The 72,089-nt window shown below is 35.0% G+C and overlaps 1 protein-coding gene across 1 annotated transcript; it reads left to right on the top strand.

Moving 5' to 3' along the window:
• The first annotated feature begins 11,298 nt into the window (after nucleotides 1–11,298).
• On the top strand, nucleotides 11,299–55,665 carry cdh10a (cadherin 10, type 2a (T2-cadherin)). The gene is given in 12 exon segments (NM_001039633.1): nucleotides 11,299–11,554; nucleotides 24,117–24,480; nucleotides 32,184–32,478; nucleotides 42,417–42,536; nucleotides 43,522–43,689; nucleotides 45,433–45,620; nucleotides 45,699–45,952; nucleotides 50,531–50,667; nucleotides 50,799–50,920; nucleotides 50,991–51,099; nucleotides 51,299–51,550; nucleotides 55,175–55,665. Coding segments are annotated over 11 exon segments (2,358 nt in total). The 5' UTR covers nucleotides 11,299–11,554; nucleotides 24,117–24,258.
• The last annotated feature ends 16,424 nt before the right edge of the window (nucleotides 55,666–72,089 follow it).

Below are 72,089 nucleotides of genomic sequence, written 5' to 3' on the forward strand. Positions count from 1 at the left end.
GATTAAAAGAATTAAAAATGATTAAAACAGACAAAAACAGATTAAGGGTGTTTTCACATCTGCCTTATTTAGTTCAGTTGAATCGCACTAGAGTTTTTTTCCCACTTGGTGCGGGTTGTTTGCACTCAAGTGCGCACCAAAAGCAGACCAAAAAAGGTGATCTCGGTACACTTTCAAACAATCCCTAAAGCGGTTAGTTTATGGTAAGAACATGATCCGAACTAACAGACCCAACCTCAAAAACCACTTCGCCTTTTTGGACTAATCCAGCTGCCGTAGTCTGATGAGCTGTGCATTATGGAATGTGGAGGAAAAATATTTGTTGACAGCGCTTTACAAACAATTTTAAACAGAGAGAGTGAGGGAAATGTTACCAGATGGATTGTTGCTAATATTTCCAGAAGATGACCATGTCATAGTTTAGCAATATTAATTCACACCTCCTCCTGAAGTGACTTGCAATGCACCTTCGCCATTTGCAATGCAATAAAATGTAAGTAATGTATACAAACTATATAGCACACTATAGGGATACAATTAGCCAGCGCATTCGTTCCTCCATGTAAAAAGCTACATTTGTGTCTGCCCGTTTGTTTACTTGCGGGAGTTTCATTAGCATTCTCCCACATGTTAATTCTGACCAATTGAAAAGCAGTTAAGGAAATACGTCCAACAACATCTGACCAATGGGTGATGTGGATTTTGTCCCATGACTGCATTTTGTTTTTTCAACAGGTTTGGACCAAAGCAATCAGTGTGCTGTGAAAAGGACCCAAAACGGCAGAAAAATGCTATATATCATTTGTTGCCCTTGGTCCGGACCAAATGAACAGAACCACTGATGTGAAAGCACCCTAAAATGTGTTAAAACAGGTTATACAAGAATGAAAAAAGGAAAGACATAATAGTGTGATCTGTCAAAAACTGTGAAAAAGAATTTGCATTTAAGAAAATGTCTGCAGAAGTTCATTATATTGCTTTTTGTATGTTACACTGCAGATTTATAAAAAATGTCCAGGTAGTGGCACTAAAATAACACATATAAATGCTTCTGTGCCAATGTGTTTTTACACTGGTTCAGGCACCTTACATGGCTGTTTAGATCCGTGCTAAGATATTTTAACACGTTTAAAAAACACCACCTACACTAAACATTACCATAAAACCATCCAATCGTGTTAAAAAAAAGTGAGAAAATATATTTGTTGAAGAAAACATGCCATCTTTCCATGTTTTCACACAGCTGTAAGCCATTTAGTTCAAATTGTTTCACAGGACTTTTACCTGAGCACCTAAACTGTATTAGTTTCTTAATCATGCACATGGGAAATAGTGTTCTGAAGTGATAACATCACATTGTGCAAGATGTGGATATGAGTGTCTCAGTTGATAATTGCCGAAATATATATGTGTTAACTGTGGAGTTTTTTTTTTTTTTTTGTTTTTATCTTGATAGAAGCACTTTTTTTTTTTTTTGCAATGAGCCTGGGAACTGTAAGATTCTTCAAGTGAATGGATGGATCTGAAAGGTTTATGAATCTATCAAATGAGCAACTTCAGTGGTTCACCAGTTCACTTCAGTTCTTATGTGGCACCTTTAGTCTTTATAATGGTATGTTTACACTATTCAGGTAAGCAATTGAAGATTAAAGGTGTGATTTCTTGTATTTAAAAAATGTGATCTATAAGATTAAATGTTTTTTGTGATTTAGCTTATATTGGTAAAACAAGATGGTGTTTAAAAACACAAATTGTTGAACACAGAAGTAATATACAATTAAATGATCAACAAAATCTTATTTCTGTTCATTTTCATGCATTTAAACATAATCACATTACGATATATTGGCATTGAACAAGTAAAGGTTCCGAGAAAGGGTGGGAATATTGATAGACTTTATTGCAGAGGGAAGCGTTTTACATTTACACATTGAATACTTTTGTCTCAGAGAGGAGTACATTTGGATTTATGTATTCTCAGTGTATATATAACTAAAATAGTTGGGCATAGATAATTTTTTTTTTCAATCTAGATTAATCTCGGAATTAATCTAGATTAATTTAGATAAAAATGTCTCATTTAAATTCTATCGAAGGCATTTAGAATATGTGTGCTACCCAAATAATACGTCTTTGAAAACGGGTTTCTTAAGCCAGGTGGCGCATTATATCAGGGGTTCATCTCCTGTTTCCAAAATGCAACTTGCTTTACTATGTTAATTGGTGATGAAAATTAATGATGTTCAATAAGATGTACTTGTGTTTACCAACTGTTTATTCAGTTAAACATGAATTTTTAACTGTACGCCTGCATAAGCTCCAAAAAGCGATTTTTAATTACCTTAATCTGACTAAAGTCATAACGTAACTAAACAGAAATTGAATTAAGATATGTGGAGTATGCATATATTAGTGGCATTATTAAAGTAAACACCGCAAACCCATTCTCACCCCGAAGGCGTCAAAATTTGAAGCATGGTCAAGCACCTTGTGCGCCAGTATGAGGACGCCAAAGGTGCCCCTTGGCGTCACTAGACCTAAAAGGAATTCCATTGCTTTCAATAGGTTGCCTCAGGCATCATATTGAGATGCTCATAGCCTTGTATAATTTCATGTAGGTCTTTGCAATATTTTTCTACAAGATCCAACCATGCAGCTCTCGCTCTCATTAAAAGACCGCACACACACACACACATCGCGAAACGCAGAAGTTTTTTTTTTCTTTTCTTTTTTTTTCCATTTGGCGTGCATTATTAAATTCCAAAACACTCTCACCAGTCCTTACTCCTTATTAGCGTCTAATACCCCAGTTTGTCAAGGGGGATGAATGAACTGTTCGTGAGTTAAAGTGAAACTGCAGTATTGCAGTTAGAGTAAGGCATCATGCTGATTTGATTCAGAAGGGCACTTTTTTGTCAGACGGCTCACCGGTCAGGTATACATCCGCACTAAAATATCAAGGAGAAAGTCATCATAGCTTGCGTAGAGAAGACCCAGCTCCCGACCCAACTTTGAGAATAGATTAACGACGATATGTTTTTTTACATATTGCAGCACGTTAACGCTGATAACGGCCACCACTAATATTTTTTTTCTCCCTGTTTTATTGGCCTGTTGGTTGATTAATGTGATTATTTTTGCAGGTGTGATGCGTTATTATATTCAGTTATAGACTGAATAATTTGTCTCTGAGGAAGTTTAAATTTGGATTTTGATTTGAAATCTTTTTTTTTTTGTAATTGTGTGTATGCATCTCATATTGTCATATTTATATATTGTTGTATGTTTGTTTTTTTACCGGCTTGTTGGCTGATTGGGGTAATTGTTTGCAGGTGTGATGTGTAGAGCTGTACTACTTTTTCTTGAGTTCTCAAATTGTATTGTTTAACCTGATGAAGGCCATGTTGTGAAAAACGCTGTGACTTTTGATTTTTTTTTCACTACGTTTACACTACCTCCTTGCAAAAAACAAAAACATTATGTATTGGTTATTCATTTACACAACAGCATTATAGAGGGCTATTAGAGGGGGCTGAGATAGACTCAAAGTGCAACTATTTGAAAATAATAACAATATCTATGAATTTATTAAAACTCACTCAGTTTCCTTTGGCTTAGTCCCTGCTTTATCAAGGCTTGCCATGTCTTTATAGCAAAACCATGCCATATTATGTGTTCAGTCATGCACAAGCACAACCAAAACAACAATGCTGGAAAACAGTTGTCCATGAAAGGAAAATGCATGAGAATGCAGCAGAATGCAGAGAATCTCAATGAGAAATCAGTTTGACACTGCAGCTGGAATTGCTCACCAGTTCAGTACTGAAGAAGGTCTCAGCATACATTTTCTTGTGGAAATTTGGAATAAAAACCCAGTGACCAAACCACTCATCAGTAGAAAGAATAAAAAGGCCAGATTGACTTCTGCTGAGGAGCATGTTGTGTGGACCAAGAAGTTCACTTCAGAGATGAAAGTTTACTAAATTAACTAAAATAACTAATAATGAATTAACTATTTGCAAATGCTAAATAAATGATTTATAGTGTGCAGCTATAATAAAGTGTTACACATTATTCTTGTCATTATCTGGGTAAAGACCCAAATGTGTGAAAAACAGTCAACGAAAGGTGAAAGGAGAAGAAAGTGTCAAGGTCTTTAGCTGCAGATGTTTTGTCTTATGTTTTTTTCTTACTGTATATGCCAGGGCAAATGCAAATGTTCTTCAATGCTCCTTGGGTAAAATTATTATAAAACAGCATTAGAAAAAAATAATAATAATAAAATAAATCAATACAAAAATAAAACAAGGTAATGAAAAACTCATTTTGATTATCAAAATTCGGCACTATCAGACCTTCAGGTGTTATTGCAGAGCACCATTTAACAAGTTGTCCTCACAACTACTAAACACAATTTATTCTGCAGACTGCCCTGGAAATAAATATGAAGGTTACTTCTTTTTTTTTTGGTGAGACAGCTATATACACAAGTGGCTTTGAGCTGATGTAAACAGGCAAGGCTTCCTGCAATGCTATATACGAATAGGTAAATACAGAGAACTTTAAAAAAATATACTTAAATGAAAAACACACACATGCAGTACATTTGCAGATTTGTGTACCTTTTTGTAAAACTTTTTTCTTGGTGATACCTGCCACTTATTAAGTACATGTGAAAAACCTTGTAAGTGCCATCTGTAATGTTCCTTTTTTAATAAACAAATTTTTTTCCTCAGTCTGCTATGCTTATGTTCAGTAAATTTACTTTAGAGAATGAAAAGAACATATTCTTTGCCCTAAAAGTTAGATAACTGAATCTACTTCTTCATGCGTATTAATAAAGTGTGAATTACATGATGCATCATGTTTTAAGCATCATACTAAATATTTAATATGGTTTGCATTTTTTATCCTGAAGTTTTATATTTTCCATCAAAAAAAGTGTATATGTTTTTTTGTTTGTTTTTTTTATCCCAGAAAAATCCACCCTCGCTATAACCTTTAAAACAGAAAGGGTCATTTTGGTAAGGTATTGTTTAGAGCCTTCAGTATCACCCTCTTCACATTTGAAATTTGAAGTGTTGAGTAACAACACTTATTCAGAGGTTACAGGTTTGCCGTTGGGACCCATAAACAGTAGCTGGCACTGCTCCATTAGTACATTGTAGCAGGTTTACAATACAATCCATGCTCAGATATGCTGCAACAAATGTTGTGGGTGGACTTAAATAATCAGGGGTTTCATAAAAAAGCCTTTTCAATAGAAAGCTTTATCAAAATAGATCATAAAAAGTAAAGAGGAGCAATTCGGCATATTAGAATTATTTAAAAAAAACTGTAAGACAACAAAGACTAGGTGTCTTGGCATTGACCTTCCGCAAATTACTGTATTTTTTCTTTTGACAGCAAATTTATAATTTGGTTTTAGTCCTAGTCTTTTTACCTAAAATGTCATTTAGCTTTTGTCAACTCCTATTTAGTCAATTAGGTTCTGTATATGTGGGAGAGAAGAAAACCAGGCAATATTTAATGTATATTCATCTTGTACAATCATTGGAGCCATAGCACAAACAGGTTCTAAATAGACAATAGTTAATTGGATTCCATATGTCCCATGCCAAGTCTACATGAATTGGTCATGAAAGGAAGTATTAAAAAATATGGACGTAATTATCCATTTTAATGGAATGTTCCCACGTATATAAATATTGGGCTTGTTTCCCTTTGCAGAATGATAAACACAGTGTTTATAGAGGAGACAAAGTGTATCATTGAATAGATAACACAATAAGTAAATTAGTACAGTTTCAACTCTATGTCCTGCATTATATTATAATGGTCAATATACAGTTGAAGTCAGAATAATTAGCCCCCCAGAATTATTAGCCCCCTGTTTATTTTTTCCCAAATTTCTGTTTAACAGAAAGAAGAATTTTTTTAAACACATTTCTAAACATTAATTCATTCATTTTCTTTTTTCCGCTAAGTCCCTTTATTATTCTTGGGTCACCACAGTGGAATAAACCGCCAACTTATCCAGCAGTTGAAGTCAGAATTATTAGCCTCCTTCAAATTTTTTTCTTCTTTTTAAAATATTTTCCAAATGTTGTTTGGAAAGAGAGCCAGGAAATTTTCACAGTATGTCTGATAATATATTTTTTTTTCTGGAGAAAGTTTTATTTGTTTTATTTTGGCTAGAATAAAAGCAGTTTTTAATAATAATAAAAAAAATCATTTTACGGACAAAATTAATAGCCCCTTTAAGCTATATTATTTTCTCGATAATCTACAGAACAAAAAAACACTGTTATACAATAACTTGCCTAATTACCCTAACCTGCCTAGTTAACCTAATTAACAGTGAAGCCTTTAAATGTCAATTTAAGCTGTATAGAAGTATCTTGAAAAATATCTAGTCAAATATTATTTACTGTTATTATGGCAAATATAAAATAAACCAGTGATTAGAAATGAGTTATTAAAACTATTATGTTTCTAAATGTGTTGAAAAAAATCTCTACGTTAAACAGAAATTGGGGGAAAAAAACAAGCGGTTTAATTATTCAGGAGGGCTAATAATTCTAACTTCAACTGTATTTACGCAGGGGATGCCCTTCCAGTTGCAACCCAGCAGTGGGAAACATCCATACACTCTCATTCTCAAAAATACATAGACAATTTAGCCTACCCGATTCACTATACCACGTCATTGGACTGTGAGGGAAAACGGATTACCCGGAGGAAACCCAGGCAAACACAGGGAGAACATGCAAACTCCACACAGGAACACCAACTGACCCAGCCGAGGCTCAAATCAGCGACCCTCTTGCTGTGAGGCAAACGTAAGCCCACAACTCGTTTCTAATAACTGATTTATTTTATCTTTGTCATGATGACAGTAAATAATATTTTACAAGACACTTCTATACAGCTTTAAGTGACATTTAAACACACACACACACACGCGCACACACACACACGCGCACACACACACGCGCACACACACACACACATACATACATACATATATACATACATACATACATACATACATACATACATACATACATACATACATACATACATACATACATACATACATACATACATACATACATACATACATACATACATACATATATATATATATATATATATATATATATATATATATATATATATATATATATATATATATATATAGTACACACACACACACACACACACACATATATATATATATATATATATATATATATATATATATATATATATATATATATATATATATATATATATATACTGAAATGGACATACTTATTAAAGGAAGAAAAGTTTAAAGGGCACATAGAGGGCACCCAAAGGGCACCCTTTTTTCAAATTTAATATAATTTTTTTGTGTCCCCAGAATGTGTCTGTAAAGTTTTAGCTCAAAACACCCATCAGAGTATTTATTATACTGTAGCTGTTTTAAGTGTCTGTATTATAGCTGAGAAAAGGTTGCTGTTTTTTTTGCACTGGGCCTTTAAGGCTAGTTCTCCCCGCCCACCGTTCCTACATGCCTGTCAGCAACATGCCTCAATCGCTGCCTCAGGAAGCAGATCTCACGTAACGTTTGTGAGAAATACTAGAACTTTACCAATCAGCATTTGATACACTTTTTGTGGAGTTGCAACAATGAGTCACACACAATGTCATTACAAAGTTCACGCACACACACAGCGAAGACACACACACATAGCGCAGACACATACACACACATAGCACAGACACACACACACACACACACACACACACACACACACACACATAGCGCAGACACACACACACACACACACACACACACACACACACATAGCGAAGACACACACAAACACACACACACACTGAAAACCGCTCCATTTACTCAACCGTTTTTACGTTGTTAAATTTGAAAAAAAAAAAATAGTGTGTGTTTATATCACCCCAATATGACATATACACTATACTTACACACGTCTGTCCAAACAGCTTTAAAAGTAGATTTTTCACCATAGGTGCCCTTTAAAAAAATATAATAAACATAAATAAATATTATTTAGTTTTAAGATACTAGTATTCAGCTTAAAGTGCAATTTAAAGGCTTTAATGGGTTAATTAGGCAAGTTATAGTAATTAGGCAAGTCCTTGTAAAATGATGGTTTGTGATGTAGACATTAAAAAATGCTTAAGAAAGCTAATAATATTGACCTTATAATTATTAAAAAATATATTTTATTCTAGCTGAAATAAAACTTTAAAACTGAAATAAAAGAGGAAGAAAAAAATATTATAGGAAATACAGTGAACATCTACTCTAACTCTGTTAAACATAATAAAAAAATAAAAAACACAGGAGGGCTAATAATTTTGACTTTAACTATATATGGTGTGTATGTATATAAATTTATATATGATGTGTGTATGTATTATGTATATATGCTCATTCATTTTGCCATTTAATACTTATATGGCCAACTTTTCCAGCACGTTTTTACACAACGGATGCCCTTCCAGCCGCAACCCATCACTGGGAAACATCCACACACACTCATTCACACTAATAAACTACGGACAATTTAGCCAATTCACCTGCACTGCATGTCTTTGGACAGTGAGGGAAACCGGAGCACCCTGAGGAAACTGCGCGGATGCAGGGAGAACATGCACACTCCACACAGAACACCAACTGACCCAGCCAAGGCTCGAACCAGCGACCTTCTTGCTGTGAGATGACAGCCACTGCGTCCCTATCTATTAAATCAGTTAACTGAATTGTCAGAATTTTATCTGGCCCTTAAAAGAACATTCCATTTATTATTAATATTTTATAATAGGCTGATTAGTGGAGGATATCTATAAGCAAGAGTATTGTAAACTGTTTAAGAGACTGAATTCAAATGAAGCTAATTGTGATTGCTCATCTTTCAGAAAACATACTGTGCATGCTTTCTGCCAAGCAAGCTGGAATGCACATACTTTGAACTTTAAATGACAAGAGCGTTAAAGAAAATCAAAACCAACGCTCATCTTGCCTCATGCGGCACATTACAAACTTATTTGTTTATTCTTTTCGCAATACACTGACTGGATTTCTCTCAACATCTGTGCCGTAGGACAGGCACATCAGTGTGGTCTTTGATCCACCTCATATAGCACATCAAAGAAGGGCTCAAATGAAAAGCTGTATTTGCCATCCCCACCTTGGCTCTTTCTAGCTCAGAGAGAGTCAGAATCTATTGAATGCACTCTCATCTACAGCACTTATCCACGGCGACACTTATCCTCAAACTGCATGCTATACATACAATAGACAACTTGCATGTCAAATTTAAGCAATTCGGTTCTACAAAGACAGTAGAACGTGTAGATCTGCATCCTATATGTAGATGAAAATAAAAAAGATGCAAAGTTAAATACAATATTTTTTATGACCTTGATATTAGATAATATTTTCATAGTGGTTATGCTTGAAATGTACAGTACATATCTGATTCAGTTCTACATTAAATCATTGCACATATGTGCATAGTTGACTTTTACATTCATGCATTTGGCAGATGCTTTTATTAAAAGCAACTTATATTGCATTCAAGGTAAAATATTTTTTATCCATTAATGCATTCTTAGGGAATCACCTTATGTGCCACAGGCTTGAATGCTGAGATGTTCATCCTAAGCTCACTAAGGGCATTTATTGGATTAAAATGCTTGAAATGCATCACTTAAATTTATGAAACAGAAACATTTTTTTTCAGATTCCTTAATAGAAAGCTCAAAAGAACACAATTTACCTAATATAGGAATGTTTAATGTTTTATGTTTAATGTTTAATGTTTTAACTATAAACTTGAAAGTATGCAGAATTTATGCAATTTTTATATATAATTTAAAAAATGAATGTTGGAGGAATATCACAAAAAATGTCAACAATATTTTTTTCAATATTTAAAAAGAATTTATTACCTCTATATTGCCTACCTAGAAAATAATTAATACTATTACAACTGCTACTACTACAACCACTACTACTACTAACTACTACTAATAATACTAATAAAAACAATATATAATAATAATAATCATCATAGAAATTATAATAAAATAATAATAATAATAAACTGTATTATAACACAAAACAGTAAAACTGTCATATTTTAATGCATAAAATAATAGTAATATTTTGATAATTTGTAATGTTTGTAATTTCCCTAAAGGCATTAACCTTTTACTACACTTTTTGTAAGCAGAGATAAAATTAAAGTATATTAAATAAATCTTGAATGTAGAGTTTGCAAATTGTATGCAATTTGGTTATGCTAAAAAAATAAATAAATGTTGGAGAAATATCACAAAAAAGTCGTTTTATATATTTTTTCTATATTTAAAAATGATTTTTAACTCTATATTACATGCTTATAAAACTACTACAACTTCTACTACAACCACTAATAATAATAATAATAATAATAATAATAATAATAATAATAATAATAATAATAAACTGTATGGGGCGACGCAGGGGCGCAGTAGGTAGAGCTGTCGCCTAACAGCAAGAAGGTCGCTGGTTCGATCCTCGGCTCAGTTGGCGTTTCTGTGTGGAGTTTGCATGTTCTCCCTGCGTTCGCGTGGGTTTCCTCCGGGTGCTCCGGTTTCCCCCACAGTCTAAAGACATGCGGTACAGGTGAATTGGGTAGGCTAAATTGTCTGTAGTGTATGAGTAATTTAATTATTAAAATAATAGTAACAGTAATTACTTTTAAAAAATAGTGCAGTTTAAGCAGGAAGGTTATGAGAATATTTGTAATTTCCCTAAAGGCATTAACCTTCCTGCTTAAACTGCACTATTTTTAAAAGAGATAAAATTAATGTATATTAAATAAATAAACAAACAAACAAATAAATAAATAAATAAATAAATGAATAAATAAATATAAACTATATAATTATATTTGTGCTTATGTTAGTAATAAAAATAAATGCAAATGACTGCAAAAGTGTTGTTTTGCCCCTGCAAAAACAATGTTAGGCTGATTTTAGGACTTCCTGCTCTTTACTAATATTTTAGTCCAAGATTTTAATTCTTGAAAGTCATCATGCCTGCTGTGTTAAACCCAATGTCCTCATTTCAATGCCCTGGTCTGTAGCCAGCGCTGCTCTCCCTCTCTCCCTCCCCCAGTCAACTCCATCCCCAATCACAATCTTATGAATGGCAGCCAATCAGAGCCTGCTCCCCTCTGCAAACTGCATCCTTGTCCAGCAGAGCAAGAAAGAAAGGATAGAGCTGGGGAGAGTGAGAGAGAGAGAGAAGGCTTTATGTGTGCGTGTCTCTGTGAGAGAGAGAGAGAAAGAGAGAGAGAGAGAGCAAGAGAGAGAAAGAGAGAGAGAGAAAGAGAGAGAGAGGCAGCTGGAGTCTCACACAACTGTAGTCAGTCTTGGAATCCGAGCGCTGCCAAGAGGCGAACACTGAAGCCAGCGCTGCACTTCCATGAGGATGACATGCTCTCAGAAGAGCACAGGACGCTGATTTGTTAAGGTAAGAGCTTTACGCTTCTTACTCTTCAGATAACGGCAACTAATCTACAGTAAATAGCATGGGAAATGCATGCTGGACTAGTTTGAAATTGTCTGAAACAGTCGAAACTCACATCCGAAGCTAAATACTTTTGGATGCTTTCATCTCCATGCACGGAATTTGTATTTTTTTTTTCTTTCCTCCTCAAAGCCCCCCCACCCCCATGGTATCAACCTCAACAACCTCATCACGGATAGGATTTTTTAATGTAATAGACTGGAATGGCTTTTCGACCCTCTGTCATAATGCCACTGACTTGTCAGATCATATAATCTGACATGGAATGCCAGTCATCTGCTATTTCTTTTTGGACTTTTCTATACATCTGTCTGTCTGACTGTCTGTCTATCTATCTACAGAACAGACAGAAATAAGTAATATATGCATGATTCTGCATTACTGAAGTTTGCTATAATTAATTGGACTATAAAAGCACAAGAAAGATAAATTGTTCTTAATACTATTATTATTATTGTTGTTATTTATTTATTAATAACAAATGTAAATAATAATTTAAATGTATTTATAAAGTATTTATTTATTTATTACATTTTTGCAGTATATATATATATATATATATATATATATATATATATATATATATATATATATATATATACACACACACACACACACACATACATACATACATACATACATACATACATTTAAAGTATAATACTGCTAAAACAAGTCATATATCATGAATAAATAATTAGAGAAAGAAAAAAAATAGTCACATGTAATGAATATATTTGTTTAAAAAAGATGACATTCTTCAAACTAAGCTATCTCTAGATAAACTTTGCCACCCACAGGAGTCATGACTGCAGCTGAAGTTTCCAATATCCTCCCTCGATCCCTCTGCGTTTAATCGCCCCGTCGCTTTTTTCAAGGAGGTGTGCACACGTGTTTAGAGGTCTGCGCGCGCGTTTGATCCTTGACATAAAACATATCACAGACAACGAAGGGAAATTGCTTTCATGCACCACTGTCTCTGTTTGTGATCCTTAACCCGAGGTTTTAGCTAAAGCGGTGCAGATTCTGAAGCATGTTGGCAAAGCTCTAACACTAAACCTGCATAAACATCGCTGTCTTTGATGGTGTTCATGTAGGATGGATAGAGCATGTTCAGCTTTTCATTTTAATTGTGTTTGTACCACTCGCCACTTTGAAAATCAAATGCAGTGAACGATCTCCAGTTAGGACTGCTTCTTGTCTGTGCGCACATCTAAAAGCGCCTTTAATATTGACCATTTTTAGCTCAGTTTTGATCAGATTTTCCTTCTGAGCTCAAGCCAATACATGCAGACTGTGATTTATACATCTGACGTGAGCACATAATGGCATGACTGTTTCGCACAAATTAAAGCGCACACTTCCTCTGAGCCACTGTCACATGTATAATTGCCTTTCAACACAGAGATAAATCATGAGATAAAGCCCCACATGCTTCCTTTCTCTCTCTCTCTCTCTCTCTCTCTCTCTCTCTCTCCTGATATCATCTCTCTCGATTTCTTTCTCCTCGAAATGCGAGGCAATTTGCTTCATTACGAGGTGAAAGATCTGACCAATGTATTTCTTTTCTAAAAGCTACTGTACTGTAATATCACGTACACCGCGACCTAAGGAAGTGACCTATGAAATGCATTTTAGGGGGTCAAGGACTGTTCGTCTAGCAGGAGTGCCATCTCTAGTATCAGCGCCTGTGTACCTCGCAGCCTTCCCTTCCTCTTTGCCCTTCTCTGACAACACACATAATTTTTTTAATCAGACAAGACCTCCGTGGGCTCCATCCGAAGCTCACTTTTGAATTCATTAGATCCTCAGAGCCACACGGAATCAGAGAAAAGTGTTCTGTCTAATAACTCGGCCTGTAAATGATTGCCTTGAGTCTGTGAACCTGGCAGAATCAAAGCCGGTCCTCCAGGCAGGCAATCAACATGGTGCATATCTGATCTGTACCAAAGTTTCAAAACAAAGAAGACAGGGCATTAATATTGCAAGGGAGAGGCCAGCTGTGGGAGCCGTCCAGCATGAGGGATGGAGTGATGGGGAGATTCATGCAGGGAACGGAGGAGAGAAAAAGGTCTTGGGCTCCCCCAAGTGGTAACTGTTGCATCTGTGGCAGCTTGTTGTTGGCGTGAGAGTCTTCGGTGGAGAAGATGTAAATGTTTCTGCTTAAACAGGTGGAGCAATCTACGAGATTTAGGCTGCCTTGCGTAAGGCAAGGACAGTCATGGGCATAGAGATTTGCATTGGATTTGCATATGCGCCGGAATACGGGAGAAATGAGTTAAAAACAAGGTATTTTGTGTCAGTGGGGAGCGCAGATTCAGCTCCATGATACAAGGACTTTAGCGCACTTGACTCTGAGCTGCGGGCATTAATGCTAATTCTCTAATTAATAGGTGATATACGGCACGTCCCGAGAGTGTATCTAATGCCCATCTCTCGCTTTCCCCGGCCAAATCACTGACCACTTATACCTTAAAATTCATGAGATGTCAAAGGCTGCTTATTATGCGGCGCACATCTAGGATTAATATTCTAATAAGGTTCATGGAAAGAGTTTAAATTATAACGGCTGCATTTAATCATAATAATAATCAAAGTGGAGAACATGTTACAAAACAGAGATGCTTTTTATGCCAGCCGGGGGGTACGTTTGGAAATTAACAAGGAAATGCACAGCACTTTATTAGATGATTTTAAGCAGTCAAAAAGATGTTTGCACAACCACATCGGTACTGTTATCATGCCGAATGATGAAGGGGATGTGTAAATTTACACACTTTCAGTAGCAAAACTTGAGAGCTTGTAAATCTGAATGTGAGAGCTTGCTATGTTAATATTTGTATTTGTTAGTTGAAATGTACACTCACAGCTCTGATGTGAAAGCTTAATCTCTTGATTTGCACACACAAACAATAATCAAAACACAAGTGTTTTGAATTTGAAGATATGAATGTGTCAAATGTCATTCAAAAACAAAATGACAGACACAATTATTTTTATTTTTTATGCTTTAGCTTTTTTATCAGTTGTGCTGTACAACCACAAGTTGGCACAAACAACCTCTGAGGTCTGACAATATTAGTTCAAGTTTTGACTTTTCCAGCTGCAAAACACACTTGTGCATGAAAAGGTGGAGCCATTATATTGGCCAATGCTTATCAATAGGGGAATTACCAACCTAAGTCACATATGACGTCACACGGGTTTCACTTGCGCAAATCAGTTGCAAAAAAAGGCTGCCATCAGAAAACTGAATGGAGTGACTAATTAAAAATGCTTGATTCTGCAGTTCTCAATTTATATCAGCTAAGTTCACGCTATGCTGAATCGTTCACATTACTTGTATTTGATTGCAGTAATCATTTCAGCAAAAACAGTTTAAATATGGTTAATGAAACTGCCGACACTAAACACTGAACAAATCTGAGTTCACACATCCTGCTGTACAGGTGCAGTTCGCTGTCAGAATGCAGTTGTTTTGCTTGTTGATGATTACCCAGGCCTTGTACAGTTCCATCTTCCTTCCTTGTCTTTGGCAAGGCAGACCCTCGGTTTTTAGCACTACAAAGTTTTGAATCTGGTAATCATGGAACATTATTTCTTGCACATGACGACACAGAACTAAATTGTTTAACTTTAACTTCTCTCTTGTAAAATCACTTGCAGTTTCATTAAGATATTTTGGGCTTGGTCATTTCATCTTATCCAACATCCATTGGGGGTGTGTTATCGCAAATGGACCTGTCAGACGAACGCAGCTCACTTTGACGTTAATTTTGCCGAATAACTGTGCTTATCACAGTGCTGGGTGACAAGCTGTTATAATACGCTGAAAGCATTATGTAAATAATATATATAATATGTAATTAATATAACTTATACAACAGCAAACTCTGTACCGCATTGGATGTCATTCGCTCACTCTGCAACCTCGATGCACACACATCCTGAATGTTTACAAACCGGAAATTAGCCTAATGACTAACTTAGCGCACCATAGAAATATTGTAAGAATATGTATTCACTTAGATTTTTTTTTTTTTTGTCTTTAAATTTCATTAACTTTACAATATTTTTCTGTAATTAATTCCTTATTATCATTTTATTTATTATTTATGAATAAGCGGGAAAGTAATTTTGCTGGTTGGAGCCAAAAAGTGACATCACTAATGTACACATCGCAGCTGGCATCGTTTTGGTGGTTTCTCACCTGGTAGCCCTACAGCGTTTATTGTCCCGCACGTGGTACTGCAAAATTGCCCTCCACTTCACACATCTTTGCTTTAATTGTTGTTAACCACAAAAAAAAAAATGCAGTTTGATCCATCCCACTGCACTGTGTACTTTATTTTTAACAAATATGCAAAATACACCTCTTTTAATCTCAGTCTTGTAGGATTGGTAGTGTTATCTGGACGGCTAAGTTAGTTGAAATGACAAAGACGTAAAAACAACAGATGCTTTAAGAAAAGGCTTGCTACAGCTAGATTTATAACATCAATCAACACAGAATATACTTACAGGGTATTGCTCTCGATGACAAGAAGTCCAAATATTAAAGTCGAAGTTCCCAAACGTTAGGACAATGTTGAAATGCCACGTTGCCACGCCATGCGTCGTCTCTCTCGAATATTCTTCCGCTACCATCATTTACCAATAGGTGGCGATTGGATTATACAGATTATAAAGTACACTTTATATTGCTGTTTATTATCATTTAACTGTGTTTTATTTTCAAATCTATTCAAATGTATTTGTTGTCTATTAAAATCATGACCAAATTTTAAAAATATATATTTCCACAGTTTTAAAAAAGTAAAATATCAATGTAAAACATATTTAATAAAGTTTTGCTAAGTCACGTGCTGACTGGAGTTGTTCATTGGTCAGACTTTAGCCAATAAAATGGCCTTCATCTCTTCCTCAGCCCCCTGTTTTCTCACACATTTGCATTTATAGTGCACCTGAGTTTTGCAAAACCAACTCACTGCCAGATCTAAAGAGGCTGCGAGTGCCAACTTACAGTTTGTGTAAAACTGAAACTAAAAACTATGGTAAATGTATAGCACACAAGTGTGTCAAAATTTTGTTTATGTGAATAACATTTGACAAATTCATAATTATTAATCTGCAACTTCACATTCAAAATATGGGTTATTGCAAATCGAAAGAATCAGCTTTTTACATTTGCGCTGTATGTGTAAAATTCAACATCTACCATAAATATAAATATGACAAGTTATCACAATCAGGTTTGAAATATCTCAAGTTTTGCTACTGATTTACCTTTGTGTTATGGAAGGTATTTTAGTGAAAATTCCTGTTCTATTGATGACAAATAGGTTGATCTGAAATGATTGTGTCCAAAGACAAAGGAAGCTGAATGTAAGGAATGTTTTTCGAGAAATTAGAGGTCAGTGGCGAAGAGTGCGCTCTGTAATACTGGATTCTTGGTCACTACAGGAATTCAATGGTCTGATATTTTCTAACAGAGTTTAACAGTTTGTTCCGAAAAATAAAAATGCCATTCATTTTCAATATAATGGAATTGTTTTAAACAATACCCTGTATATCTTTAAAGACAGACCTATTGTGAGTTACAAGGTTGTTTATCGGTATATGCTTTTGTTGATGCCTGCATTATTGTTGTTATTCACCTTGGTTTAGGGCATTTTTTTTTTTTTTGTATTTTTTATATGAAATAGAAAAACAGTGTTATGCTTCCAGACATCTTTATATTCAACAGAATACCAATATTTTAACTTGGTATTTTATAAAACCAAAATACAACCAAATACCAAATACAAAAATCCAGAGAAACGCAGAATGAACATATACAACTGAAAAAAAAGATTCATTCATGTTTTACAAATGAACTATGTGTACTAGCTAAAAATGAAAAGGGAAAAAATCTAGATGAAGACTTTATTTGGCTCAAGTAGGCCTACAGAAGTCCTAGGACTGTTGTACTGTGGCACACAGCATCATCTTTGTGAAAGCTTTTGAATAATATAAGATAAATCATCAAAATACACTATATATTTACTGTGCATTTATTTATTTTTTTTTCATTCATGGTGCAGTGCTCAGCATAATTAAGTACACCCCATTTTAAAAAGGAATATTTGTATCCATTTCTCAGTGAATATAGGTGATGTGTTTTGGTGCATTTAAACAAAACAGATTTATTAAACAGATATATTTATAAAAATAATATTTTAGTCACTAAACAAATTGAGAAAGGGCAAGAAAATACAATTAAATTCACGCAAATTATTGCGAAAAAAATACAATCTACAAAATTCTAACTAAATGTTCAAATTTTTTAGCTTCTCTTAATTTTTCTCTTAATTTAAAATTTTGTATTTAATATTTTTTATAACATAAATTTGAATGTACTAGTTTTGGGACCGTTATCTTATTTTGTTAGATGAGCTCCAGATTTGGCTTCAGTACTGACTAATCTAGTATAAAGTTAAAGTCAGAATTATTAGCCCCCCTGTTTATTTTTTCCCCCAATTTCTGTTTAACGTAGAGAAAAAAAATTCAACACATTTCTACAAAATAGTTTTAATAACTCATTTTTTAATAAGTGATTTATTTTATGCCATGATGACAGTAAATAATATTTGACTAGATAATTTTTAAGACCCTTTTATGCAGCTTAAACTGACAATTAAAGAATTATCTAGGTTAATTAGGTTAACTAGGCAGGTAATAAGTAGTTAAGTTATTTTATAACGATGGTTTGTTCTGTAGACAATTGAAAAAATACATATATTTTTAAATGGGCTAACAATTTTGAACTTAAAATGTTTTTTTTTTTTTCTAAACAAAAAATGCTTTTATTCAAGCCAAAGTAAACCAAATAAGACTTTCTCCAGAAGTACAAATATTATCAGACATACTGTGAAAATTTCCTTGCTCTGGTAAACATCCTTTTGGAAATATTAAAAAAAAAAAAAAAAAAAAAAAATCAAAGGGGGGCTAATTCTGATTTCAACTGCATATGCACAAATATAATAGTGTACAGCTTCCTATTAAAAAATATGAATTTAAAAGATGAGGGGTGTACTTACATATGCTGAGCATTGTACATAGCTATGTAACTTGGCAGCTAATCGCGAGCCTGCTGATCAGACTGAGCGCTAATGTGTTTTCTAACAGCAGTTTATAAATTGAATAGTGGCGTTAAACATCTCCCGGAACAGGCATTCAAACATTTAAGGGCATTAAAACTCTGTTTGCTACATTTAAGGGGATGCTCGTGAAAAAATCCTCTCTAAAAGGTGAAAAGGAGGTGAGTAATGTTTCACTTAGTCCCAGTTAATTGAATGTATCGCACATCGGCTGTCATGCTTAAACACTCAGGCTGAAAGCTCAGGAATAAACACAGCACCCGGCCACTCTGCCAACAGCAATCACTATTTGAGGCAGCGAGCAAGAGCTTTTAGGTCGTGTGACCAGCATTTGAATCCGACCCTAGTCATTCTGTGACATATAATCAAGGTCTGCTATTGATCCCCTTTACGTACGTTGATTTCTCTCAGCTCCAATGTAGCTATAACACCCTTACTATAGTACTGCCTCTGGAAATCGATCTGGATGTGGAACGTATTAAGAGGACAAGGGAATAAGAAAATGACATTGGAATAAGAATCAATTTGCGAATAAGGGTTGTCTCTTCATTCACTTGCAGACTTTAATCATTGTTTGTGACTGCAGGAAAAATCCACATGGGATGTGAATGTTATCTCGATCAATATTGATGCCGAGGGTCTTAACTGAATAACAGTTAGAGGTTGTGCTAGAAATAATTGGTCCCCGTCACTGTGACAGACTAGTTTGTCAAATTTCCATAATGGATTTTTTCGCCACATTAGTCTAATTATCATTTTCCAGCTAATCATGCATGTGTATTTTAATAAAATATATATTTTTAATAATTATAAATTTCAAAAGCAGCTAGGATTATATTGATTGCTTCATTCAAAAAAATCAGCCCAAAACAGATGATTATTTTATAAACAAAGCAAAAGACTTTTAATCAAATTAATTGTTTAAAAACAAATGATTGGCAGGACTTTAGTTTATCCCATATTACTTAACTACACACACAGCATAACTGCAACCCATTTTGAAAATTGAATACTGTTATACATTTCACAGAAAATTTCTAAAATATTTTTTTGTGCATGTAACCCTTGTGTTTTGTTTAAATGTGCTACCCTTTTGTTATGTTGGTGGCATTTTTGCCCTATTAACTTATATTATAAGCACATTTTTGATTGCAAAGCCTTGACACCACACTGTAAAAAAATTACCTTAAATTCACAGTAAATTACTGTCTAATAATTGCATTACTTTCACAGTAAAATACTGTGTGTAAATTCACAACAAATTGCTTTGTTGTAGTTCACAGCAATTTTACTGTGATTTTGTTGCATTAAATTACTGTGAAATTATACAGCCATTTATTGTAACTTCCCAGTAAATAGTAAAGTTCATTACTGTGATTTCACAGTATTTTCTTGTAGAATTAACCATATTTTACTGTGAAGCAGGCTTTCCTCGGCTAGTCATTTTGACTTTTACCCTGACTTTAAAATCATTTTGGGTGTTTAACAGTGTTTGGTTTTATGAAGTAATTAATTTTGTTCAAGTTTATTAAGTTTTTGGCTAAGCACAGAGTTATGTTCATCACAATCATTTTATGTTCCCATGTTGACCTTCTAAAATTAAATAAAGGTGCAGTGCACTCAAACCTGAAAATTTACTATGGCATTCAGGTCACTTCAAAACAGGATGATTTTCTTTCAAGTTATTTGTGAAGATGTAACCAAATTTTTTTTGGGGCTGCAATAACAGTCTGTTATTTATTAATATAAAAAGTGCCAATACTAGCATAAAAGGTCATTTGTATTAATGTCTATGTTGAATGAAATAAAAAGAGTTTGATTCCCTATAACCAACATGTAAAGATATACCTTTTTTACAGTAATTTGCTGTAATCATGCTAATTGATTTCTTTTACAATAGAATTCTGAATACAACACATTACTGTGAAGTTACAGTTAAACCCTGTAAAGTGATATTACTGTCATTTACTGTGAAAAATTACAGTAACATGTTGTGAAAATCTGGAATTGTGCAAATAATCACATTTTTATTGTTAATGTTTTTTCCTGATTTTTTTTTTTTTTTTATACTGTTGATCATCAGTTGGCACCAATAAGCCTTTAGACAGGCCTGTTTCTAGATTTTATGTGGAGTTTTATGGAGTGTAACAACAAATGATAGAAGGCATGCATAAATACCCTTACTACGTTCTAAGAGCTGAGGTGTTTGTTTAGATTTTCTCACCTTAATATGTATAAGTGTGCTAAGGTCTCTGTCACACTCTTACACACTTACACATGCACACAAATAATCAAGAAATGCCAATAGATAGTCTATGGGGCAAAAACAGCAACTACCATAATGAAAAGTTAGTAAATTGGTAATAGATTCAATCTAGAATGAAGTCAATGCATTTTGGACTATTTATTTATTTATTTATTTATTTATTTATTTATTTATTTATATTACTGTATAATGTCGGCTTGAGTAATTAAAATGTCAAGTATTATCATAGCAGATAAACGTACTAACCTCAACCCACAAAAAAAGTGTGTATTTTAATTTGACATTGGTCCATTCCTATTCTGATTTTCTGAACATACTGTATGCTCAGTATAGCTTCTGCAGCATCCTGATAGATATTATCACTCTGTTTGTCATGATCAGATCTATAACTTTATATATTTTCTTCTAAACTCTGAACTGAACCCATGAAGTGCTTGAGTTAACCAGTGAATTCTGCTGTGGGGCAGGATTTGCGCTTAACTGGTTTCAGGAAAATCCTGTATTGTGCATTAGTGCCACTAAATTAAGCTTTGAGATAATGTAATCTAGCATATAATTTATTTACGACTTACAATCTAGACAAAAACATAGGCAGCAAAGGTTAGGCACGATTTAGATTATTATAAAAATTCTAAATAAAAATTTGAAGACATTTGAATGTTAAATACAAATAAACAGAAACTGTACACAGCTAAACATGTTTATTCAGATGATTAGTTATAAAAGTTTAACTCAAAAAATAAAAAAGATATACATCCTAATAATTATATTCTTGTAAGAATTGTATTTGCATTAATGGTTTGTTATTTTTATTTTCAAATATTATTTTGCCAATGTGTGAACAGCTTCTTTTGAAATTGTAATAAAAAGGCCTCCCCTGAAACTTCCAAGACTTTCTGAATGCCTGTAGACTGATTTTTTTGTGAAGATCTCAGGACATGATTGTCAAGAAAATCAAAAGCAGCCTTCTTTCTTTTTTATTACACATGAACCAAATGTTTGTAGTGTTCAGGATCATACTGAAAAAAATTATTAAATTAAAGATTCTGTCATGCAAAGATAAGAGAATATTTTGTACCATAAGTCTAACAAAACCAGAATTTTTTTTTTTCTGCTATATAACCTAAAATATATTTAGCAATCAAACTATCATAACAGTGGAATTTGAATGATCTTATTTGTTGATACTAAGCCAGTAAATTGCAGAGCTTGTGCAAACATCATTCATCATCATCAAATCATACCTGATCTGATCCCTTCCTAACTACTGTTTTCTCAGCACTGTAATTTTGTTTCTTTTGTTATTGATAAAAAGCCACAAGTGTATATTTACATATAAAGAGTTCAGATGCAAAAAACCTCTAAGTGCTGCCAGAAATTTCCATCAAAAATGAACATTATTTTCAGCCTCCTTTGTTTATGTTGAGTTATTTCACTTTAACGTCCAGAAATAGGACTTATTCTTTGCCATTAAAAATTATATTTCTGAACCTACACACATGAGCCTGATAAAATTTTTTATTTTAGAGGACAGTTTATGATGGCATTTAGAGGTTTTTACATCTAAACTCTTTATATATTCATCTAAACATGGCTTTCAGCAATAGGGGCAGCAAGGAATGTTCATTCACAGCATGTAACATAAAATCTATTTTAAAATTATTTTTAATTCTTCTCAATGTTAAATCCTTTCTTTATTAGTATTCAAAATGCTAAATTGCTTTTATCCTATTATGTGTTAAGTGATGTGTCTTTTTGGAGTTCGTTTAGAGAAAAAGTTCAACTAAAAATTAAACTTTTATCATCATTTCCTCCCCCTTGATTGGTTCCAAAGCAGTAAGAGTGTTTTTGTTCTGTCGAACACGAAAGAAGATATTTTGAAAAATGTTGGAAACCTGAATGCTTATACAGTATATATACCGTTGAAGTGAGAATTATTAGACCCCCTGAATTACTGGCCCGTTTATTTTTTTTCCCGATTTCTGTTTAACAGAGAGAAGTTTTTTCAACACATTTCTAAACATAATAGCTTTAATAACTCTTTTCTAATAACTGATTTATGTTATTTTGCCATGATGACAGTAAATAATATTTTATTAGATATTTTTCAAGACACGTCTATACAGCTTAAGTCACATTTATCTACCACAGGCATTAGGATAAACCTGTAAAAAAAATACTTTTTTTAAAGGTACTTCATGAAATGTTGCCATATGGCAACAACATCCAACAGTGGATCTAACTTCGAAATTTCAATTTTGAAACTTTCCTCATAATTTATATAAATATATATATATATATATATATATATATATATATATATATATATATATATATATATATATATATATATATATATATATACAGACTTTTTTTTATTATTAAAAACTGCTTTTATTCTAGCCAAAATAAAACAAATAAGACTTTTTCCAGAAGAAAAAATATTATCAGACATACTGTGAAAATTTATTTGCTCTGTTAAACATCAATTGGGAAGTATAAAAAAAGAAAAAAGAAAAAAATCGGGGTTAATAATTCTGACTTCAACTGTATATTCACAAATAAAATGGTTACAGGTTTCCAACATTCAAAATATCATATGTTGTCTACAACAGATTATTAATAATAATAGACTGACTTGGAAAACTGTAAAAACTGGCAGAATTGTATCTCTTAATGTTCACAAGAGGTTCTAAATTCTACATATCAAATTAATTATCTATATGCATTCTCTTAATGGTATTTATCAACCATCAAAGGCTTTATAATGCAGTAATTACTGAAAATCCACGGGTAAAACTCCAGCAATCCATAACAACAATCTGCCCTGATCATAACACAGACCTGCCTCAGTATTCCACCTTAACTGTGTTTACCGATGCAGGCGCTTCTGTTAATTGTAAGGGCATGTTATATGCAAGGTTTTGTGTGAGGCTACATGTTTGATCTTCTGTGAACAGAATAGTGCACGAAGGCCCAGTGGGATATATTCCACAAACAACAAAGAGATTACACTGTAAGAAACGAGTGTTGCATCTTGACAAGGGCTGCAGTGACCTCCAACACACTGTAACTTTTTCCCTTTGATTAATTTTTACAGGGAATCAAAGGAGGATCAAAGGCGATTCTACAATGTCAGGGTTGCTGATGTTGCCATCTACATCGCTTTCAATTCAGCGCTGCCTCGCCTTCTTAGCTTATTCATAAGGAGTCGCTGTCATCGTGACGATCGATTGGCTGCAATGATAATGAATCACTTCCTCTGGCTGCTTCCACTGGTCTTTCCGCACCTGAGCTCCCCAGTCATACTGCTAGAGAGGAATGATGGGAATCTCTTTCACAACTGGAGCTATCAGATGAAAGGAGATAAAATGGTGCTGCACAGATCCAAAAGGGACTGGATGTGGAGGCAGTTCTTCCTGTCGGAGGAATACATGGGAAATAACAATCAGTATGTCGGCAAGGTGAGCGTCCAAGATAACGCAGGCCCACAAGCCCCTATGTCAAGCAAAATAGTGTTTGGAGGAGATGCAAATGCCTGATTTTATTTATTTATTCATTTATGAATGGAGCAAGTAGCAATCCACACTCATACAGACTGGTTTTGCTGTTTTCATTTACATTTGTCAGGAAACAGACAGGTTTCAACACAAAGCCTTTCACTGTGTGTAGAGTAATTCAATCCTCTTTTTAAATCACCACTTATGTTGACGTCATCTTTACTTAGCGGATGTTCGATTATTACAAATATAGTAACAGTTTATAATAGCTGCATGCTATGAATCATTTATTAAGCATTAGCAAATAGTTCATCATTTGTTAAGCATTAAAGAAACACTCTACTTTTTATGGAAATATGCTCATTTTATAACTCATCTTGTTTTAACAGTTGAGTTTAACAAGTTTTGAATCCATTCAGCCGATCTCGGTATCTGGTGGGGACATTTTTAAGCATATCTTAGCATAAATCATTGAAACATATTAGACTACTATCGTCCATGGTAATAATTTCATAATCATTTATGATTTAATATTTAGTTATAATCTGAAAACCCTTTACTCATCGAGATAAGGCTTTATAAACGTGTTTTTGTGGAGGAACATTTTTTGAATCCACTGTAGCATTAGCGCTTTAACATGTTTTGGGTATGATTGTTTGTACATCTTCCACCAGCCAAGACTCCTTACTCGGCAAAATTTGCTCTTTTTGACTCTGTTATCATTTGTCTCGCATTTAAAGATATCGGTTTTGATGTTTAACAAATGATTTGATTACTTTCTCACAATGATTAATTTCATTTTAAACATTTTTCCACATTATATAAAAACATAAACACTTGTTTGGTGTCATAGAACACATTTTTACCTGCAGTTTTTCCCAAATCATTTGTAAAAAAAAAAAAAAAAAAAAAGCTTTGTTTGCATCGATCTGATAAATATCATCGTATCAAATACTTGATATATAATAAATAATATTATAAAATTACAATATACTCTGTTGTTTGTATAAAATCTAAAATCTTTTATTTTTCCAGATAGGCCTTAAAATTAAAAAGTTCAAAAATTAAAGTTCAAAATAAAGTTCAAAATGGCTTAAAATGGTTTAATTCATACATATTATACTGTATTTTCCTTAATCATTATAGCTTTTGTTTTATTGTTGTTTGTTTATATAATTGTTTATAAGGACTTTAAATAATTGTAAAATTGCAAATTTGTTGGTTGGATACATCAAATCATACTAAATAGGTTGTTTAAGTCTCTATGGGTGCAAGGCACTCTTCGCTGTACAAGCAGCTGATTTCCAGGCACTGCATTATGTCATTTCACTTGCTGCAGGCATGTACAACAGCAAAACTCCTTAATTATTACATATAGAATGAGCTGTACTATGCTACCATATAGTTCCTAGACATATCAGCCAAGAAAATAGCAACTTTACATTTTCCATTTTCTCAGTACATGATGCAACTAAGAGTCAAGCTTTAAATAGAAAAATGGTTTAAACTCTATGGTCATTTTAAAGCAAGATTTTAAAGTGTGAGGCTAATGGTCTAACCCGATTGCATGACTTATGCTAAGCTAAGCTAAAAGTGTCCCCTCCAGACCTGAAGATAAATTCAAATGGTTGAATAGATTCGAAGACAGTTCAACTGTTTAACTCTAGACGACTTGTAAAATGAGCCTATATTTCAAAATAAGTGGAGGGTTCCTTTAAAGTCAAATTGAAAAACCTAAGTCTTCAGTCATACCGTTTGAACTAAGCAATTTAAGTTTGCGAATCCAGAATGCCTCTTGGTTCAATAACTCAATAACTATAAAGTAAAGTTACCTCCTCTACGTGACCCACATACTTCCACTGTTCTTATACATTCTAGCTGCTTGATGTCTTAATCCATTCAAATATTGCTGTCAAAGAGTTTTTATCTACCATATACTAGATTCATGTTGATCCATTCATAATTACAGTTGAAATTTCAACACATTTATTTATTTCTTTGTACACCTTATTTGTTTTTTCGAGGGTTATACGGTTTGACATTGCATTTAAACACGATGCTGAGTGCTAGGCACTTCGACTAACTTGATGTCATCATCAAAGAACATAAAGTAACGCAAATATGCATTACGCACTCGCTGAGGCATGAATATTCACAGAGGTAGAGAAAGACAGAAAGCGAACGAGAGTGGGAGAGAGTCATTTTGAGACAGAATACTTTGTAGCAGGGTTTAGTTTTTTACCGTTCTCATTTCCAGGACAAAGTGGCTCCGCAGAGACCTGACAGGAATCAACAATTATGGGCTATTTCACTCACTCTTTTTCATTCCCCACCATTGACTTCCAACCCATCTGCAGTGACTGTGTGAAGGAAGGGACTGCAATTCATCAAGCCGCAGTTCGGAGGCATGCTATATTTATGCCACATTAAACATGAAAGAGGAGTCCATACTGACATTCAGCAGCGCATTCCCCTGTTATTAAAACACTGACTGTGTTGTAGACGCACAGAACTTGTGGGAAAATGTTTATTATGGTTAAAATGTTTTTCTATTTCTATTTTATATTTTTGTTTTGTTAAGCAAATATATCACATACTAATAGTGACAACCACAAAAGAATACATTTGCATTAACAAGATTGTTTTGTTTCTATAAGCCACTTTCACACAGTTATACCGGTAAAAGTGTTTCCAGAATGACTTAACTGGTAAATTAAAAAAAGCACTGTTCACACAAGCAAGGATGTTTCGGAATTTTTCCAGAAAAGACCGTTCACAAATCCATTCTAAAATACCAGTAAATTCTGACATCATTAACCAGAAATGACCTCTAAACAGCTGTGCTTGTATTTGTAAACACAGAAGGGGTCGGGCTTTTGTTGTTGGTTTCTTTTTTATTTAAAGTATTCATGAAGCTGCTTTGTCCCAGAGACATCCAAAGGCAGAACAACGAACCGCACAAAATGTTTACACATTTGAATACATTACAAATTCTGTGGATGGATAACAGTTGTAAACAAACGTATGGAATAACACTTTCGCATGTTGAGATGTACATATTGTGTGTGTGTGCTGGCGCTCACCAGAGAAGTGTATGATACGCATTTTATCAATAATTTTTATACAGTTGGCATTAAGTAGGAACATAAAAACGTTATCTGATTAACATCTAACACCTAAATGTGTCTGGAAACGTATTTAAAGGCTTTTATTTCCATAAACAGCAGAGATGCATCTGAATTTTCTGATTGGCGTAGACGTCTCACGTCAGTGGTTCTAAATGTAAATAGAAACTCTTTCCGGCAATTTTCCTTCTGCGTTCACACAGAGCAGCATTCCGGCAAATTACCGGTAATGTTACAACTTCTTTTTTTGGAAAATTGCCGCAATGAATTTACCAGTATTTTCAAAAAGGGCCTGTTCACACATGATGAATTACTGGCAACTTTCCGGAAAGGGCTGTATGTGTGAAAGGGGCTTAACCTTTAAACAATATCTTATAATACCCTACAAGTACAATGAACCTTTTTCATGATAAAGATATTCTTTTTAAGAGTATTTGCTCAGTGACATGCTGTGAAAAGGGAAAAAGCATATTGATAAAAAAATAATGGGAAAAAATACATAAATAAATAACACTTAAATCACAGTTCCTAATCACAGATTTCTTCAGAGTAATCCAGTAATAAAACAATACTAACAATGAGTATGTTTACATGGACACCAATAATTAAATTTTATTGCGATTAAGACAATACTCTAATTAAGAGTTAACCATGTAAATCGCAATTTTTGATTAATTTAATCAGATTAGGCTCATAATCAAACTATAGAGAAATCGAATTAAGACGTGTGGAGTATGCCGATTTTAGTTGCATTATTAAATTAAAATTAAAATACAAATTAAAAATTAAAAACCCAAAATTGCTTGAAACTCCAGAGGAAATAGGGATATAGCAGTGACACAGTGACATTAATCGAAGTATGTGCTTTTACATGTAAAACGGCATCATGAAAGTATAACACTCAAAAAGCAACTCATGTAAACATCTTAGTCGTATTATTCTGCTTATTAGATTAAATCAAATAATTTGATTATTGATGTCCATGTAAACGTAGTCATTTGTCTTTTTCTAATGAAATAAGATGTTAAAAATATGTAATTTAAAAATAATAAGTATAATTAATTATTTTTATATTTCTTTATTCTAAATAATTAGGAAATGTTTTTGGTACATTAAAAATTGCTGTTATGATGACCGTTCGACAAGCTAATCCAGAAAAAAAATAATGCTTGAAATGTCATTTTTAAAAAAATGCAGTATTTAAACCTCAAAGGAAAAGAAAACGAGTCGAATAAACACAAGAAAGTCCACCCCCACCAGAATGGCTACGAGCCTTATATCCGTAAGCCAAATGTCCCATTTCTAATTTTTAGCCAAATGAAGTTACTGCCTTTTGCCTTTGCAGGGCAGTATGGGTGAAGTGGACACTGTCTAGGGACCTTGTGATTAGAAAAACAACCCATGCTGGGCCCAATAAATAGCTTTATTTTTTAAAACATAACACTCTTTGATGCTTCCATGTCTTTCATTTGCCCTTTCGATCAGTTAATGTGAATGACATGCATGTTTGTTATCCTGTTGAGTGTGTTTGAGGGGTCAGCTGGTGATTTTTGTCTAAAAAAAAAAAAAACAGCCCTTAGTGTCCAGGATAAATGCATTAAATGCCCATGACTCTGACCAGATGCTGGACCTCCATCTACACTCATAAACACATGAAACACCTGCTTATTAGATTTTTTTAAAATTCATTGAAGCCTGTTGGAGCCCATATAGCCTCATCCCACTGGTTAAAATTTAATTAAGCATCAGACAGTGACAGTTGGACAGCTTTAGGGCAAATAAACTCATTTAAGGGAAACCGAATGACCCATCCAGTGGGATGTATCGGGGTAATTCTTCAATTAGGGGAACTTTTCTGTCCCCTACTAAGGCTTTAACAGGAACAATGACTACTGTGTGTCTCTTTTTAATGACTTTCACCTAACAGTTGTGTTGAATGTTGAAATAAAAATTTTTCATCTTAGGCATGTTCTTATACTTTGTATGTACTATGTTCTTGTAGTTTGCATACATTTTTTTTTTCTCAAATAAAATGTCATTGTTAATACAACAATGTGCAAGCAAAGGTGAATAATTCAAAGTATTGCTTTACTTATCTGTATACATTGTAAAAATATATATATATATATTTAAATTAGCAGTTTTCAATATTTAGCTTTTTCGTTTTTGTTTATTTATTTATATTTTTGAATTACATTATTGGAAATTTGTCTCTCCTCCAAAGACTTTGGATGTTAAAATACAAAAAAAAAAAAAAAAAAAAAAAAAAACTTTTGTTGACATTTCTAGTTTGATGTGGGTATTTTTTCTATTATTTTAATAATAATAATAATAATAATAATAAACATATTTTTTTATAAAGCAGCTATAAAACTAGCATTTCAAGGCACTTTACAAACATAAAATGTTTAGCGGTAGAAGATACAAGGAGTAATTCAAAAGTAATAATAAAAATAATTAAAAACACATATAATAATAATAATAATAATAATAATAATAATAATAATAATAATAATAGATCTAAAAATCATGTAAAAGTCAAATATAATAAAATAAAAGCTTCCCCTTAAATAGGTATGTTTTAAGGGACGATTTAAAAAAACTCAGGGATTCTGCATTCCGAAAATCAGAGGGCAAAGAGTTCGACAATGTAGGTGCCAATGAAGGTTTTAGCTGCGTTGACTGAGCAGTTAAAAGACTAGCATCAGATGAGCATAATGCACATCTAGAAGAGTATGGGATTAAAAGCTCAGATAAATATTGTAGTACTAGACCATTGTCTAGTTGTACGCAAGCATGAGGATTTTAAAATCAATTCGAAAACTGACTGGAAGCCAGTGAAGATTTTTCAAAATAGGGGTTACGTGCTTGCTTGAACTAGTCCTAGTCAGCTGTATTGTGTATGGTCCTATAGTGCCTAGTGGAATTTTGTACTAACTGTTCGTTCACACCAAAAGCGGCGAAAATGCCAAAGTACTAGACTAGAGAGGTTAAATGACATTTGTCCTAGGAGCACTGCACAAATGTGGCAGCGCTACTGACGAATGCTCAGGGTCTGTATGTGATATCTAGTGTATATATCTAGTATGAGTCGGACCAGACGTCCACCACTTAAAAGAAGTTCAGAGAATGCAGTCACTGTAAACTTTGGTTCTGACCACAGCTGTTCCCAAGTGTTTGATTATTGTGGTCACTGGATTTCCAATTGTTTATAATATTTTCTCACAGGAACATACATTTAAAAAGGTTATTAGTGAGTTGACTTTTTCCTAAAAAAGCAGGAATATCATACTAATCATAACATTACAAAACAGTATTTCTGCTTCAGAATATTTCAGACATAGACTCATATTAAATAAGCGGAGCAAAACCACACCACACGCAACACATTGATTTTCCATTATTAAATGAATTTGATCAACAACTTTTTCACGCTAGAAAACATGTTTTTTATGCAAGAATGTAACAGCCCTTTTAAATACAAAATCAATGTAGTGGATTTTAATGCTCTCGTCTGTTGACCAAAGGCGGACATCATTGTCACCTTTGGTGTGAACACACAGTAATTGTAACTTGTTTAGGGTAGCTTTTGGAACTCCAGCTAGCAAAGCATTACAATAGTCAATACAGGAAAATACAAAGGTGTTAATTCATTATTCAACAACTAAAAAGGGCAGCATGGGACAAAGTTTGGAAATGTTTCGCAGATAGTGTTTTTTTTTTCCAAACCTATATAATATTTATAATACAATACATTGTTTCAAACAATTAAAATATCAGTAAAAGCCGTTTTGCTAAACTGCATAGTTGAATTTTCAGCATCAAAAGTCAACAAAGCAGAAATCAAGTTCCCATAACGCAATTCCTAACCATAAATAAATGGAACAAATCTGAAAATTATGAAACATGTCTAATTTTATTTAACTGAAATTTGTCTTTTTTACAGTGAAGTCTGTTGTCATAACAGTGCAATATTAATGATCTGAGATTCATACAGTAAATAATGCTGGTGAATTGTAGAGCTTGACTCATATTGGCTAATCAGATGCTTTCTTAACTGCTGTTGTTTTCATTTTTTTAATCTCTTTATTGTGTAGAGCACTATTGATTTGGTTTCCAACAATAATCAATACAAGAGAACAGTGATTAAATCATGCAAATCACTCATGCTCTGAAAGCTTTTTTATATATATAAATGCAAATGGAAACGCAGTGGTAAAAAACAGACTAAAAGCTTCATTAGTATTTAATGGAACACATTCGGAATACTTCTACTTTTAAGAGTCTGTGGCTTTCATGAGTGTCTATTGTCCCTCGAGAGCTTTCCCTCCAAAAGATTCTTCTTCATGATTGAAAACAAGACTAGCCGAAGTCCACTGCTTAATAAAAGATGACAGCGTATCGTTTTAACATTTTGCTGAAGGAGCAACTTTATATCGCTCTGCTAGTGTATGATTGGAGTGTTTGATTTGAAAATATCCACACAGATTTGGCAAATATCGAGTGTGCGGTTAAAACTCAATCTGCTTTCTGCCCATGCAGCTTCGCTCAGACAAAGACCGAGGAGACGGCACTGCCAGATACGTTCTCTCTGGGGAAGGAGCAGGCACAGTTTTTCGTATCGATGAGAAGTCTGGGGATTTACATGCTACACAGAGACTGGACAGAGAGGAAAAGTCCTCTTACACACTGCAGGCCCAGGCTTTCAACAGGATCACGGGCCTCCCTTTGGAGCCTGCCACTGAATTCATTGTCAAGATACATGACATCAATGACAACGAGCCCAAATTTACCAGGGCTGTCTACGCTGCCAGTGTACCTGAAATGTCAGACGTCGGTGAGTAAATGAAAATTACTTTTTCTCCCCTTGTTGTTATTTGAAGTGCATTTGCTGTCAGGCTGGAATACTGCACCAGGGTGTGATATTGCTGTCACTGCAGTGTTTTTAAGGTCAAGGATGCCGCGGTGCTATTGGATTTTAGACGGGTTTTGTTTTTTTATCCTTCCTTTGACAAGTCACTTGAGCATGTACTGTTATGAGGAGGAGCATTTAGACAAAAATGAGCTGTGCTTATTAGGTTTTTTTTTTTTTTGCTTAATTTTAACACTTTGATGTCTTCACAGTATATAATTACTTTTGTTTTTTACTCTTTTTGGTATTGTTTTACTTACAGATTTTTTTTTTAAGTTGTCTATGCTTTTTAATTTAATTTAACTTAACTTAAGTAAATTTTATTTTATTTTATTTTATTTTATTTTATTTTATTTTATTTTATTTTATTTTATTTTATTTTATTTTATTTTATTTTATTTTATTTTATTTTATTTTATTTTATTCAGAGTGCCACTGAATGTAGATGATAGATCACCGGCCATGTTGATAGATCACCACATGCACATAATATACGCATGTTAAATAATTCATGTTTTCTTATTGTGAAATAAAAATTCACAAACTCTTTACAACAAATTAACCTAATCCGTGATTAAATTCTAATATTACAGGCCATTTTGTGACCAATTTGTTTTACCCAATACTTCGAATTGAAGGAGCTTATTAAGTGTGTACAAGCAGTAGCACCGCACCATTAAGTTTACCAATTTATTCTATGCCCACATGCAACAATTTTAATGTACAGCTAATGAAAATATATCAGATTTCATTTTTTGTAATTCTTGTTGTATAGTTGCACGGTTGTAACCAGCAGATGCTACATTTTAGCACAGTATTTTTATTTTTTTTCAACAGCACATTTAGTTATTTTTAAATGAAAATAAACACAGCACAGAGAATGTTTTCTCTCCAACTTAAAGGGGAAAACAAAGGTGTAAAAACAAGTTGGATATATAAAGTTACACTATTGTGCCGCAAAAAAATGTTTTTAACATTTGGTAGTTTTGCTTTTCTCCCATTTCCTCCCTTTACAAGTAGATCTTAAGTAGCTTAGTTTACTTTAGGTCTGTTTGCTCTGTAACGTTTACAGTCTTTGCTTTGTACATGCTGTTTGTCAATCACTTCAGAGTTTCTGCAGATGTGCAGTGAAGCAAACAATCAAATAGTCCAACAGTGGTGGTGTTTCAGGGTTGCCCACCCTTCCTGTTCGACAATTATTTTACAATTCTGATACTATTTTGGCTTTATTTTTATTTAATGTTTTACAAATTTGCAATATTGGCGAGGCAGTGGCGCATTAGGTAGGGCTGTCGCCTCACAGCAAGGTTGCTGAGTCGCTGTTTCGAACCTCGATGTTTCCCAGAGATGGGTTGCAACTGGAAGGGCATCCGCTGCGTAAAAACTTGCTGGATAAGTTGGCGGTTCATTCCGCTGTGGCGACCCCGGATTAATAAAGGGACTAAGCCGACAAGAAAATGAATGAATGAAATTTGCAATAATGGTAAATGGGTACAATGAGATTTTATTTAGGCCTGCCTTTGCTTGATGGTTATGTCTGGCCCTGCCTGCTGCGGAGGATCACTTGCTTTTTGTCAGTGACATACAGGTTTATGGATGGATGGATGGATGGATGGATGGATGGATGGATGGATGGATGGATGGATGGATGGATGGATGGATGGATGGATGGATGGATGGATGGATGGATGGATGGATGGATGGATGGATGGATGGATGGATGGATGGATGGATGGATGGATAGATAGATAGATAGATAGATAGATAGATAGATAGATAGATAGATAGATAGATAGATAGATAGATAGATAGATAGATAGATAGATAGATAGATAGATAGATAGATAGATATGTAGATATGTAGATATGTAGCCGTTTTCTAGGAATGCATATGTAATATTACAGTATGTGCTGCAGGTAGTCAAATGCAAATATATGTAAACAGTAAAAGTGCCCGCAAGGCACTGCATCTCTTGAGCCCTGATGTAGTGTCTGATGGAAGAGATTCTATTTGCTCATCTTATCACATTTTCTATTTACATCTAATTCCCATTCGCACATCATCTATCACCACTGTCTCACACAATCAGTGGCTCTGTGCTAGCAGTGACACGACACCATACATATTCACAGCGCATGAATATTCAGCGGATTCATGCTGCTTCTCAGTAATATCATAATAACCTCTGGTTATCCCGTTTCCAATCAAGTCAGTCCTCAAGCAGTGAAGCAGTCTGTTTGGTATCATCTCCCCAAAGAAAATCTAATGATGCTCTTCCTTCTCTGATATGGGCTCTCATGTTGAGCTGGAATCTAATATTAGGGACCGTACGTCTTATTTATGAAATTATTGCCCTCAATCAAGGGGCAAGTGTCATCACATTATGAAGCGCTCATTACCCTCTGACACACAACTCTAGGATAAAATCAACTTCTGTTTAAGTAATGGTGGTAAATCTAGATTAGAGGCAATATAGCCTTTGAACTATTATGAATGGTAATAATTCAGTTTTGAAAACAAAACAAACACCCGGCTGTTTTCTTTTCATGACTGTTCCCCTTGATAATAAATTTATTGAGAGCTTGTAAAGTTATTATATTATATTATATTATATTATATTATATTATATTATATTATATTGTTTTATATCCTATAAAAAATATGTGAGTGAAATCATTTTAATCTTTCTAATAAAGCAACTGTATATCTCAAGTGCTACTCAAAGGAATATTTTATTGCTCAGAGGTTTTCTTTCACAGTTCTGCAGACTCAGTTATGCTCTCAATTATGTTTGATTGAAATATTGACTTTGTCTCCGACATTTATTCTAAAATGCCTAAGGAGAAATAAATATTGGCATGCAGTGTGTAAATAAAGTTAATGGATTGCAAAGTTCTGAAAGGATTCTGAGATAAATGTGACATTTCACACCAGTTCACACTAATTCTGATTAGATTGTTGACTTTTTATGACATTGATGTTTTTGAGCGTTAGCATGATGTAGGAGACTTGGCGTGTTTTCAAACATTGTAGGTTTGGATTTTTTAAAGCAAAGTGTGGTGTGACTATGGTTGTCACGATACTGGAATTCGATACCAATCGGTATTGCAATTTTAAAAACGTCCATTTCCCATGAACATTTAAGTGATGTGGAGCACGTTCTTAAACAGCGCTGATTTGCTCAACAGAAATGACTGTGATTGGCTGTGAAGCTGATCAGTTCACTGACCTCTCTGCTATTTACTGCTTGTAACCACAGATACAGGGACATTGGAGCATGTGAACACAATGGCAAATCTGCGCTGTTTAAGAATGTGCTCCACAGTACTCAAATGTAAGCGGGAAATGGATGTTTTTTTTTTTATTTTAGTACAATTGGTATCCAATTCCAGTATCGTGACAACCCTAGACTGCTGTGTTAGTTTCTTTGAATAAGAGTGAACAGAGATATTTTAAACAAGCGAACCAAGACCTGCTGAAAAGATTAAATCACTCAAACTACAAACGAAAATATGAACACAATACAATCCAGCAGGCACATGAAGTCAACATGATATCAGACTGACTGACATTGTACCTCAACGTCGCAGGACGTTGCATTTTGTTTAAAGGGCCATGAAACCCCCTCGTTTCAGCAGGGTGTTTTCACACCTCTACTTCGGAAAAAGTCAGAAAAGCGGGCGTGTCCAGCTCTGTTTAGGGGGGAGTGTCGGAGGAACTAAAGTGGGATGGTGTGGGAGTGTCTATTTGGGCACGCGCGAGTTTCAGTCAAAATACTCACACGAGAAAGTGATGGTGTATTTTTTACAGTCATTGTGTTTAACCTACATGGAGATTATTAAATGTTGGACTTTAACTGCAGTTTGGCTCTTTCATTCAGGGAATTCATTCATGCCCCTCGCGACAAACGCGATATTTGATTCGAGGATCTGCTCTAAGCGTGTATTTTTCATGCAATGTTTGATAACGCACGGCGAATGAGAAAAAAAAAGCTCCGCAATTCCCGGAAGCTTAGATGCACACGGCAGGTAGCGTCAGAAAGCCGCGTGTGTTATTCCGGTCACAAAATGCGGTGCTAACAAGTTTGCACTCAGTGCAATAGTTAACTTAATTCGATACGAACAAACTGAATAAACAAAGAGCACTGGTCGCTCACTTACCAAATCTGTAGAGACAGGACAATCACCAGCAACTAGAGCCGCGTCTTTATGAAGAGAATACTACAAGCTAATCCGGATTTCAGCGTTTGCAGATGAGAACAGCTCTCAGGTAAACAATAATCCTCCTTGGACACGTAAGTTATTGTTGTCGAGCGTCGCATACACTGTTAATCCACGCGTGAGTCTGAGCTCTCACAGAGAGAAAATGAAAACGAAACTTAATGGCAGCAAACTATAAAAGCAACACTCCACGCTTGTTTTGCCAACACAATGTGGCGTCTCTGGTGTAAACAGTGACACTAATGAATATTAATGAAGTTGCAGAATAGAGCGCGCTGATTGGTTTGAACCAAGTCTTACTCATGCATTAATGCATCACACTGTAAGACGTAATAAGACACACTCTGGCACAGACGCCCAGTCTGCACGCTGGAATACACGCTATTATGTCATGACCGTGACGCAGCTTCAAAAATTCGTTTCAAACAGGAAGTACGAATTTGCTTGAAATAACGCAAAAACAACCAATTTACACTTTTTAGTGAAATATAGGTGTCCTAATAGTGTTTTTAGCAGTGTGGGACACATATACGACTGTCAACAGCTCAAAAAATGTGTTTTGGTGTTTCGTGACCCTTTAACAATGTAAATTTGATTGACGTCAGAACCCAACGTCAGGCCGACCCCAGTGTCCAATGTCCAATCTAAAATCAACCAAATATCAACGTCTAATGATGTTACAGCTTGAATTTGTGTGGATGTTACCACTATGACGTCTATCAGACGTTGGATTTTGGTTGCCAGACCTGAAAAAATAAATGTTAGTATTTTACATCAATATGACAACCCGGGCTTATTGTGGAAACGTAGCCCCGCGGACGTTTCTGCGGACCGCGATTTACGTCCCAGGAGGTACGTATTCGAGCGGTTTTTGTTTTCGCGGATCCGCGAGAGGCCGATGTGCAGGCTTTTTCGCGTCTCGGGCGCCTCTCGGGAGCGCGCGCCGTTTGCGCCCGCGCTGTTCTCGCGCGAAAAGCCGCCGCCGCCTCCCCCTCGTCTTCGATTTCGACTGCGTTTTCGAATCCCGCTGCGTTCTCGCCCTTATTTTTCGGATTCCGTTTTTCGTCTTACCTGATTTCCGGAACCTCCGCTCCGCCGACGCAACGCTGTGAGCTAAGCGGACAAACTGGTTGCATCGGGAAAGCCCTCCACTCGGAGGCGAGCCGTCGGCCGGTGAGCACAAAGAGGAGGGGCGGAGCGGCGCCACACCGCCCCGCAGCGTTCGCTCGAAAAAAAATAAATGCGGCCTTACGTACCTCCGGCCACGTAAATCGCGGTCTCCAGAAACGTCCGCGAGGCTACGTTTCCAGAATGAGCTTGTGTTGCAATATGATGTTGGTTTAAGATGTTGACTCAACGGTGGATTTTGGTCACTTTCTATCACAACCTAAAATCAACCAAATATAAACATCATTTGATGTGTTATTGGACGTCAAAATATCTTTGTCCTTAAACCATGGCTACACATTGAATTTTGGGCACCTGGCGTCATGACCCACATCTAACCTAACATCAATGTCTTATGATGTTATGTGTCTGCTAGGATGAACACAATACAGACATCTAAACAAACCAAAAAAAAAAGAATAAAAAATGAATATACAAGATATGACAATAAATAGGATAGAATATTTAAGCGCATCTGATTTTTTCCTGTCATAGTTGCTATTTTGCAATGCTACAGTTCAATATTGCGATGAAAATGCGCCTCACTGCATGTATTTTCTAAAGTGTCTTTTCTAGAGTAGCTTTTTTCTAATTTCTCCTTTTATGCAATGTGTACTTGTAGTTGTTTGTCAAGTCTGCAAAGGTTTACAGTTCAAGGTGCATGATAAATGAAGTTACTAACTCTTAATAGAAGCTCTCTGAGACGGTGATCACTTGAGAAATTCATTGACATTTCAACACTTTGTGCTGTGTTTCTTAGAACATACAAGAGGAATAAATATTGCACACAGAGATTCATCCATGTTTTATGTAGCTTATATTTTGTGTTCCGAGCATTTACTTTGTGTGTGTGTGTGCGTGTGTGTGTGTGTGTGTGTGTGTGTGTGTGTGTGTGTGTGTGTGTGTGTGTGTGTGTGTGTGTGTGTGTGCAGAGAAACTCTTCATTTGAAATGAGGTAAACATTGCTGCAGACAACGCTAGAGAATCCATGATTTATTAGACTATCAATTTAATTTTTATCAAGCTATTACGTTTATTTTTACAATCCACTGGTCAGAATTGAAAGTTGAACTCAGAAATAACTTGTTTCCATCAGACAGGCAGTAATATAGGGTTATAATAAATAAAAAAATAAAAACGTAATGGAGCAGTGGCCAGATCAGTCAGTAAGACGGCAGCTTTTTTTTTTTCTTCAGGCTTCAGGCTGTGCAGACGTCAATGCCATTTACTGCAAACAACATCTACTTTCCCCCCTCAAACACTTTATTTGGTTTGTGTTGTCAGCATTAAGTTTAAAGGAATCATTTATTATTGAAACCAACTCTTGTGTCTATGAAATGATCAACCCTTTACTTGATTTAAGTGATTGTGTATGCAAACCAATGACTGTAAAAAATATGGACGACGCGACAGCCTTTTTTCCCATTGAACGCCTTGAGGGCAAAACGCCTGCTTGACGGGCACAAACTGTCGCAAAAGACTGCTGAAATTGGAGCCAGACATGCGCAGAAGGACTGTCTGATGGAGCCAGAGGAGGAGCCGCGAAAATGAGCGGAGTCGAGCTTCCAATCAAACGCTTTATGTAAAATCAACTACGCCCCCCGAACTTCTCAGCATGCGTTTGCTGTCATATCAACACAAATGGATGTAATAACGTTAACAAATATGAGGGTTTTATATATTCAATCGCGCCAGCTCCAGGCCGCAACACATAACTTACTCGCGGCGTCGCGGGCTGATTCCGGCTCGCATGCGGCAGCGCCTGCTCGCTCGGCCGCCGCATCTGGCTCTATTGACTCGGGCTGGAATTGGGTAGTGAGTCCAGGCATCCGGAGTAGGTCCAGCAGAGGTAACATTAGTCAGTCTGAGCTCTAAGAGATAAGTCTCCGGCAGGCGAGAATCTAGCCGGAACTGTGTTTTGCTATCTGGGTGGCTAGGCGTGTATCAGCAAACTAATAAAGCCCGAAAAAAGCCCTGAACTTAGCGAATAAACAGTGTTCCACCAGGATCATGTATGTCAGAAACTATAGTTTACTGCTGAACTCATTTTGTCATGGTAAAATAACACAGAAATCGAATAATAACATTTCAGTCTACTTCAGTCTCCTGCCGAAGCTCAGACGCCGCGCTTTGAGAAACTGTCAATCACAGCTGTCAATCACGATGACACGCCCAGCATTAAATTACTGCTAAAAACAAACTGTTTACAAAAATGAAGATCTGCACCTATTTCAGCACAATAACCAGTGCCTTAATCGACCAGAACTATCTTTCGGGACATTTTATTGCAAGTGTAATATTTTTTTTTATTTGGGCTCAAGTCTCCTTCATTAACACGGAGGAGGCGGGCTTTATGACTTGTACTGCAGCCAGCCCCCAGGGGGCGATCTAACGGCCGAAACCTTCACTCAAACGTAGGCTTGCGGCACACTTGATGCAAACACATACACCTACAAGATCTTTATGTTGTGTATAGAGGTTTGTGTTTATAATCTTGTTCTTTCAATGTTTGATCATCGAAGTCACGTCTGTAATTTAAAAAAAATAAAAAAATGGCAGCTGTGGTTGACAAAATTTTACTGTTAAAATGCAGTTTAAATATACTGCAGTTCATTAATTTGCAGTGTCAATATGCCAATATTTTGACGTACTAACATCTGCACATTATACTTTTTTACATAGACAAAAACACAACCAAAAGCAGGTGGTAATATAAAAGTTATATGGTGAAAAGCAGAGAAACATACTAATTTAAAGAAGGTACTAAAATAATAAACAACATAGTTACACATGTGTCAATAAAGTAATGTAATAAGCATTTCTATATAAAACTCAATTGTATATTATTGATGATAAAAAATACATTATAGTGTCAAGTGTTATGAAGTTAATTCTGGGACAAATTACATTTTTTTTTGTTCTTTATTTTGGGAGACAATGGCTGCGTCCAAAATTGTATACTGTATAGTACAATAAAATCAGAATGCGAGCCGAGTTGTGTGCCCGAATTCATATAATTTGAAAATCTGTATGTGAGATGTACCCGGATGACCTACTACTTCCGGTGAGATTCTGAAGTGTGTATCTGATGCACTCTGCGCTATCCTATGATGCCCTGTGGGAGAGTTCATAACGTGATCATTACAAAATGGCAGAAGCAGTTCGTCAGAGTTCCATTTATATACTGCTCACATTCATCCTGTATAGAACGTTTTTTTTCTAATGGTCGAGTAATACATTTAAGTTCAAATGCAGTACCTACTAGTAGGTGGTTTCAGATGCAGCCAACTCCTAAAATCAAGGCTATTTTTATAATAGGAATACTCAGGGTCAGAGCCTGAGATTTGTATCGGCCCATAGTCACATTTTATGACTCGACTGTTACTCGCTAATCTGGCAGATCAAATAAACCGATTAAGTGTTCATTTACGGGTTCACAAGCAGAGGAAGATTTTAACTTGTTATACATCAAATATGCACTCCAAATTTTTTTGTTGAGTCATTCTTCCATCATTTGCAATATTTCCAAATAGCATTATTAGTCATTTTTCTTACTTTTTTTTTTTTTTTTTTTTTTTTACTGTTTTGTTTTCTGTAACCATGAAGTGTCCACTAAATGGTTAGAAGAGATGTGTTTAAAGAATTATATGCAAAATCCTTCATTTATTCCTTTAGGAAGGGAGAGATCTCCAGTTAAATATAATTTCATACTTGGAGGAAAAATGTGCTTTATGCAATTTTGAAGTTATCTAATGCTTGAAGTAACAGAATCCATACTTGTTATCGGCTGATCACCATGACAAGGAATGATCAGAGCATCCCTAATTTTTTACGGAATAGTTCAAATAAATGAAACCATTACTATACTGTGTAATATTATAATTATTTACATTGCAGTATATCTTTTTTTTACAGCGTCTAAAAAACGGTTAATTCAAAGTCCAGTCTTTCTAAGCCTCTTCTTTCCGATAGTCTACTCTGCTCTGATTGGTTAAATGGCTCAGTCTGTTGTGTTTGGTCTACTGCTTAAAGCAAGTGTCAGAAATCAACTGGACATTACCATATTTAAATTTCAGCTTCACTTGTAAACAACACTAATAGAATAGTTATAGAATAGTAACAGAATAGATTTTCTTTAACAGCAGAGAAAACAACGTCTTCACAGCATTTCAAACACAAAGCACCTTCTCAGCTTCAACTGCAACGTTTGAGGCTCAATGTAGACATCGGTTGCTAGCAGCTAATGATGACCATAAGCTGCTAGTATGCAGGTTTGTTAAAACCTAGACTGTTTTGTGCAGGAAGCAAGACTGGAATTATTGATGATGGCAGTTCAGAATCAGTTCTTTTTTTGGGGGGGAGATAATGGCTAGTTTTATTAAGGATGACAATCTTTGCTGACCATTTATATTCAGAATATAGCTACATTACTCTTTCCATAAATGTACATCTTTTTTTTTCTTTCTAATGGCTAGGTACTTTTGTAATAGAAGTCAATGCCACTGACGCAGATGATGCCACATATGGAAACAGTGCTAAACTTGTGTACAGCATCCTGCAAGGGCAGCCCTATTTCTCTGTGGAGCCCGAGACAGGTGAGTGTTCCAAAACATCTTGTTACAAACATATTCTCTGCTGACATACTACTACGATGTACGCCTCAGGCCATTTGACAAGGTGAAGCGAGGATGTGACGTTTCAGGTGGAATGTCTAAAGCATGAAGATCACAGGCTGCTGTGCCTGGTTAACAGATCCTGCTACTACTACAATATTTGCTTTGAAATGGAACAAATTATTATTCTAGCCTTGTATTATGACTTTTGCTGGTGAGAGTTTAAGTTAAGCTTGATAAATGTTGTAATATAAAGGTTATGGATGCAAAAATATTAAGATAAACACATGGGGGAGCCGAATAAATGGCCCTTGCTATAAATCAAAGGCATAAATTTATTATTAGATCCAATATTCTGAAAATGGAAGCATTAAATAATAAATGCAATAAGTTAAATGGGGGTGCAATAAATAAATAAGTGTAATTACATCAAATATAACATGAAATGCCTTAGAATAAACTAAAAATAAAAAGATAAAGGAATGTACTGTAGATGTGTTTTAAATGAAAAACTAAAATATAACATTTTAGAGTAAATGAGATGTGTATGAATGTGAAATGGAATACCAATTGTAATTTTAACACACATGTCAGTACTTACATACATACATACATACATACATACATACATACATACATACATACTGTACATACATACATACATACATACATACATACATACATACATACATACGTGACCCACAAATTAACTGAAATGTATTCCAGTTTTGGCAAACATGAAAAATTATTACTCCAGTCTTTAGTGGTTTGGCACTCACATTTGTTATTATAAATGCTTAAAACAGTTGATCTGGTTCATATATTTTAGTAGAAATGGGATATATTAATTTTAAAAGGTTCTTTGGTGAATAGAATTTTTAAAAGAACACAATTTTTTTAAAAATTGCTATTTAATTTCACATTTTGTGCTCAATTTCTTATTTTATTTTAACTTGTGTGTGTGCAGGAATTGTCAGAATAGCTCTTCCCAATATGGACCGGGAAGTGCGAAAGGATTATCAGGTGGTCATACAAGCCAAGGACATGGCAGGGCAGATGGGTGGTCTGTCTGGAACCACTATGGTCAACGTCACCCTTACAGATGTCAACGACAGTCCGCCTCGTTTTGCTTACAGTAAGAGTTCACTTTTTTATCAGCACTTTTAAAGACAAAACGGTCCACAACTCATTTAATTTTGGAACTGAATGTCTGATTCAGTTGTTAATTGCATTCCTGAGAGATTTCCAAATAAAATTGCATATCTAACAATAATAATAGAAAAAAATGTTGGATGGGAAAACTGATTGTGAAAATTGTACTAAAATACTGCCTAAATTACTGGTTATTTGCTTAAAACAGGGTATGTTAATGTGACTGAGATGTACTCCAAAACAGATGTTTTTGATTAGCATTTTTTAGGAAGCTTTGAGTAAAGACAACAACACAACTACAAATATCCTATTTGCATGGATATGCACAGACAAACTAAAATGCTTAAGTCTGAATGCCATGCCAGTAAATGGCAATGTCACCTTGTAAAGAAACACTGTGCACATACAGTCGCATAGTACATCATTAGCTATATTTCTATCCAAAACTGCAAATTAACTTTATGCTCAAAACTGGAATATCGCATAAAATATATCAAAGAGAGTCAAAGAGAACAAAATGGTCACTTCCTGATTAAGTGGCTCCAAATATCAACAGTAAAAACAGAATTCGCTGTGGTAGGAAAAGCTGTGTGAATCTTTTTCTTATTTTATTAATGACTTGCACCTCAGAAGACGATGCCGACATGCAATGAGCGCGGGGTGACATTTGAAGGCGTGAGACACGGAATGGTGATGGTTAAGGCGTTTTAGCATAACCAAAACAACATTTCAGATGTTTTACAATGTGCTTAACCTGCTAGTTTGTCCATTTACACACATTTCTATTATCATATGGTACCTTATAACAAAATCACATGACCTGACGCATACTGGAATTTGTTCGGTAAAAGAGTTTCCATCGTAGTTTACGTGCATTTCTTCATATAAAATAAAAAGTTTATCCTACTCCGTTATGCACATACGTTCCTTTTATGCATATTTTCAAAATTTATACATGTCTTCCGTCAATCGACATTTTTATGCGTATATCCTAAATGTTCATTAAAAGCTATTGTGTTGGTTGTCAAATAATCATGCATGTATTTGTACTGAACAAATGAAATGGATATGCATGATGTCAGCTTATTCACTAAAGCATGTGTGGCAATTGCAGTATTTGAGCATAAACTTTATTCAAAACTCTGGGGGGGACTTCAAGTATTGTGTTGTTTCAGCTCATTTAAAAAAAGTAGTCAATTTGTTGAGGAAGAGCAAATTTGTTTTAAATTCTAAAATTATAAGGAAGATGTCACGGTGGCGCAGTGGGTTGCACTATTGCCTCACACCGAGAAGGTTGCTGGTTCGAGCCTTAGCTGTGTCAGTTGGCATTTCTGTGTGAAGTTTACATGTTCTTTCTGTGTTCGTGTGGGTTTCCTCCGGGTTTACCCCACAAGTCCAAACACATGTGGTATAGGTGAATTGGGTAAGCGAAATTGTCCGTAGTGTACACTATGTGTGTGAATGAGTGTGTTTGGATGTTTCCCAGTAATGGGTTGCAGTCCTGGATTAATAAAAGGGACTAAGCTGAAAAGAAAATGAATAAATGAATGAATAATGAAGTAATTTTTCTTTCCATAATAGCACACACCACTAAAAATACGATTTCATGTAAATAAAAAGGATCAGTCTTGACTTTAAAAGCCATAAAAGACTTGAAATTAAGACTAAACTTTGGCAAAAATGACAATATCTATTTAAATTAAACATAATCTTTGTATTTTTCAAGGTTCTTACCACCTAAGCACTTATGAGTCGGCAGAAATCGGATCAACTGTGGGCCGAATCAAAGCCAATGATGGCGACGAAGGAGAAAATGCTGAGATGAAATACAGAATGTCTGATGGAGATGGGAAAGAATATCTGGATATAATAACAGATGAGATTTCCCAAGAGGGTGTCATCGTTATTAAAAAGGTAAAGCCCTGTTTCAATATTTATAAATTTGTAATTACACTGTGCAGATATATGCAATGACTCATGGTCTCCATCCAGAAATTGGACTACGAAACCAAACGCGTTTACACTGTGAAAGTGGAGGTCTCCAACACACACCAGGACCCCAATTTCTTTCATCTGGGCCCTTTCTCAGACACTGCCATTGTGAAAGTCACTGCCAGAGATGTAGATGAGCCTCCAGTCTTCAGCAGGACTCAGTACGTCTTTGAAGTCAATGAGGACACACCGAAAGGAACAGTAATTGGAACTGTTACAGCCCGTGACCCCGATGCCACAGATTACCCAATCCTGTAAGCATTTGAAATATTTAATAATTCAACAGCTACTGGAGGGAAATCACTAAAATGATTTGCACCCGCTGATGGTAGTTTATTTCCACATGCTGTCTGCATTGCAGCCGAATCACTAAACGAATTATGTAAATTAGATAATGGTACAAATGCTCCCTCAAATGCATTCATGGAGAGAAGTTCTGCTTTAGATAATATGGAAAAATTATTTCACTTGTTTTACATTGCTCAAGTGCCTAAATCGATTCTTAAAATGACAAAAACACACTTGACTATAAAAAAAAATACAAATTGTGTGCCCAGTTGATGCTGTTTTTCTTCATTTGATTATTATTTGATGAATTACTGCTGCCGTGGTTCTAGTAAATGTACAAAAACAGTGAAAGTGCAATAAAAATCTTAGTAAAATTGATATACTCCAAACACGATGTGAGTGCAATGAGAAGAATGCAGGACTGGCAAATTCTGAAGACGCAGCCCTCACGATTCTGGTCGGTCGGTAGGTCAGTCAGTAAGTCAGTCGACAGCAGCTTCTAGTGGATTTAAAAGAGAACAGCAGGCATAAATGGCACTTGCGAGAGAAATTTGACATCTGAAAAAGCGTACACAGCGACCTCTGATAGATTTGCGAAAAACAAATACTGCAAAAAAAAAAAAAGGATGTATTTTGCTCTCCATGGTCCCAATGTATTTCCTGTTTCACATTTTTTCATTTTCAAAGCTTTCGAGATTCCAAAAAGGTCCACATTTTGATAAATAATATTATGACTGAATCGTCTCTTGTTAGTTAGGAAATGGTTTGACAACAAACAGGAAATGTTCATTGGCCAATTACATCTCCACATTGAAATCGGTCTTCCGTTGAAAGCAGGAGTGTAGATTCACTCTTGACATTGGTGGGGACATACATCCCTAGAGCGCATGCGTTGCGCAAATTATTTTTGCGCTTTTAAAAACATGAATAAAGAACTTAATAATTTATAATAAATACTTAATAATACAAATACCAATACTGTCCCATGCTGCAAAAGTCAATTCACATGATTTTACTGCAATCTGGCTTTGAGGAAGTATGAATGTAGAGAAATTTAGAGAGGTGTGTGGTGCAATTTACCTGTTTTATACTTATTATATTTTTCATATTCATGGAGTTCAAAATGGAAACTAAATTTTAATTACCTGAAATTTACTAAATTAGTTACACTGCCTTGGTTAATTAAATAAAATAAAAAAATAAAATAAAATAAAAAAATTATTTAATTACATTTAAATTAAATTAAATTACAGTGAACTCGTAGTGAACTTGACTTTGTGCACGTGTTGGTTACTAAGGTTTGACAAAGCAGTATTTTATTTTAAATTCAATTAAATTATTGGTAGGGACTTTTCAGTAATTCGTGAATATTGGTGTGGTCACGTCCCCTCTGTCTATGCCAATGGGGTATAAGTGGAAGTATGCTAAAGGACTTTTAATTTGTCAGTAACATTAAGTGCTTCAGGTGAACTGTATGCCATTACAAAATCAGCGATTTTAGGGTTTGTTTTCTTTCAAAATCAGCAATCTCCTCCGGCTGAGGGATATCCGATATAAAGTGGGTCTCAGATTGTACAAGAAGCACTGCATTAAACTATATATTTTCCCCGTGTCTTTAAAATATGAGCATTTATTTTACCCCAGTATATTCAATTAAGCTTCTGCGCTAGCCTGGCGGTTCTGACGGGAGCGTGTGAGTAAATGGCTTTTTGTGTTTTTTTATGCTTGAGCAACTAAATGAATTGCAAAGTCTATTTATCTGATTGTATTTTAATTACATTACAACATCGATGCTGTAAAAGCAACCATATAAAATGGTAAAAAAGTCACATTAATCGTTCACCATAAGTTTATCAGTATGGGAACAAACACTAGCTATGCATATACCCTATTCTACGCTCTTAGTTGGAAAAATGACAAAAGCAGAATTTCCGGTAAAGTCTTTATTAATAAATTAGCATGAAATTAGGATGAATAGATGAACTGTATGCCACTTCTGGCTGTTTTCCAGTATTAGGAGTGTCCAGTAAAGGAGGTGTGACGTAAACAAAGATCAAGATTACAAGTACAACAGTATGCACGCAAAGTCTCATTTACAGTATGTCAAATGTAACAGTTCATGTTTTGGAAAATAAGTGGCTAATTCATATGAATTTGTAACATTTTATTCTTAACAATCTGATATTAGCTACCAATTTGCCAAAGCTTAAAATGTAGCATCAGAATTATTATCTAGTCATGGCCACAAGGCTAGCAATGTGCACTAACAACGTGAATAGTCAAATTTAGATTTAATGCACCATATCTTGCCCTTTTAGGTCTTAGCATTGTCCAAAATGGCACACTATACACTATGCCAGGGGTGGCCGACCCTGTTCCTAGAGAGCCACCTTCCTGCAGATTTCAGTTGCAACCCATATCAAACACACCTGAACCAATTAATTAGGACCTGAACACCACATGATAATTACAGGCAGGTGTGTTTGATATGGGCTGCAACTGAAATCTGCAGGAAGGTGGCTCTCCAGGAACAGGGTTGGCCACCCCTGCACTATGCACTTACTCAACAGCATAGTATATGTATGTAGTGTCATTCCAAATGGAACACTAACATTTTTTTTGTTTATTTTACAAAGCAGAAATTCAAACCGTTTCCCAGTTAATGTTTGACAGTTGCTAAATTAGCTAAATAAATGACCAAACTACCAAATAACACCTGCCATGAGTATTACCGCATACACCATCAGGAGGCGGTATAATCACTCTCGTAGGAGTATTTTGCTTTTACAATCCAAAATAAATAAAGTAATCCAACATCAGTGTACAAAAGCTCCACCCCTTCCGCTACATGAGCAAAGCAGCAGCTGTTGAGTGTGTAAAGTGTCCAACAATACACTCTTATTTTTATCGGTTGAATAAGTGCATCATCCAGGTATTATTCTTTTTAGAATTTCAGTGTGAACCCACTACTTACACTATTTATACAAGAAAAAATGGTATAGAATAGTGCATAAGTATACAATTTGGGACGAACCTCCTGATTTGTTTTCCTTTTTTCAGAGCTCCGGTAGTCTTGTTTTATCCGTGTTGTTTTGTGTGTTCTCTGTTATCCCTTTACACCTGTCACTTATGATGAATGACACATTAGTGTAACAGAGTTTGTCAGTGTTTTGATAGTGATGTGTGATCTCAGTGGTAAAGGATGAAGTGTTGTTTGTATGAACAGCTCTTTTGGGTATTTGCTTGATTACTCATTCAAAATTCTCAGTTTCTCTGTCGGTCTGGATCTATAGGTTTAGTACAATGTCAATGTTTGTTTATTTTATTACAGAATAAAGCAAAAACATTAGTTTGGTAACACTTTAGTTTAACTATAAATCCTTACTATAAACTAGTGGTTTATTACCAGAAATTTGTTAAGCTATGGGCTCTGTGCACAGCTTATTAAAGCCAACTATAAACTTCCGCTGACAGCTTAATGTGAATGTTTTCAATTTCACAAGGTTGTTTTTACAGCATCGATGTTGTTAAGTAATTACAATACATTCAGTTAAATAGACTTAAGCATTCATTTAGTTGTTCAAGCGTAAAACGAGATGAAAGACCGTTGTAGCAACTAGCGTCATCAGTAGAAACAGGTTAGCGAAGAAATTCAATTGAAAAAACTGGGGTAAAACAAACTGTTATATTTTAAAGACATAGCAGGGAGAAATGGAATTTAATGCAGTGCTTCTTGTCTGATCTGAGACCCACGTCATATCATACATCTAATAGCAGTGAAGATCGCAGTGACCATGACAATTTTGTAAAGGAAAGACAGTTCACCGGAAGCCCTTGGGCTGCCTGGCTGAAAATTAGTCCGTGTGCATATAGCCCATTCGCTGTTTATTGCTACTAACCTATATTCATTATCTATTTTTCATTATTTAATTCTACATCCCTAATTCTACCTAATACCTAAACCTAACCACTACCATAAATTATCATTCTGTTGAGACAAAGGTAATATTTAATGGTTTAATATACAAGAATTGTACCATAAAATACAGTGTGACCATTAGTTTTACTGAAAAACATCTATAAATTGTGAGTGTGTGTGCGTTTATGCCGATGTAATGAATTTTAAAACATGTATGACTTTAAAAATGTATAAGCTACTGTTTGGTAATAAGACATTTATTGTATTGCGAGATATATAGGCACAATTGTGAACTTAAATTGAGAAACGTTTCATAAATGCTGAAATATAAAGTCATATTTTGATATAAGGTCACAATACTTATGAAGCCGAAGCGGTTCAGGAAATTAAGTTTCTTTTATGAGATATAATGTAGCAAAAAAAGTGGATGGTGAAGCAGTATAAATGAAACATCTTCTTGCCAAAAATCTCATTCACTATAATTCCCTGCAGATGGCTTTTGTCTATTCTGATCCAATTCATAACAATTGCTTTGCAATGCCAATTGCTATGCAGCTCTTCAAACCTCAGGGAACGTCAGTAACTGTTCTGGTTATTTTTGTTTCTTTCTTGAACCTGCCCATAGATATGCAATAGATCAGCACACAGACCCGGAGAGACTCTACCACATCGACCCCAAGAATGGATCCATCACAATTCTTAAGTCTCTTGACAGGGAGGTGTCAAAGTGGCACAATATCTCAGTTCTGGCCAGTGAGATGAGTGAGTATATATATGTGCAAGAATAGCTGTGCCTGGTGACATATGGTGTGTTACTGGGCACATATAGCATGGGAATAAAAATATCTTTGTGGCCATGGTCATATTATGATTCTCTGTACATTTTCCTCTAGATAACCCTCACCAAAGGAGCCGTGTTCCTGTCTTGATAAAGGTTTTGGATGTGAATGACAATGCGCCAGAGTTTGCCATGATTTACGAGACGTTTGTTTGTGAGAATTTCAAAGCCGGAGAGGTATTACTTTTTTTTTCACAATAACAGACCATTTTATTCTTGATATTCAACAACGTGTCTCCCATTCCAGCTCATACAGACTATCAGCGCCATTGACACAGACGATCCTCTTGTGGGCCACAAATTTGTATTCAGCTTGAGTTCGTTGAATCCAAACTTTACCATCTTTGATAATGAAGGTGAATAAATCTTTCCTTTGACATTTAAATCTTGAAGATCATAGGGGGAAAATGTGTCTGATCTTTTTTATTATTTTTTTTCTTCCCATTTTGGCCCAGACAAAAACAGCTTTATTTGTGCTGTTGTTTGCCTCAGCGGGAGATAATATCTCCGGCTCTGACTGTTTGAATGTTCTCTTAACCCCCACCTCTCCCACAGATAACACAGCCAGAATCCTGACCAGAAGAAGTGGATTTAACAGGCGTGAAATGAGTGTCTACTATCTGCCAGTAGTTATCTCCGACAGCGACTACCCCATCCAGAGCAGCACCAGCACATTGACCATTCGTGTGTGCAGCTGCGATGCCACCGGCACAATGCGTTCCTGCAGTGTTGATGCGTTGCTGCTCTCTGCTGGACTCAGCACTGGAGCGCTGGTGGCCATACTGCTCTGCATCCTTATCCTGCTTAGTGAGTTTATACATGCTGTATTCTTCTTACTGCTTAATTAGTCAGTTTTTGTTCAATAGAATGTGTTCTGTTTAATTATTACTATTTTTTTGAATGAGCAAATAAATAGTGACTATCACACATTCTTGCTACAGAAGACATCCAGTAAAATGTCATTCAGATTAACAATAGGTTCTATGTCAAAGGATCTGGTCATGCATATTTAGAGTAAATTGATAATAACATATAAAAAAAATCTGCGACACGGTGGCCTCACAGCAAGACGGTCGCTGGTTCGAGCCTCAGCTCGGTCAGTTGGCATTTCTTTATGGAGTTTACATGTTCTCCCCGTGTTCGCGTGGGTTTCCTCCGGGTGCTCTGGTTTCCCCCGGAAGTCTGAAGACATCCGTTATAGGTGAAGGGTGATGGGTTGCAGCTAGAAGGGCATCCGCTGCATGAAACATATGCTGGATAATTGGCGGTTCATTCTGCTGTGGTGAACCCAGATTAATAAAGGGACTAAGCCTAAGGAAAATGAATAAATGAATGAAAATTAAAAAAAACTCTCTTTAAAGCTCTTTTTAAAGCTCTTTTTTCTTTATACTTTGCTACTATCCACTAGATGTTTGTCTATTTGTTAGCAAGAAATGTTTCTCATATTATTTGATATATAAGTAAAGATCAGTACTTACATTCGTTACACTCACTCACAATGTTGCTTATCAATCAGCTTGCATGATGGCTTTTTTGCACATGTAAAGCACATACAGTATTAATATATCAATGTATATTCTAGATTCCATAATCGTATCCCATACCAGAATGTACCAAGGGAGTGTAGAAATCTCCATAAAGCATTAGAATATGCTGATTTTCAGCTCAAGGATGATTTTTTTTTTATTAGTAGTATTATATTTAGAGCAATGCAGAGCTGCTTAATATTTTTGAAAAAAAACAAAAACAATTTACACTTTTTTTTCATTATTTAGAAAGGATTTCTCAACTAAAAAGAGACTCCCACCTTCCCACCCCTTTTTTGACTCTTCATTTGCATGACAATGGCATCTTTGGGACCTACAAATGCTAACGTTTGAAAACAAATCTCAATGAACATGCTCGCTTTTAATCCCCTAATTGTCTCTATATAATCTACAATGGATGTCATTCATTCATTTTCTTTTCTTGTCTTAGTCTCTTTATTAATCTGGGGTTGCCACAGTGGTAACACAATGTAAAAAAGGTAATTACATTTATTGCTAGTTTAAAGGCATGCATGACTGCTGTTTGACAACAAAATAAGTGGTGGACCACAGGACTGTAGCTGCATTTGAAATCCCATACTAATTGAGTAGCTCTTAAAATTCACCTCACAAGTAAAGTATGGGGGCGGCACAGTGGTTAACACTTTTGACTCACAGCAAAAAGATCACTGGTTTGAGTAGCGGCTGGGCTACTTGGAATTTCCTTGTGGAGTTTCCTCTGGATGCAACTTGCTAAGTTGGAGGAAAATTAATGATTCAATGAATGATATTGGCCATTGTGTAGTGTGTGTGTGTGTGTGTGTAAATGTGGCTTTATTGGATAGTAAAATATACATTGGATGCACACTTCAAAATCTCACCAGAAATAGTAGGTCATCTGGGTAATTCGTGTCTACACTGTTTTTAGAATATGGAGGGCATCTAGTAAAGTTTTATGCTTGTAAACCTCACTGACCTCAAAATGTGCTCTAGCGACATATTTTCACCCTCCTTGTTAGGGTGCACTCCCACTATGCTACCCAAACCGTGCCCAGGTGTGTTTCCAGGTTCATTTGACAAGTGTGAGTGCTCCGATTTGGGCCCAGGCGTGGTTTCAGTTGGTGGGTACCTGGCCCGGTTGGAAAAGGTGTGCCAGAACGTGGTTCGGTTGAGCTTTGGCGTGGTACACTTGTAGTTCAAAGTGTGCATGGGCACAGAAATGAAGAAGTAATGTCACTTTTAAGCGACTGTTTAATATGGATTTATTAATCATTCTAACTTTTCAATTAATGTGAACTGTCATCGTTTATTAAAGATGCAAACCCTTCACTGCACAACAGCTGCACCTTCAGCAAACCTCCTAATACCTGCAGTGTGAGGACTATTCAGCAAAAGATTTGGCTGTATGTTACTACATCCCAAATGACTCAAACGATATAACTAAAGCAATCTCCACTGTACTGAGTGAGAGTGCTTCTCCTCCTGTTAAACTGAAAAACGCATCATCGATGACGAAAGCGTGCTAAGGTTCGGAAGGAAAAAAGATGCAGTATGAGTGCACACTGAGGGGGAGAGGGGAGGGGGGACAATCACGCTTTGGCATGGTTCAAGGCAACCATGCCTAGTGAGAGTACGCCCTTAAATCAACCGACTCCCATAGAAAGAATCACCAGTTCGATCCCAACTCAGACCTGGTTGGGAGCAATAGGACTGGTGGGTTACATATGAATTTGGAACTTCTCAGAAAAAACATTCCAATAGTATTACAGCTTTTTTCAAACGAAAATTGCTAATTTTAAAACTGTTTTAAATGCATTGTTTACATGTGAAAAATGTAAATGAAGTTTGAAAAAAGCATTTTTTTATTCATTCATTTTCTTGTCGGCTTAGTCCCTTTATTAATCCAGGTCGCCACAGCGGAATGAACCGCCAACTTTTCCAGCAAGTTTTTACGCAGTGCATGCCCTTCCAGCCGCAACCCATCTCTGAGAAACATTCACACACACATTCACACTCATACACTACGGACAATTTAGCCTACCCAATTCACCTGTACCGCATGTCTTTGGACTGTGAGGGAAACCGGAGCACCCGGAGGAAACCCAAGCGAAGGCAGGGAGAACATGCAAACTCCACACAGAAACACCAACTGAGCCGAGGTTCGAACCAGCGACCCAGCAACCTTCTTGCTGTGAGGCGACAGCAATACCTACTACACCACTGCCTCGCCCAGCATTTTTTTAACAGCGTAAAAAACTATTAGTGTCAATTCAGATTTATTTAGTTTATCTTTGCTAGGTTCTTTCTTCATGCAAACAATAGATAAGCTTTAGAGAGATTGGGTCATTTTTGAGCCGCTAGAAAAACGAAATATACAGAATTCTAAGATCACACAAGGGTTAATAATGACCCATCTATAAAAAGTCAACCATACGATTACAATGGCTAACTTGATGCCAAACGTTGTTGCTATAAGTTTAATCTTACTAATATTTATAGCTATAATCTCACTGGGGCAGATGGTGGCCTCGTAGCAAGAAAGTTGCTTGTTTGAGTCCGGGCTAGGTGAGTTGGCATTTCTGTGTGGAGTTTGCATGTTCTCCCCGTGTTCGTGTGGGTTTCCTCTGGTTGCCCTGGTTTACCCCACTGTCCAAAGACTTGCAGTCCAGGTGAATTGAATAAACTAAATTGGCCGTAGTGTATGAGTTCATGTGTTAATGTGAGAGTGTATGGGTGTTTCCCAGTACTGGGTTGTGGCTGCAAGGGCTGGAAGAAACATATACTGGAATTGTTGGCACTTCATTCCACTGTTGTGACCCCCAATAAACAAGGGACTAAGCCAAAAGAAAAATTAATGAATGAATAAATCTCACTGACCAAAACCCATATCTTCACTTTCCTCCAGTGATTGTGGTGCTGTTCTCGGCTCTGAAGAAACAGAGGAGAAAGGAACCCCTTATCATCTCGAAGGAGGACGTCCGGGACAATGTGGTCAGCTACAACGATGAGGGCGGTGGCGAGGAAGACACGCAGGCCTTCGACATCGGCACACTGCGCCACCCGGAGGTCATCGAAAGCAACAAACTGCGGCGCGACATCATTCCAGAGATGCTGTTTCCCTACCATAGACCTTCACCCATGAAGGAGTGCGCAGACGTCAGGGACTTCATTATCAGCAGACTGCAAGAAAACGACACAGACCCTTTCGCCCCGCCTTATGATTCGCTCGCAACTTACGCTTATGAGGGAAACGGATCAATCGCTGAGTCACTGAGCTCTCTGGAGTCATCTCTCACTGAGGGAGACCATGAATATGATTACCTTTCTAACTGGGGCCCGCAGTTTAAGAAGCTCGCCGACATGTACATTGGAAAGGATACAGGAATCGCCAACTAGACTGACGGGTTGGTGACATTCGTATTCTCTGTAAGTACGTTCAGATCTCACTGAGGCATAACATGAAAGAAGAAAGGGGAGGGAAAAAAATGGAGACTTCACACATGAAGTCTTTTTCTTTTGTTTTTTCTACTGCTGAATTTCACTTTTTTATGATGGATTCATTTTGTGGATGGTGTTGTGGTAAGGTGATTTTGTGTTTATAGGAGAAGTGATGGTGATTTTGTTTTTGTTCACGAGTAGGAAAAAATACGGACAGAGGAGCAACTTGAATGGATTATTTTGTGACTTTTAATACATGGACAGTGATGTAACTGCCTTTGTCTTGTGACAGACTGTAAAGGACTCTGCCCTGTTCCTCTTGGTTTGATGATGATGAAGAAAAAGATCGAATACTGTGGAAGTCTGCATCACACACCATGAAATTGAAAAAAAAAAAAAAAAGTATAGCCACCTTAAAATGATTTGACTTTCTTTCTTTCTCTTTCTTTCTTTCTTTCTTTCTTTCTTTCTTTCTTTCTTTCTTTCTTTCTTTCTTTCACATTTCTTTACAATATTTATTTATATTTATATAGAATAAATGGGAACTACAGCTTTCAATCTTCAAAAAAAAGTTCCAAAAACGTACTTGAAAATAATATAAACAAGCTCTATTTCATTTAATTTAATTTCATTTCATAGCTTTGTGTGGAAAAAAGCCTTTAAGTGCAATCGATTATATCTGTTCAAAATCATTTGATTCACTGCACACAATTAGTTTGAATAACTCTTTTACATTTTGTTGATTTAGTCTCCAAGAAATGATGGCAAGTGTATGATAATGTTTCCAGCCTGTCATGACAACATATTTAATGAAAAAAAAACGCTATTGTTTTTATATATATATATATATATATATATATATATATATATATATATATATATATATATATATATATATATATATATATATATATATATATATATATATATATGTATATATATATATATATATATATATATATATATATATATATATATATATATATATATATATATATATATATTTATTTATTTTTACTGATGTTTTGTTTTAGTTGGCCTCCTTAAAATATGTTATGTATTTAGCTGATTCGAATGTTATCACTCGATTGAACGGGCATTATTAGAGGTTATCAGGAGATAGATATGGGCCAGTAGGGGACTTCTGCGCCTACTGGTAGGCTCAAAAGGCTATTATCATCCATCCACATGGTTAATCAGCTATAGGTCACATACGGCTGCAGAACAAGAATTATTTATATTATTTATTACATTTCCTATTAATTGTATTTTATTATCCTCTACCCTAACCTCAACCCAAAACCCAACCATCACAGTAATGTAAAAACAGATCTGGATCTGGAGTCTTCTCTATTAGTATAGCTGATTAACCATGTGGATGGATGATAACAGCTTTCTGAGCCTACTAGTAGGCGCAGAAGACCCCTACTGGCCCATATCTATCAGCTGATAACCACTGATAACGACCATTAAATCGAGTGATAACATTTGAAGCGGGTGATTTAATTATTAATGTTCAATTAAAAATTTAATGGAATTTGAGCTTCAACAATCTGCAAATCATTATAAAAATATCACATTAGTACATATATGCCATGATTTAAACTAAGTTGATAGTTTTTTGTAAGACACAAAATACTAAAATATATATATTTTTAAATCTAAATTAATCTGTCTGATTTTTAAAAATTTTAAAAATGTATTTAAATGCTTACACTACATCAATTGACTGCACAATATTAGCTTGAATGATTCATTCTGTAATTGGATTCACCAGTCTATAAATTACTCTCTCCAGGTCAAGTTTTTTTTTTTTCTTTTTTTTTTTGTGAAAATTGTTTAAATTTTTGCACATATCTCACACAAAGCTCTCCTAACATACAAGTCTTGAATACTTCAAACAAGATCTTTATATTTTTAAGTGCATTTTCTTTCTTTTTTGAACCTTGAAAGCTTCAATCCCCATTGTGTGTTACTGGAATAGAGCTACCAGGATTTACGTTCGGCAAACAAAAGAATGTCATGCAGGCTGTGAACAATCTGATGCCGAGTAGAATGTTCATTTTTGGGGGAGCTGTGTCTTTAAGAGGACTTTGCAGATGGATTTCAGTTCCATTGGCTGCAGTTATATGCGAGTGCAGGAATGTTTCATCACAGACTACACATCATATGAAGTGCTCCCTTGTTGAAACATAATTGCAGCATTATCATTACAGCACTGAAAGCTTAGAGAGGAACAGGGGAGTATTTCTACATCTGTTTGAGACGTATTTCAATTCAACTTCATTTGCTTGTGTGAAGTTTGCTTACTTTGCAAAACTGCAGATTACACTGAAATCAAACAGGAATGCTGCAGCACACCAAGCTTGTGTGAATGAATGTTGTCAAAGTGTTTTTTATCCACATTTTTAAAGTATATATTTTAATAAAAAAGATGAATGCACCAACTTTCTCTTCTTCTCTATTGCTTACAAAATCCAAGAACAGATGACAGATGACCTTTGCTTGAATTTAGACAACCAGGGTTCACTGCTGGGGATTTTCTGCAGCTAAATCTTTTTCCGTTATTGTCTGCCAAATTCTGATTTGGCCAGATCTGGATCTTTTAGCTCTGAGAGTGAATTTTCATTTCCCAGTGGAAACTTGTCTACAGCATTTACTGTATGATCAATGCACATTTTTTTTGCAAGTGTTTATGTAATTTTTACTTTGGTTTCACAAATGCTTTTGTGTTTACAGCCAACTAAGAACACAACAAGAACTCTATGATTTGTGATCATATTGATCATCATGAGTTGTTATAATAAGCAGACCTCATTTTGAGATTGCATGTTTCAAAGAATATTACTGCAGGGCTTCCCACAGGTTTGACATATACTTGTGGTGGTAGCCAGATTGAACACACCATTCGCCCACATGAGATTTATTGTTAACTATATGCGACAAACAAAGCATTATTTAATTTTTAACAAAAATTGTTGTTATTGTGACTCATACTGTTTCTTTTCAATCAGTTAAAGTAAAAAAAAAAAAAAAAGTCATCCACAATTTCTCTTACTTTTTTGCTATTCAGGAGACATGCACCCACTGACAGGTAAAATCTGATTCACTCTCTCTTTTAAGTTCAAAGCAAACTTGAATGCCAGAGCACTTTGGATATGTATTTAAAATAGCGTAAGTACTATAGGAACTATCAGATTAATAAAATCATCCACAAATGAGAAGTAAATGACAGAAAAAGAAATAAAAACAGACAATATCTCTAAAAAACAATCATAATTACAAGAATAATACATGTAGATTATTAAGGCAAATGTTTTGATTAACCATAACTAATGGTGTGCATATTTTTTTGCAGTTTAGACCATTCATTTTGTCATTTAGAATAAAAAATATTTTTTTTTTTTGCTCTCACGTGTGCAGTCAGCTGCAAAGCCAAGCGAAAGAAAGCTTAATTAAAAAGATAATGCAAAAATGCATACTAGCTTTAGAAAGTGAAAATAAAAGTTGACAATTTACAAAATTTAGAAACCAGGCATGAATATTTTAAGTCCCAAAAGGGCGCCTCTCTGTGAGCATGTAAGATCTCACAAACACACATCGAAATGGATAAAAGATTCTCCACTACTTAATCGATCACAAACGTTATAAAGGGGGTATACTAAAAAAAAATGTAAAGAAAAAAAATCTACCTGTTTAGATACCTGGGTGGCCCACCCAAGTAAAGTCTATGTGTGGGAAGCATTGTACTACTATAAAGTGCAATACCTTATTACTGTTTCAAAAATGCGTTGGACACATTAACAAACAGAATAATTTTAAGAGAAAGTTTTCAAAAGCTGATATTGTGGTAAATATATATGCTTTTGGAAACATAACCATAATAAAATGACAAATGTTCAATATAAGGTTACAATTATTGTTACAAAAACTAATTCATTTTAAATTTAATATATCTGTTAATTCCAGATTCATTAAGTTGAGGGAACTAGTGTAATATTTTCTTCTTGGAATTGTTTAAATTTTAGTCTTAATATTTTTAGTCCCATTAATTAAGCCACGGGCTCCAGTCTTCAGCACAATATTAACCTCCCCAAAAATGCAGACATAACAGAAAAGCCTTTACAAACTAATTATAAATAGAACATAAAACACTCTCTTTATTGCTCTTGTGCAAAAACACACACAATAACACTTCATTTAAGCATTTACTAGATTGTGAAACAATGCATGCTGGGAACTAGAAATTAGCTTGACAAAATGGTACTTTATCAAGCAATTTAATAGGGTTTTTCTTAAATAGAGTAAGAAAATGATTGCACACAAACGGTACTGATTACTAGACTTTTACAGCTATGATAAACACATTGCACAATGTGCAAACTTTACTAAAAAGTGTTAGTTGGCCATTAATCAGATTTTACAGTCCTTTAAAATGAGACCCATCAACTGTTTGCAATAGTATAATCCTGGAATTCAAGAGCTTTAACGTCAAGTCTGCATTTCTAAGATGCTTTCTTTTACACCTGCACACAAACACTGTATTTTTAGCCTTGAAGTCGATTGATGATGACTTTGAGAAAGTAAGTGTTCTATTTATGATCACATGACCAAGACTGATATAGCCTGATGACCATAGAGTTACAGTTAATAAACTGAAATTTTAAGTTGTTTTGTTTGGATATATCATGCATATTTTTTCATCATTTATTTTATATGAAGTTTAAACATGTTCGTTCTTGTGTGTGTGTGTGTGTGTGTGTGTGTGTGTGTGTGTGTGTGTGTGTGTGTGTGTGTGTGTGTGTGTGGCTTTAACTAGTACAGTATGTACTTACACTGAAATAAATCATAGGTTGCATTGTACTTACTGTGTCAATTTACATTGTAATTACAATTTATTTAATACTCGCATGTAATTACATATGCAATTAATTTCTGTAATTACATCTGTAAATACAAATGTAATTATATTAACCCATCCTTAAACCTAAATATACCACCAAGCCTGTCCCTAACCCTACCCATAAGCCACCTCAAGTCCATCAGAAGTGTTCTGTAATACATCATGATCACAGTGAGTACATTGTATTTATTTTTTGTTGCAACTACATAGTTATTTTACTTTGAAAAAAATAATAATTCCTGTTATAAATGCATTGTGCATTGTTTGTTCATGCTATACAACTCAAACTAATGGACAACTATGTTAAAGTGTTATCAAAACAGCAAATATAACACTAAAATTACACAATTTTCAAAGGCAAATGTGGTCAATACTGAAACAAATAGGCTATGTTCAAGCATAAAGGGGTTAGCACTGCAGAATTGTATTACTCGGTTGTTCTTATCAATAATAAACTGGTAGGTGACAAATTGTGCCCCTTTCCCAGGATTTTTATATGACCTAAAGTTGCCATCCTTGGAGTCTGAAACAGTGTCCACACTAATATCGATCTGCATCGACAAAGTGACCTACACTCATTCATTTTCAATGAGACCTGCATAAGCATAAGCATCCAGCTGTGCATAAGAATCCAGCTGGACTGTGTCCAACAACACAACAAAGGAGACAAAAGTTTCCCTTTATGCAAATGAACAGTTCCTAAATGCAGTGAATGCTAAAAAGAATTGGAGACAAGAGGCGCTCCAATGATACAGCAGCTGAGTGTCAGTAAGATGGAGAAGACAGCATTGCTGTGAGTGATTTCTATATGATTTGTTTCTTCCCACATACAGAATAAAACAACATCATGGAAAATTGAGTCAGGAATTGTTGACATTCTGAGCAAGGTTGATTCATGCAGTTTTGTTAGTAATATTTGTATTATACAGCACAATTTTTTATTCATTTATTTACTTTTTTTACAGGAGAACAAATCCATTACTAAATTAGACCTAAATGGTTGGCTAATCAAATTAAAGACGTTGGGCTTATTTAATTACCCAAGCCAAATATTAATTTCATCGTGATCCTTTAATTTTGAATGGAGAAATATGTTATTTTTGAAATCTGTTTTTAAACATAGATGTACATCTGTGTTAAATGTACAATTTTATAAAAGTGACAGGACCTTTTTTTTTTTTTTTAGTTACATTTGGCTGGACAGATTACTCTCATATGTGAATGCAAGAAACAAAGACAAGAAATGCTGCATTTTAACATATTATGCACAAATTCAATCTTATTTGTATGTAAGATTTACAATGTAAGATATCTTTTAACTACTATTGTCTGTATTTTTGTGATACACATGTGTCGTTTATGCTTTCTAATTTGGGATGGGCTGGCTCCTTTGACGTTTATAACGTTAATAGTTTTACATTCAAGTTTAACTCAGTAATCTTTATCGACATTTTTAGTCATTTGAAACAACAAAGTGTATAAAAAATAAGGCTATTAAGTAGGATTTTTTATCAGTAAAATTGATTCAACCCAGGCTCATTCTGATGATCTATCCTGGTATTCATTTCTGGAGAGCACCAAATACGTCCCAGGATGTACGTTGTTTGCAGGTTTTGTTTTCAGGTATCTTCTAGAGGCCGCTGTGTATGCTTTTTGAGAACTCAAATTTCTCTCATGAGTACTATTCGCGCCTGCTCTTCTCGCGTAACTCTACGAGAGGCTGCTGTCGACTGACTATCAATTGCTCCACCCACCCTAAACCCAATCGATAGTGTTTTAAAAAGGACCAATTGACCAGCGCTCACCCATTTCCTTAAACCCAACCCATAGTGTTTTCAAAAGCAATCTAGAAAAAGAAAAGGCCTCACCCCTGTTATTTACTTGTTTATTAACTGTAAATATTAATAAATGTTTCTAAATAAATGTCTATTATTACTGGAATCGTTCTTCACCAGACTCAAACCCCATCATTATGGTCAACTCTGCTCTGCGTCTCAAATCCTCAGACATACACGACGAGCCACTGGACCAACTAGTAACAGTGAAAAATGGACGTCCACATAGAGGTAAGCGGTCAACTGGTAACTGTGAAAAGGAACAGCGTCATACTGCCCCGTAGCATTGGTTTTAAAAACAAAATGCAACCATATGTTCCTCTGACCACATAATATAAAGGGCTACGTTTACAGAATGAGCCTATGTTGAATTGATTCACTTCCAAAATAGTCAATACATCTCATTTGAAATCAGATCTGAGTAGTCCACTAATGTTGTTGGAGCATCCAGAATAACAACACCTTCTAGCAACAACAGTAGCAACCTGCTGACATCAACAAAGCATTGACAGTGTGAACAAGGCATGTATACACAAACGATGCAGAGACAGTTGATTAACTGAACTGAACTTACAAGCAACAATGCCTTTGTTCTTTATGATCTGTACAGTACAGAAGGTGGATCAGCCTACAGAAATTGGCTAAACCGATCAACAGGCCCACACAGAATCTACGCCCACAGCACAGCAGAAAGCAAACTTGCACTTATTATCTGCCATTTTGCATTTTCATCCCACAGAGTTTGACTAAAAATAAGCCGTTATGTAGTGATCAAATCTGTAGATTCAGTCTGGACCTGCTGATAATTCTTTTATATCCAACAGCGTCACTCGCTGGTCATGTGACTTTGGCACAGAAAAATAAATGTGACTCTCTGTAGTAAGCAATTAGTGTGTTGTTGACTGACTCATTTGCAAAACCATTTTTAGAAACAGCAATTGGTTACATTCTGATTCATTAATTAGTAAAATGAATGTGCAGGTTTGAAGATAAAGTGGTTATATTTTAATCTACTCATTAAAAAAGAAAAACATTAAAAATATAACTTTTTGCACTACAATTTAATTTGGCCACAAGTCTCATTTAAATAAATAAATGACAAACAAACAAACAAACAAGCAAAAAAAATTAGATTCTAACACAAATCAAAGAATAATTATCAGAGGCAGAAAATTAGATTATTTTTGATTGGCTCCCTGATAATTATATATTTAAAAAGAAACAAGTAACACACACACGCACGCACAGTTAAAAATAAAACATTTTTTGATGATGTTTGACAGAGCAAGAAAATTTTAACAGTATGTCTGATAATATTTTTACTTCTGGATAAAAGTCTTATTTTTTTATTTTGGCTAGAATAAAAAACTTTTTATTATTTTTAAGCCGTTTTATTTTATTTATTATTAGCCCCTTTAAGCTATATATTTTTATTTTTACTGAACAAACCATCATACAATAACTTGCCTAACTACCCTAACCTGCCTAGTTACCCTAATTAACCTGGTTAAGCCATTAAATGTCACTTTTAGCTTAATAGAAGTGTCTTGAAAATATCTAGTAAAATATTATTTACTGTCATTATGACAAAGATAAAAGAAATCAGTTATTAAAAATGAGTTATCAAAACTATTATGTTTAGAAATCTTCTCTCCATGAAACAGAAATTGGGGAAAAAATAAACCGGGGGCCTAATAATTCTGACTTCAACTGTATATTTTAACGAATCATAGATCAAAAGTTGGTTGTTTTATTTTGCACACCCAAAGAGTATTTTTCTTCTTAGAGAAAATGTGTAAGAACTTAATAATTGCACGGTACAGTACATAGGCAGAGAACATGTTGCGTAATCCGCATTAATGGATCAAACAAACATACCTCTCCGTCTGATTATATGGAGCATTGTATTGTGTGTTGCTCTTGAAATCTAAATGACCACTTCAAAGCAAAGCAGCATTTGGCAAAACCTTTTAGAGCCGGATCATTTATAATATCTGTGGATGACAGTTGTGCAGTACAGCATGTAGGCAGAGGATTTCAGAAATACTGTAATTGAAGAACTGTAGGAGGAATGGACTTCACTCTCTTTTTAACCATAAGCCATAAATAAAACACTTCAGCTGGTTGTATCAAGAGTCCTTCACTAACTTTCAACACAAACTGCTCCTCCGAACTCAATGCTTTTGTCATATACTGGGACTTACAGTATTCATCTCTAAAAGGATAATGGATACAGTAGGTTTTAGAGTGAGTGAAAGCCAGTATCTGTGTAATACAATACAAAATACTATGCAGTATACAGTTGAAGTCAAAATTATTTACCCTCATGTGATCTGTTTTCAAATAGATTCAAACATTTCCTGAATGATGTTTAACAGAGCAAGGGACATTCACAGTCTATTTCTGGAGAAAGTCTTATTTGTTTTATTTATGGCTAGAATAAAAGCCATTTAAAGGTCAATATTATTACCCCCTTAAGCGATGTTTTTTTGAAGATTTACAGAACAAACCATCATTTTTCAATGGTTTTCCTAATTACTTGTCTTAATAATCTAATTAACCTAGTTAAGCCTTTAGAGATCTAACATGTCCTAATCCGAACCCTAAACATAACTGATGATCAAATATTGACACGGCAAAGAACATGATTAACTTGTCTGTATCTTTTCTAATAATCATAGAATAAGTGGCACAATCAATAGATTGGGGGTGTCACAGTGGTGCAATGGGTAGGATTATTGCCTCACAGCAAGAAGGTTGCTGGTTGGAGCCTCGGCTGAGTCAGTTGGCATTTCTGTGTGGAGTTTACATGTTCTCCCAGTTTGCATGGGTTTCCCTTAGGTGCTACGGTTTCCTCCATAGATATGCGCTGTAGGTAAATTGGGTAAGCTAAATTGTCTGTATAGTGTACAGTTAACCACAGTGATGGGTTGCAGCTGAAAGGGCATCCACTACGTACAACATATGCAGAATAAATTGGTGATTTGAATTGGTGAATTTTGATTTCAACAGTATATATACTGTGTGTGTGTGTGTGTGTGTGTGCGTGTGTGTGTGTGTGTGTGTGTGTGTGTGTGTGTGTGTGTGTGTGTGTGTGTGTGTGTGTGTGTGTGTGTGGACTGCAGTCATATATTTCACTGTTCTTCTGAAGGGCAGAGAAATATATATATTCTTTAGATCTGTTCTTGACAGCTCTGTGTTGATGTTTGCTGATCAGGGAATTCATGCTGAATTCCTTTAACGGTGGCCAGAAGTTGTATAGGTTTCTAGCTGAAGCAGCTAAATCGCATACTGTATTTCACATTTGTACCTCCATTTCCCATTAATTGCATTAACTGATTAATTAATTTGCCATTACAGCTCACTCCTTTTTGTCTGTTTAGCATCCCATGAACATCAATCAATCAATCCTTCAATCTATCCATCAATCCATCCATCATTCCATCCATAGATCCATGCATCCATCCATCTATGCCGTGAAGCAAAAAAAAAAACATACTGCTATTCTTATTTTTTTAAAAATCTTAGAACTAGAACTTTGTTAAGCTGCTTTGACACAATCTACATTGTAAGAAGGACTATATAAATAAACATAAATTGAATTGACTATTCTTAACAAATTAAACAAAATGTATTTAACAATAATATAGCATGTCTGTTTACAATACACTCTATTCTAGATTCTAAAAATATTAGGCTTCACAACTGTTGTATGAGATAAGGAATTCAGATAAGCAATCAAACGTATTACAAATATCATAAAATGGTAAAACAACAAACACTACTACAACTACTACTGTTACTTCTGTGCTGCTGCTGCTAATAATATAATAATAATAATAATAATAATAATAATAATAATAATAATAATAATAGCCTAATTTTGATGAAGTAGTTGCCTTTAGTGAGAACAAGCACTGTAAAAAACAATTCTATTCCACACAATTCTTATGCTATCCCAACACAAATTGATTAAGTTAACTTAATTGCTTTTGTTTGTTTTTTGTTCTTTCAAATTTAAGTGGATTACATATAAACAATTAATCTGTCTCCAAAAAAATAAATAAAAAATAATAAAAATTAGGAATTGTGTTGTCAACACAAATTAAACAAGTAATTTAAGCCAGCAACAAAAGTAATTTTTGAGGATCCTTTCAAAACTATAAAAGTAACTGAAGTGTCACTCCATGCTCACTTGCTCCTAAATAAATCAATGATAAACAAAATAAACAAAAACATGGATGAATACATTTATTAACAGCACTAAGATACATAAAGTTAAATGTTGTTCGTAATATAAATACAAAACTCTTCTTCTACCAAATATTAAAGCTAAGCCATTAGCACAGTTGGACTCTGGGTGGCAGTATCACCTCACAAGTATTGCATGATTTTAGAGACCGTTCCAAATTTCTGTTAAATAACAATGTTTTATTTCTCTCTTTTTTCATTTTATTTTATTTTATGTTATTTTATTTTTTCGGTCAGGTGTCACATCATAAAGCAACTTAATATACAATATAACTCCAATATGTATAAGATGTTTGATCTTACATAAAAAAAAATATTATCTACTTTTCTACTATAATGGATATCTACTTTATAGCTGAATTTCACTAAAGCTAAGCAATGAAATGAGGCTTTAACATTTAGTTTGATAAAACATCCTATTTTAAATATGTTAACCTTTTTTAAGGTATAAAAGTATTTATATATACTTTTATATTTTTTATTAATATATATATATATATATATATATATATATATATATATATATATATATATATATATATAACAGTCGCTTTACTTTAAGATATAATTAATGTTAATTAATTAATAAAAAAACGTTTGGTTTTAGCTTAATAAACTCCTATTTGCCTCTTCATTAATAGTTATTGAGTTGGGTTTAGGATTAGGGACGCAGAATACGATTGGACAGAATAAACTTTATATATAAAAATAAACAGCAATATCTTAATAACTACCTGTTAATGAACACTATGAGATATGGTACTTAAACTAAATTGTCACCCAATTAATTAATCATTGCTTCTCCACTTGACTGACTATATTAAGAATCACAAACATTTCTGAAGTCTTCAAATTGCTGTTTAAATATGCAAATGAGACATTAATTAAATATGCAGTAATTTACATATATTTCAACCAATATGCGATCACTAGGGATGGAGTGTGGTTCCAAATGATTTTTTAAAAATATTTATTGTTAGTTTGGTTTTGTTTTGTTTTTACAGATACATTTTAGGTTTAATAATTATAAAACTGCATAAAACCACTTATATTAAGTAATATAAGCATAAATTAAACTGTAAAATCTAGTGCATGTTAGTGCTACTGAAGTGGAAATTTATGGCTCAGCAAAATGGAAAAGAAGAAACCTACAGAGAAAAAAGCTTTTAAATACTGTATATGTACTATTGAAATCTTACAGACGGAAATTGAAAGCACTACAAAAACTTTTTTCTTTTACTTTAGACTTGAAACGATGAAACTCTTTCAAATCTCAAATCTCTAAATCTCACAACTGAGTGAATGAACAATCAGTGTTTTTGGCCCAATTATGATATTTTGGATGTGATAATCATTTTATGTAACATAGAGAGAAATGGCTTCAAATGTTGATTGTATATTGTTGGACTTTTAAAATATAGTTTGAAAGCATTGTTCTTTTGTGACTGGAAGGGCATCCAATGCATTTAAAAAAAAAAAAAAATGTGCCAAAGTAATTAGTGGATCATTCTGCTGTGGCGACCCCTGATAAATCAGGAACTAAGCCAAAGAAAGTGAGTGAGTGAGCATCATCCTTTAGTCTAGAAAACATCCTATTCCATGTGAAGCTACAGTAATAGGCCTATTTCTGCTGAGTCTATAAGCAATATCGAGTCTAGGCATCAAAGACCACATGACGATCCAGCAGGGGGGGCTCAAATTCAATGGTGTAAAAAACACTGTACCAAATGCATGTATATAGCCACTGTCCTTCAGGTAAGATGTTAAATTGAGGTCTTAACTTGTTTATCATAATTCCAGAAAGCAAGTACCACAAATTACCCCATTTGTACACATTATAGTACACCACAGATGCTGTTCATTCATCTGGTGCTTGAGAAGATTCCCTGAGTGTTGTAAAATCCTATCAGTGCAAATATCCAGTAAAGTCTCTGTGCTAACAAGTATAAATGTGCACATGTTGTTTTGTTTTTATGTTTAAAGGTAGACTTTCATGTATATCTAAAAATTAAGCACTGTTTGTATAATTAACTAACAGTTTAATTTCTTGTTTGATTGGGTTGGAGTGACAGGAAAGCATAACGCTACACTAACTGGACTATTTAAATGCTTAATTATTTTATTGAATATGGTCACATTTTATTTTAAGGCACAAATACTGCTATTAACCAACAATTAACTAATGCTTCTAGAACAATATACTACTGATTTGGTGTTTATTATTAGTTAGTAAGGGAGCGGTTTAGGTATTGGGTTGGATTAGAGATGTAAAATAGGACCATACTTTATAACTGCCACAAAACAGGTAATAATATATTTATAGGCAGGCAATAGTGGTAATCTGTAATAAACCAAAAGTGTTATTTAATTTTATTCATATGGATACACCTAACTTATTATTATTCATTCATTTTCCTTTGGCTTAGTCTCTATTTCAGAGGTTGCCACAGAGGAATAAACCACCAACTAATCAAGGATATGTTTTACACAGCAGATGCCCTTCCAGCCACAACCCAGTACACCCATACACACTCATTCACAGACACTCAGACGTTATGGGCAACTTAGTTTATTCAAATTTATCCATAGTGCATGTCTCTGGACTGTAGGGGAAACTGTAGCACCTGGAGAAAACCCATGCCAACATAGGAAGAACATGCAAACTCCACACAGAAATGCAGCTGGTTGAACCAGCAACCTTTCACTGAGCCATATTATTTTTATATTTTTGGTCATTCCAAATTACCATTGTATATTTATGGTTGGGTTTTTCCACATTTAATCCAATTTGGATTAAAACATCCCACCCATTTTTTGTGTGTCTGTACCTCTTTTTTCCTTCTTTTTTTTCATTTTTTTCTTTTCTTATTTCTTATTTCTTTTTCTTTTTCTTTACTTTTCTTTTGGAGAGGCAGTAAAACATATGTTTGAATTTGAAAGGGAAGACTTCCTCCAAATGCATGCATTTATTAAGGGGGTCACACACACCAGAGCGCTGCCAAGGAGCATGTGTGCTGATTTTTCCCTGAAACATCTTTTGTTTTGGCAAGGCAGTGGCGCAGTAGGTAGTGCTGTCGCCTTACGGCATGAAGGTCGCTGGTTCGATCCTCGGCTCAGTTGCGTTTCTGTGTGAAGTTTGCATGTTCTCCCTGTGTTGGCGTGGGTTTCCTCCGGGTGCTCCAGTTTCCCCCACAGTCCAAAGACATGTGGAACAGGTGAATTAGGTAGGCTAAATTGTCTGTAGTGTGTGTGTGTGTGTGTGTGTGTGTGTGTGTGTGTGTGTGTGTGTGTGTGTGTGTGTGTGTGTGTGTGTGTGTGTGTGTGTGTGTGTGTGTGTGTGTGTGTGTGTGTGTGTGTTTTCCAGAGATGAATTGCGGCTGGAAGGGCATCCGCTGCGTAAAAATGTGCTGGATAAGTTGGCGGTACATTCCGTTGTGGCAACCCTGGATTAGTAAAGGGACTAAGCCGAAAAGAAAATAAATGAATGAATGAATAAATGATGGATAATTATTCAAAGACCTAAGGAGATTTCCCTGCATGAATACTCAGGAATGGCAGATTATCCTGCTGCTGCTTCTCCATTAAGGTAGGAAATTAAATATGAAAGAAATGTGGATGATTGACAGGACTCGTAAGTTAGCACCATAACGATCTGTTAACAAGGAAGTAGTATAAAGCTTAAAGCTTGCATACTCTTGCATACTCAAACGTGTATACTTTTCATTCACAAAAAAGTACATACTTTTAGGGTGTAGCATAGGTACGAAAATTGGGATGCAACAATAGCAGTGGACGTTACAATGTGTAACAAGGACGTTTTGTGACTGAAACATCAAACGTACCCTAAGAAATGTTTTTTTTTTTTTTTTTCATTTTGCAAAAATATAGCCTGAGGCACCAGCCTGATCTCACGAGGAAACTTAAGTATTTTACGTTTTGTCAGTTTAGTGGCTAGAGTTCAGTCGTACAAAAATGTACAATTTTAAAAGGGAGGCATGGCACCCAAGCCCACCCCTAACCTCAACCGTCATTGGGTGATGTACGAATAAATTGTACGAATTACAACGAACAAATTCATACGAATTAGCCACTAAATCAAAAAGTTACGAGTTGCTGTGAGATTGCATTGTAGGCAAATATCAATTAAATTAGATCCAACCTCAGACGCAGAAACCTGCAAAATGCATGTATTGTTATTGTTGTTGTTGTCTGATTAGTTTGTGTCTGTTTCCATGAATGACAACTCAGTGGAGTAAATTAACAAAATACAAAATGTTACGTTTTCAAACACATGCACAAATTGTTTTACAAATTTAATCAGTGTTGCACAAGCTTACAGAGTTTAAAGAGCATATCCAAAGCATTAACATATTGTCACATATAGATTTTTGCCACTTAGGTTACACAGATTTAGCATTGCATATTAACACATCAACCTGTTTCTGTCAGCTTATTATATGTGCATTTATTAAACTAATGCATTCTCACATTAAATTAATCTTACATTTTTAAAGTTGTAGTTAATCTATGCTTAAAAATGGCAAGTAATTTAATGTACACTTAAACGTAAATGTAAAATTAATTTGTGCTGATGTAAGCCACAATTTTAATTTTGCAGGGTTTAAGGTGGAATACTTTCCACAGTCTAATACTCTCTACTTTTAGAAGGACTATTTTTACTCCTACTGTACTTTGGGTGGCTTTTAAAACATATTCTTTTACTCTACCTGCACTACATTGTTTTGGCTATTAATGGTACTTTTAATTGAGAATGAGTAGTCTTCCCACCAGAGCTCGGTGTATGCATTGATTAAAGTGACATAGATTGTGGCATGAATGTCGAAACAAAGATGACACATTAATGTGAGGTTTTCACTTGAGGACAGAAACAGCCAGGCTTAAGCTTCGCTGCTAATTAGAGCTGCTTCAGCCTCATGGTGACATACTGATGGACAGGGATGGAAATCTCTGCAATGAAAGTTTGTGGTATAAAATGTCCTTCCTAAAGTGAGAATGTATTGATCTTGGGTGGAAGCGGGCCTGCAAGATACAAACACTATAGCTTAATTGAAATAGGCATGGATTTGTGCACACATGCTCTGTTTCAGAAAGTTAGGCTATTGACAGATCATCTATACTGCACTGACTAAATCAAAGATGCAGTGAAGTTTAGGTTCTGAACAGCTGATGTGACTGAAGTAGGGATGACGACAGATTACATTGATATTTTTTTTTCAAGTACAATTAATCACACCTTTTACGTGATTAATCACTATTAATTACTTTCTTATGGTGAAACTTAATAAATAGTCCACTCAACAAACTTTTAATCATTCCATAATTTAATCACCCTCAAGCTATTTTATGTGCATATAGTTTTCTTTCTTTCTTTC

The sequence above is a fragment of the Danio rerio genome, chromosome 2 (genome assembly GCF_049306965.1).
Source record: "Danio rerio strain Tuebingen ecotype United States chromosome 2, GRCz12tu, whole genome shotgun sequence".
NCBI classification, from domain to species: Eukaryota; Metazoa; Chordata; class Actinopteri; order Cypriniformes; family Danionidae; genus Danio; species Danio rerio.